This window comes from Bombina bombina, chromosome 4 (assembly GCF_027579735.1).
Source record: "Bombina bombina isolate aBomBom1 chromosome 4, aBomBom1.pri, whole genome shotgun sequence".
NCBI classification, from domain to species: domain Eukaryota; kingdom Metazoa; phylum Chordata; class Amphibia; order Anura; family Bombinatoridae; genus Bombina; species Bombina bombina.
Window position 1 is genome coordinate 348,523,229 of NC_069502.1, and position 72,089 is coordinate 348,595,317.

The following is a 72,089-nucleotide window of genomic DNA, read 5'->3' on the forward strand; positions in this document are numbered from 1 at the left end:
AATCCTATCAGCCAATCGGAATTCGATGGACGCCATCTTGGATGACGTCATTTAAAGGAACCGTCATTCGGCGAGTAGGCGTCGGTAGAAGAGGTTGGATCCGCGTCGGCTGGAAGATGATGGCTCCGGAAGAAAAAAGATTGAAGATGCCGTTGATAGAAGACTTCAGCCGGATCATGGACCTCTTCAGCTCCCGCTTGGATGAAGACTTCAGCCGGATCATGGACATTTTCATCCCCCCGCTTGGGCTTGGATCAAGACATCGGAGCCAGGACGGATCGGTGTGATAGCCGGCGAGGTGAAGATAAGGTAGGAAGATCTTCAGGGGCTTAGTGTTAGGTTTATTTAAGGGGGGTTTGGGTTAGATTAGGGGTATGTGGGTGGTGGGTTGTAATGTTGGGGGGGGGTATTGTATGTGTTTTTTTTACAGGCAAAAGAGCTGAATTCTTTGGGGCATGCCCCGCAAAGGGCCCTTTTCAGGGCTGGTAAGGTAAAAGAGCTTTGAACTTTTTTAATTTAGAATAGGGTAGGGCATTTTTTTTTATTTTGGGGGTCTTTGTTATTTTATTAGGGGGCTTAGATTAGGTGTAATTAGTTTAAAATTGTTGCAATATTTTTCTAATGTTTGTAAATATTTTTTTATTTTTTGTAACTTAGCATTTTTTATTTTTTGTACTTTAGTTAGTTTATTCCATTGCATTTATTTGTAGGTGTAGTGTTAGGTTTAATTGTATTTATTTGTAGGTATTTTATTTAATTTATTTATTGATAGTGTAGTGTTAGGTTTAATTGTAGATAATTGTAGGTATTGTATTTAATTAATTTGATAGTGTAGTGTTAGGTTTAATTGTAACATAGGTTAGGATTTATTTTACAGGTAATTTTGTAATTATTTTAACTAGGTAACTATTTAATAGTTATTAACTATTTAATAGCTATTGTACCTGGTTAAAATAATTACAAAGTTGCCTGTAAAATAAATATTAATCCTAAAATAGCTACAATATAATTATTATTTATATTGTAGCTATATTAGGGTTTATTTTACAGGTAAGTATTTAGCTTTAAATAGGAATCATTTATTTAATAAGAGTTAATTTATTTCGTTAGATTTAAATTATATTTAACTTAAGGGGGTGTTAGGGTTAGGGTTAGACTTAGCTTTAGGGGTTAATACATTTATTATAGTAGCGGTGAGATCCGGTAGGCAGATTAGGGGTTAATAATTGTAGGTAGGTGGAGGCGACGTTGGGTGCGGCAGATTAGAGGTTAATAAATATAATATAGGGGTCGGCGGTGTTAGGGGCAGCAGATTAGGGGTACATAGGGATAATGTAGCTGACGGCGGTGTACAGAGCGGCAGATTAGGGGTTAAAAAAAATATGCAGGTGTCAGCGATAGCGGGGGCGGCAGATTAGGGGTTAATAAATATAATATAGGGGTCGCGATGTTAGGGGCAGCAGATTAGGGGTTCATAGGGATAACGTAGGTGGCAGCGGTGTGCGGTCGGCCGATTAGGGGTTAAAAAATGTTAATAGAGTGGCGGCGATGTGGGGGTACCTCGGTTTAGGGGTAGATAGGTAGTTTATGGGTGTTAGTGTACTTTAAGAAAGATCCAATTGAAAAGATAGGATACGCAAATGGCGTAGGGGGATCTGCGGTATGGAAAAGTTGCGGCTGCAAAGTGAGCGTTAGACCCTTTAATGACTGACTCCAAATACCAGAGGGCGGTAAAAACCAGCGTTAGGAGCCTCTAACGCTGGTTTTGACGGCTACTGCCCAACTCTAAATCTAGCCGTTAATGCTCGCACCCTTACCCACAAATAAAACCAACTGAGCTACCCAGAAGGTAGTTATGACTATTCTACTTTTGATGATAGAAGAAAATGTTCCATTTATATCTATCTATCTATCTATCTATCTATCTATCATCTATCTATCTATCTATATATATATATATATATATATATATATATATATATATACTAGTCCTAAAGCCCGTGTACATGGGCCATTTTTTGTAGTACAGCGGTTCCACCCCTTGCTCTCTCTCTATCCCCCTCTATTTTGCTCTCTCTGCCCCCTCTATTTTGCTCTCTCACTCTCTCCCCCTTTCTTCTGCTCTCTCTCTCTCCTTCCCTCTCTATTTTGCTCTCTCTCTCCCACTTCTCTTTTGCTCTCTCTCTCCCCCTCTCTTTTACCCTCTCTCTTCCCCTCTCTTTTGCGCTCTCTCTTCCCTCTCTTTTGCGCTCTCCCCCTCTCTTTTGTGCTCTCCTCCCTCTCTTTTGCTCTTTCTCCCCTTCTCTTTTGCTCTCTCTCCCTCTCTTTTGCTCTCTCTATTACTCCTCTTTTGCTCTCTCCCTCCCTTTTTTTGCTATCTCCCCCTCTGCTTTGCTGTCTCACTCCCCCTCTTTTGCTCTCTCTATTCCCCCTCTTTTGCTCTCTCTCCCCTTTCTTTTGATCTCTTTCCCCCTTCTCTTTTGCTGTCTCTCTCCCCCTCTCTTTTGCTATATCTCTCCCCCTCTCTTTTGCTATATCTCTCCCCCTCTCTTTTGCTCTCCCTAAAGCCCCTCTTTCATTCTCTCTCTCCCCCATTTTTTTGGTCTCTCCCCCCTCTCTTTTGCTGTCTCTCTCCCTCTCTTTTGCTCTCTCTATCTCCCCTCTTTTGCTCTCTCTACCCCCCTTTCAATCTCTCTCTCCCCTCTCTTTTGTTCTCTCTCTCCCCCTCTCTTTTGTTCTCTCTATCCCGCCTCTTTTGCCTTCTCTATCCCCCATCTTTTACTTTTTCCTTGTCTCTCCCCCATTTTTTGGTCTCTCCCCCCTCTCTTTTGCTCTCTCAATCCCTCTCTTTTGCTCTCTCTATCCCCCTTCTTTTGCTCTCTCTCTCTCTCTCTCTTCCCCCTTGTTTTGCGCTCTCCCCCTCTCTTTTGCTGTCTCTCTCCTCCTCTTTTGCTCTCACTATCCCCTCTCTTTTGCTCTCTCTCTTCTCCCATTTTTTTGCTCTCTCCCCTCTCATTTTTGCTGTCTCTCTCCCTCTCTTTTGCTCTCTCTATCCCCCTCTTTTGCTCTATTTCCCCCTATTTTGCTCTCTTTCTCCCCCTCTCTTTTGCTTTCTCTCCCCCCCTCTCTTTTGTTCTCTCTATCCCCCTCTTTTGCTCTATCTATCCCCAATCTTTTGCTCTCTCCCTTTCTTTTGCTGTCTCTCTCCCACTCTTTTACTCTCTCTCCCCCTCTCTTTTACTCTCTCTCTTCTCCCATTTTTTGCTCTCTCCCCTCTCATTTTTGCTGTCTCTCTCCCTTTCTTTTGCTCTCTCTATCCCCCTCTTTTGCTCTCTTTCCCCCTATTTTGCTCTCTTTCTCCCCCTCTCTTTTGCTTTCTCTCCCCCCCTCTCTTTTGTTCTCTCTATCCCCCTCTTTTGCTCTATCTATCCCCCATCTTTTGCTCTCTCCCCCTCTTTTGCTCTCTCTATCCCCTCTCTTTTGCTCTCTCTCCTACCTCTTGTTTACTGTCTCTCTCCCCCTCTTTTGCTCTCTCTATCCCCCCTCTTTTGCTCTCTCTCTCCCCTTTCTTTTGCTCTCTTTCCCCCCTCTCTTTTGCTGTTTTTCTCCCTCTCTTTTGCTGTTTCTCTCCCTCTCTTTTACTGTCTCTCTCTTCCTCTCTTTTGCTCTCTCTCTTTCCCCCTCTCTTTTGCCCTCTCTCTCCCCACTCTTTTCTGCTCTCTCCCCTCTCTTTTGCTCTCTCCCCCTCTCTTTTGCTGTCTCTCTCTCCCCTCTTTTTTGCTCTCTCTCTCTCTCTCTCTCTCTCTCTCTCTCTCTCTCTCTCTCTCTCTCTCTCTCTCTCTCTCTCTTTCTCTCTCTCTCCCCCTTATCTTCCCCCCTCTCTTCCCCCTTCTCTTTTGCACTCTCCCCCTCTAGTTTGCTTTCTCTCCCCCCTTTTTCCCCTCTCCTTTGCTGTCTCTCTCCCTCTCTTTTGCTCTCTATATCTCCCCTCTTTTGCTCTCTCTCTCCCTCCCCTTTGTTTTGCTCTCCCTCTCCTTCTCTTTTGCTGTCTGTCCCTCTCTTTTGCTGTCTCTATCCCCCCTCTTTTGCTCCCTCTATCCCCCCTCTTTTGCTCTCTCTATCCCCCTCTATTGCTCTCTCTATCCCCCTCTATTGCTCTCTCTATATCCCCCCTCTCTTTTGAGCTCTCTCTTTCATGGTCGCACAGCCCTGCACGGTCCCACCCAAGTCACATCCGACCCTGCCATTGTTACATCCGGCTCTGCCCCACCATGTCTGTGTCACTTCTGGCCCCACCCCTGTCATGCCGGTCGGCCCCAGATGCCAGGAGATTAGCCTGCAGAAGGCCAGGTGTGTTTGTCCTTGCGCAGTCTCTACTGTGCATGACAGCTTCGAACAAATACACTTGGCCTTTTATATTATAGGATATATATATATATATATATATATATATATATATATATATATTTGAATATCTATATATATATATATATATATATATATTTATATATGATGTAATTTTTGTAAAATATATATGTATACATATATAGCTCTATGAATATATATATATATATATATATATAGAGAGATAGATAGATAGATAGATAGATAGATAGATAGATAGATAGAGAGATAGATAGAGAGAGAGAGAGAGGTATATATATATTTATTTTAAAATACAAAAAACATTTTCCCCTATGTGAAGAACATCAACATGTAAAATATTTACAGTACATACACAGTAAAACACATTATTAAATATTAAAATGTATTAAAATAAACTTTCAAGATTCAGATAAAACTTTCCAATTTACTTTTATCACTAATTTTATTTAGTTCTCTTGGTATTCTTAGTTGAAAGCCAAGCCTAGGTAGGCTCATATGCTAATTTCTTAGACCTTGAAAGCCTATAATTTTTTTAAGCAATTTTTTAAAAATAATTTTTATTAGATAGTGTTAATATGAGCATAACTGTACTGTACAATGTATTTTTGATGTGTATTGTGCAACTTTTTAGTCTCCCATAGGGCCAGATTACTAGTGGAGCGTTTAAATTGCCCTTTCACAAGCTTAATATTTGTGCTCCACTTGTAATGTGCGCTGGTACTAGTTGAGCGCAATGCAAATGCAACCTTATGTTCAGATTTCATGGAAGCTTTGAATTCACGCCGATAGTCAGAGATCTTAGCGCAGCGAAGCGGGTAAGCCGTGCAGCTATGGGCAGCAAATTTTAACTATATATGTGTATAGATTAAAAAAAATGTTTTACATATTATGATATACATTGAAAATGATTGTGGATGACTAATGTTGGAGATAAATGTAAAGAACCATAAATATAGAATTAAGGGGAGAGGGGAGAAAATGAGAGATGAGAGGAGTAAGGGGGTTGTCCCCTTTTTTTCCTTCTTCTCCTTCTTTCTTTTCCCTTCTATCCCCTACATCACACTACCTGTAGAAATGTAAACTAATTATTTATATATGTACCTGCCTGTATTCTAAAGCCAGTATTTCTAAGTTTCTTGCACTTTAAGAAATTACCACATAGGTGTTCTCATTAGACACATCACCTTTAAATAGCAGTCAGGTTAGAGAACTAAAACATGCCAGTGACCAAGGGCAAGGGGAGAGCCTGAAACATGTTTGGCACACAGTTCTAACATGAACCTGGATTTCCATTTGTTTTATTGGCTTCTGTTTTTAAGCTTTTGACTACAATAAAGGAATTTTTTCATTTTACAAATATTATTAGTTATTATTATTTATTTATAAAATATTTTACCAGGAAGGATACATTGAGATTTCTCTCATTTTCAAGTATGTCCTGGGTCCACAAAACATTGTACAATAGAATACAAAAACAATATTAATACATAATATATGCAAAATTTAACATACATCAGGTAAGAAATATATAATCAACCATGACAGGAGCATTCTGTTTTGAGATATGTAGAGAGGGATCTCTTAAAGGATTTTAGGCTTGGGGAAGGTTTGAAATTGTGCGGGAGGTCGTTCCATAATTGTGGTGCTCTGTAGGAAAAGGAGGATTGAGCTGCTTTCTTTTTGTATAGAGGCAGACTAAATAATGTGCTGGTACTGGATAGGAGGTTATAGGAGGTGGGAACAGCCGGGGAGAGCATTCTGCTCAAGTAGGGTGGGAGCTTCCCAGAAAATCTCTTAAACACAAGGCTGGAAAGATGGAGGGTGCATGTCACAATGGTGGGTCCTGTAGTTACATTGTAGCACAGAACAAGTTATACAATGTATTAAGTTTATTAAGGTCAGTTTGCGGTACAGGTGCATATACTACATCCCCATAATCAATGATTGGCATCATCATTTGCTGTACAATCTTTTCCTTTACTGTAGGGCTGAGGCAGGATTTGTTTCTGTACAGGGTACCTAGTTTTGGATAGAGTTTAGATGCAAGTTTTTCTATGTGGAGGACAAAAGATAGATTGGGGTCTAACAACATACCCAAGTATTTGAAAGAGTGGACTGCGGTCAGTGTGCAATTTGATTTTGTTTTGATGCGTAGATGGGCATTTTGTTGTATGTGTAATTTAGGTCCCGTTCCAAAGATCATTGTGACAGTTTTGTCAGTGTTTAGGAAGAGTTTGTTTTTTGAGATCCACTTTTCTACCTCTGTGAACTGGTCTTGGAGCACTGCCTCAAGGTGCAGGAGATCAGATTTGCTTGCATAGATTACCATGTCATCTGCGTACATGTGTACAGTTGAGGATTTGCAGACATTTGGCAGATCATTTATAAATAATGTGAATAGTAGGGGGCCGAGCATGGAACCTTGGGAAACACCACACGTGACTGGGAGAGGGAGTCGCTGTCAGAAATGGAGACATATTGTGATCGATCTGATACATATGATCATAATCAGGTTAGTGGATGATCACCAATACCTGAGTTTTTTTAGTTTGAGCAGTAGCATGTCATGGTCTACTGTGTCAAAGGCCTTTGCAAAATCAAGAAAAATTGCTCCAGTTAGGTCTCCTTGTTCCATACCAGTTTGGATGTTGTTGAAAACGTTTTGGAGGGCAGTTGTAGTGGAGTGATTCAGGTGAAAACTTGATTGATCAGGGGTCAGATAGTTAGATTGTTGGTAATACTCACATAGTTGCGTATGGATGCATTTTTCTAAGATTTTTGACAATACTGGGAGCAATGATATTGGGCGATAGTTAGTAACCAAGGTTAACTCACCACTTTTATGGAAAGGCACTACTCTTGCAGTCTTCCAAAGTTTGGGTATGTATCCAGACACTAGTGATGTCGCAAACCTAAAAATTTGGGTTCGCGAACAGCGAACGCGAACTTCCCCAAAAGTTTGCGAACGGGCGAACCGCCATAGACTTCAATGGGTAGGTGAATTTTAAAAACCACAGGGACTCTTTCTGGCCACAATAGTGATGGAAAAGTTGTTTCAAGGGGACTAACACCTGGACTGTGGCATGCCGGAGGGGGATCCATGGCAAAACTCCCATGGAAAATTACATAGTTGATGCAGAGAACTGATGTGTAAATAACTCCTCTGACAGATCAAGTGAAGCAGCTGTGGTGCTAGTGTTGGTGGTGGCGGCAGGCGGGCGAGTGGTAACTTGAGAGGTGCCCGAAGCTAAGCTGGAGGAGGATGGTGCGTCAAGGTTCCAAGCGGAAGCTGTAGAAGATTGGGTGTCCTGTGTTAGCCAGTCAACTATGTCCTCAGAAATGTTCGAGTTCGGGGTATGTGGCCTCTGAACACTGGGCATTATTCTAGGGCCAAAGGGAATCACAGCACCACGAACACGACGGCCCCTGCGGGGTGGCCTGCCTCTGCCTGTCATTTTTTTTTCGATTGGTGGTACTATGCACGTAAGCTACTGTGAGAACAGATATGAGTAGCACTGTGCACTGGCAGAAGGAGGCAGAGTAGACGCTGTAGGCCTGACACACACGCTTGCAGACAACTAACTGTCAAAATTGTATTTTTTTTTTAAATGTACACTACTGTTACACCAGATATGAGTTGCACTGGTGTGACACTGTGCCCTGGCAGGCACTGAAACGCACACGTGTGAAGGAAACTGACTGCTATTATTTAACACAATCAAAAAGTGTATTTTTTTTAAATCTACACTACTGTTACACCAGATATGAGTTGCACTGGTGTGACACTGTGCCCTGGCAGGCCCTGAAACACACACGTGTGACGGAAACTGACTGCTATTATTTAACACAGTCAAAAAAGTGCTGTTGTTTTTTTTTTAAAATCTACACTACTGTTACACCAGATATGAGTTGCACTGGGGTGACACTGTGCCCTGGCAGGCAGGCCCTGAAATGCACACGTGTGAAGGAAACTGATTGCTATTATTTAACACAGTCAAAAAAGTGTTGTTTTTTTTAAATCTACACTACTGTTACACCAGATATGAGTTGCACTGGGGTGACACTATGCCCTGGCAGGCCCTGAAACGCACACGTGTGAAGGAAACTGACTGCTATTATTTAACACAGTCAAAAAAGTGTTGATTTTTTTAAATCTACACTACTGTTACACCAGATATGAGTTGCACTGGTGTGACACTGTGCCCTGGCAGGCACTGAAACGCACACGTGTGAAGGAAACTGACTGCTATTATTTAACACAATCAAAAAGTGTTTTTTTTTTTTTAAATCTACACTACTGTTACACCAGATATGAGTTGCACTGGTGTGACACTGTGCCCTGGCAGGCCCTGAAACGCACACGTGTGAAGGAAACTGACTGCTATTATTTAACACAGTCAAAAAAGTGTTGTTTTTTTTTTTTTTTAAATCTACACTACTGTTACACCAGATATGAGTTGCACTGGGGTGACACTGTGCCCTGGCAGGCAGGCCCTGAAACGCACACTTGTGAAGGAAACTGACTGCTATTATTTAACAGAGTCAAAAAAGTGTTGTTTTTTTTTATAAATCTACACTACTGTTACACCAGATATGAGTTGCACTGGGGTGACACTGTGCCCTGGCAGGCCCTGAAACGCACACGTGTGAAGGAAACTGACTGCTATTATTTAACACAGTCAAAAAAGTGTTGTTTTTTTTTTTTAAATCTACACTACTGTTACACCAGATATGAGTTGCACTGGGGTGACACTGTGCCCTGGCAGACAGGCCCTGAAACACACACGTGTGAAGGAAACTGACTGCTATTATTTAACACAGTCAAAAAAGTGTTGATTTTTATAAATCTACACTACTGTTACTTCAGATATGAGTTGCACTGGTGTGACACTGTGTCCTGGCAGGCACTGAAACGCACACGTGTGAAGGAAACTGATTGCTATTATTTAACACAATCAAAAAGTGTTTTTTTTTTTTAAATCTACACTACTGTTACACCAGATATGAGTTGCACTGGTGTGACACTGTGCCCTGGCAGGCCCTGAAATGCACACATGTGAAGAAAACTGGCTGCTATTATTTAACACAGTCAAAAAAGTGTTGTTTTTTTTTTTTTAAATCTACACTACTGTTACACCAGATATGAGTTGCACTGGGGTGACACTGTGCCCTGGCAGGCAGGCCCTGAAACGCACACGTGTGAAGGAAACTGACTGCTATTATTTAACAGAGTCAAAAAAGTGTTGTTGTTTTTTTTAAATCTACACTACTGTTACACCAGATATGAGTTGCACTGGGGTGACACTGTGCCCTCGCAGGCAGGCACTGAAACGCACACGTGTGAAGGAAACTGACTGCTATTATTTAACAGAGTCAAAAAAGTGTTGTTGTTTTTTATAAATCTACACTACTGTTACACCAGATATGAGTTGCACTGGGGTGACACTGTGCCCTGGCAGGCCCTGAAACGCACACGTGTGAAGGAAACTGACTGCTATTATTTAACACAGTCAAAAAAGTGTTTTTTTTTTTTTTTTAAATCTACACTACTGTTACACCAGATATGAGTTGCACTGGGGTGACACTGTGCCCTGGCAGACAGGCCCTGAAACACACACGTGTGAAGGAAACTGACTGCTATTATTTAACACAGTCAAAAAAGTGTTGATTTTTATAAATCTACACTACTGTTACACCAGATATGAGTTGCACTGGTGTGACACTGTGTCCTGGCAGGCACTGAAACACACACGTGTGAAGGAAACTGATTGCTATTATTTAACACAATCAAAAAGTGTTTTTTTTTTAAATCTACACTACTGTTACACCAGATATGAGTTGCACTGGTGTGACACTGTGCCCTGGCAGGCCCTGAAATGCACACATGTGAAGAAAACTGGCTGCTATTATTTAACACAGTCAAAAAAGTGTTGTTTTTTTTTTTAAATCTACACTACTGTTACACCAGATATGAGTTGCACTGGGGTGACACTGTGCCCTGGCAGGCAGGCCCTGAAACGCACACGTGTGAAGGAAACTGACTGCTATTATTTAACAGAGTCAAAAAAGTGTTGTTTTTTTTTTTTAAATCTACACTACTGTTACACCAGATATGAGTTGCACTGGGGTGACACTGTGCCCTGGCAGGCCCTGAAACGCACACGTGTGAAGGAAACTGACTGCTATTATTTAACACAGTCAAAAAAGTGTTGATTTTTATAAATCTACACTACTGTTACACCAGATATGAGTTGCACTGGTGTGACACTGTGTCCTGGCAGGCACTGAAACGCACACGTGTGAAGGAAACTGATTGCTATTATTTAACACAATCAAAAAGTGTTTGTTTTTTTTAAATCTACACTACTGTTACACCAGATATGAGTTGCACTGGTGTGACACTGTGCCCTGGCAGGCCCTGAAACGCACACATTTGAAGAAAACTGGCTGCTATTATTTAACACAGTCAAAAAAGTGTTGTTTTTTTTTTTTTAAATCTACACTACTGTTACACCAGATATGAGTTGCACTGGGGTGACACTGTGCCCTGGCAGGCAGGCCCTGAAACGCACACGTGTGAAGGAAACTGACTGCTATTATTTAACAGAGTCAAAAAAGTGTTGTTTTTTTTTTTTAAATCTACACTACTGTTACACCAGATATGAGTTGCACTGGGGTGACACTGTGCCCTCGCAGGCAGGCACTGAAATGCACACGTGTGAAGGAAACTGACTGCTATTATTTAACACAGTCAAAAAAGTGTTTTGTTTTTTTTTTTAAATCTACACTACTGTTACACCAGATATGAGTTGCACTGGGGTGACACTGTGCCCTGGCAGGCAGGCACTGAAACGCACACGTGTGAAGGAAACTGACTGCTATTATTTAACACAGTCAAAAAAGTGTTGTTTTTTTTAAAATCTACACTACTGTTACACCAGATATGAGTTGCACTGGGGTGACACTGTGCCCTGGCAGCAGTGGCGACTCTAGGAACAATATATAGTGGGGCACATAAGATACAACAGTCAAAACTGGGGGGGCACTTATAATTTTTACCACTAAATGATACCACTAAAAAAATAATATATATATATACAGTATATATATATATATATATATATATTATTCCAAAATACCAGAGTAATGCGGTATGCAATGATGCCTCATGCAACACACACCCTCATACAACACACATACCACACCACACCCTCGTATTACACACACACCACACACTTTAATACAGCACACACACTCGTACTACACACACCACACACTCACCCTCCTACTACACACACACACACCCTCATACAACACACATACCATACACACACTTTAATACTGCACACACACCCTGATACTACACACACCACACACTCACCCTCATACAACACACACACCACACTCACCCTCATACAACACACAAACCACACTCACCCTCATACAACACGCACACACCACACTTACCCTCATACAACACACACAACACACTCACCTTCATACAACACACACACACCACACTCACCCTCATACAATACACACACCACACTCGCCCTATACTACAGGGAGAAATCTAGCCATACTACAGGGAGAAATCTAGAGCAGCTAATAAGGAGTTATATCCCCAAAAGACGGGTTATATACACCCTTTACTACAAACAGCTGTCATTCTGGACATACACATTTTACTGCCCTCTGCTGCAAGAATGAGCAGTAAGTGTGGGATTTTTAGTTGTGTGATCATTGTGATGTGAGGCTCAAGTGGGCCATATGTTATGCAGGGGGAAACACTGTGAAGGTGGGCATATGGGGACAAGATATTATGCAGGGGGAACATTGGGGCCAGGCATTGTGCAGGGGGGACACATGGGGACTAGATATTATGCAGGGGGCATGTGGGGACTATAAGGAAGGTGGCACATGGAGACCAGCAATTATGCAGGGGAGGACATAGGGGGCAAACATTTTGCAGAAGGCACATTAGGGAACAGATAGCATGCAGGGGCACATATATGCAGGAAGGGCATATGGGGACCAAATATTTATGCAGGGTTAGCACTAAGGGTCAAAAGATTATGCAGGGGGGGTGGGGGCTAGATATTATATGCTGGGTGACACATGGGGGCTATATATTATGCAGGGGAGGGCATGGAATGCCTATGTCAATGCTATTAGCAAATGATCTGCCATTCAGCTGTTATTTACAGTTTATTTGTTGTATCTGCTGGTTGTACAGATATTTTTCAGCAAAGCTTCTTAATTCTAATCTCACAGAACCAACAGATAATAAATAAACTGTATAACATTGGCAGATCATTTGCTAATATCAGGGGTAATCCAAAAATTAAGAAGCTTTATTTAAATACCCCAGATTTGCAAATGATCTACCTCCTGGGTGTGTTAATTTCTTAATTATTTTTTAATTATCCTGTAGCATAACACAGACACTCATGAGTCTGACAAGTCAAACAAGTCACAGCAATTTTTATTATTTTTAAATAAAATAATTTGGTGATTCACTGTCATTTTAACAAATAGCAGCTTAGCTGGCCATGTTTTTATTGCAGCATTGCAGCCTCTTACGTTATGCAGGAGGGCTGAGTCTCACCTCTAGTCCAATGATTGGCACAGTCACTCTCAGTCTCAGCCTCAGCTCTCTACAAAGGATTAGTTAGTCTGTTAGGGTGTGCGACAGACTCAAGTCTCAGCTCCTCCATGCTCCTGCCACCGCGTGTTGTTGTGAGAAGGCTGGTGGTGCACTGAGTCCAGTGAGCGGCAACGCAACGTGGTCACATGATGGTGACCTTGCGGGGGTGTGCTTGTCGCTGCCTGTGCCTGCGCATGCGATAATCAAAAATTCAGAAGAAGGTGGGCTCAGGATGATTGTGCTAGCTAAGCAAAGCTGCAGCCTGCTACTAACATGCTGGGACAGTTCGGGAAAGTTGACTAGTATGGGGACGGTCAGTCACGCATTATGCTTGCACGGGGGGGGAATGGGGGGGCAAGCCATAACCTAGGGGGGCAATTGCCCCACCCTTACCCCCCTGTAGCGACGCCACTGCCTGGCAGGCAGGCACTGAAACGCACACGTGTGAAGGAAACTGACTGCTATTATTTAACACAGTCAAAAAAGTGTTGTTTTTTTTAAATGTACACTACTGTTACACCAAATATGAGTTGCACTGGGGTGACACTGTGCCCTGGCAGGCAGGTCCTGAAACGCACACGTGTGAAGGAAACTGACTGCTATTATTTAACACAGTCAAAAAAGTGTTTTGTTTCTTTTAAATCTACACTACTGTTACACCAGATATGAGTGGAGGCACTGGGCAAGTGGGCACAGTATACGCTGAAAGCCTGACACACACGCTGGCAGGTAGGCAACTGCAATTAGATTACACAGGAAATAAAAAGCAGACTGATGTTCTAGCCCTTTAAAAGGGCTTTTTGGGGTGCTGTCCTTACAGCAGAGATCAGATGAGTCCTTCAGAACTGTAGTGGACACTGAATACACTAGCCTAGCTATCAATTTCCCTATTAAATCAGCAGCAGCTACACTGCCCCTCCTCTCACTAAGAATGCAGCTTCCAAATGAATCTAAAATGGATGCTGTCTAGGAGGTGGGAGGGTCAGGGAGGGTCTGCCGCTGATTGGCTTTAATTTGTCTTCTGACTTGCGGTAATGGGTCAAAGTTTACTCAATGATGACGAATAGGGGGCGGATCAAACATCGCATATGTTCGCCTGCCGCGGCGAATGCGAACATGCTATGTTCGCCGGGAACTATTCGCCGGTGAACTATTCGTGACATCACTACCAGACACCAAGGATTCGTTAATTAGGGTTGTGACAGGTTAAGCAATTGCCAGCACACTGCGCTTCAACAGCATTGCTGGGATTTGATCAGGTCCAGACTGTTTTTTCATTTTTAGATTATTAAGGTGTTTCTTAATGACATTGATGGGTACAGGTCTAAAATTGAACTTCTCTATATTGGGTCTTTGCAGAGTTAGTGGGCCTGATTCACATTTGTAGTTTCAGGATGTGTGTCATTTATTAGTTTGTCAATCAGGGTGGTGGAGCATCTGACAAAATAATTGTTAAAGGCATTTGCTACTTCTAAGGGAAGATGCAAGGTTTGGTTGTGCACTTTGACAGTGGAGGGTTGGGAGTGGATTGGGGGAGTGTGTAAGTTATTTATGACTTTCCAAAACTTTCTAGGGTTTGACATGTTATTGTTCAGATTTTCACAGAAGTATTGGGTCTTGGCCAATTTTGTTTGTTTAGTGCTTATATTTTGCCATTGTCTATATACACAGTGATCATTCATAGAGCCAGTATACTTGAACTTTGACCACAATGAATCCCGAAACTAGTACATTTGAATTAGGTCAGCTGTGATCCAATTCATATGCACTCCTTTTACTCTCACCTTATGCAGCGGGGCATGCAAATTCCAAACTTGTAGGAGTTTGGACTCAAAGAATTCAACTGCAAAGTCTAAATCTGGAATTAGGTTTAATCTGTGTCAGGGGAGGTTCTTGATGTCATTTATAAATGAATGAAGATTACATTTTTTTGAAGGACCTGGTGATTTTAATCTTGGGAGAGGATTTAGTAGCCTTTATTTTGCGCACGCAGTACACTAAGCAGTGGTCACTAAAACTGTTAGGGAGAATACCTGCCTCCAGGATTCAGTCTAGAGAAGTGGAGAGAATCCAATCGAGCAGGGTGTGGTTATGGCTTTTAATGTTTATGCGAGTTGGGGAGGAGATTAATTGCGTCAGCTGCAAAGTCTTAAACGGTGAGCAAGAACTAATGTTTTTAGGATTCAGCTAATCAGTATTAAAAGCTCCAAAGACCAAAATTTAACTTTTTGGGCTTTGAGCTATGGTTTCACTAAGGAGATGGGTCATGTCAGAAATAGTATGCATAGGGGAGCTATGTGGGTGGTAGATTCCTACAACAATGATTGATTTACTGCACAGGATCTCAATTGTGCCAGAAAGGAAATTGAAGGTGGCAGGAGAGCTAGATTTTTGTAAGGGGTGTACTTTATGGAATTGGCAACATAAATTACAATGTTGCCTCCTCTTTTTGCTCTGTCATTTCTATGGCATGAATACCCATGTATTGCAATAGTAGAGTCAGGTAATTTTGTGGTTACTGTCTTCCCGAGGCTACCTGTTAGTTAGCAGAGGGCAGTTGAACAGCTGAGTGTATGCCTGTATATTGCTTGCAGTTCTGGGGCAGGATATATTTTAAATCAGGTGAGGAAGAGAGATATATTAGGGTCATGATGAGCCTGCAAAAAAGTTTTAAGGAATGGGGAGGGTGCATTTATGGACATTTGAGCTAAGGGTCATTCAAGCAAAATCAAAAAATATGTGATAATTATAGAACTGGAGGTGTGGAAATACTTGATACATATATGAATATATACATATATATTTATAGTAATAACACAGTCCCCATAGACTGCTATGTAAAGGCACTTTTCAGTGCCTTTTTTTTCTAACACCCCACATTCGCACACTTTAACCCCTTAAAATTGCTTTGTGCAGTTATATATTTTTTTTTAAAAAATGCTCATAATTTTTATTAATAAAAAAGAACAAAACTCTTTATTTTGGGGGTAATTGGGGTACATCTGACCTCTGGTTAATTTTCGGAGCGCAAATAGCTACTGCGAGTATGCAGTAGCATTAACCAGCCACTCATAATGGCTAGTTATTTAACGTGCTCCGTAAATGGGCGAATTTGCCTGTTTACAGGTCCACTTTAAATTAGCACTTCACTTCTAATCTAGCCCAATAGTTAACCATAGCTCTGAAGTCACGCTAACCCGATGTGTGTTAAATTCAATTGTGCTCAAGCGAATGCGTTTACTTTCAACTCGTAATACACATGCTACTTCCAATGTGCGCATAGAGCTGCGATAAACCCCTTATCACTTGCACGCAACAGCGTGCCACTTGTAGTCTAGCCCATACTTAGACATGCATATCTATGTATCTATACAATATAGCCCTTTCTATTCAAATACCTTGTCATATACCTTTTAAACCTGGTAACTTTTTTTAAAATATTTAAATGAACATTTTTTATTAGATGGTGCATATATGAGTGTAACACTTTTTTAATGTATTTATGTGGTGTTTGGTGCAACTTTTAATTTAGCCCTATCCCTTTAAGCGAGGATTTAAGCAGCACTTATAATCTTGACCAGTATTAGCATAGACCATAACAAATAAAGCAACAGAAACCAAAACTGTACAATAAAATACCATACATGGAAATAGCAATAATAAAACATGAAACCTTGCAAATATATATAAAAAGTGCTTAAGATATTACTGTGATATGATTTATACCTAACTAACAGTGACACATTTTATATCCAACATGTGAAGTATGGGTATGGTGTAAAACTATCTTACTAAGGATTTTCATTATTGATGTCTGGTATTTATATAATCAAATTAGATTACTTGATTATATAATGCTAAAAATGCATTTGAGTGCAAACGTGAAAGAAAGAGATATCAAATTTAAAGACCTTGCAAAATTCTATACAATGATAGATTGATTTATAGTGATGTCGTGAATAGTTCGCCGGTGAATAGTTCCTGGCGAACATAGCATGTTTGCGTTCGCCGCAGGGGCGAACATATGCGATGTTCGATCCGCCCCCTATTTGTCATCATTGAGTAAAACTTTGACCCTGTACCTCACAGTCAGAAGACACATTCCAGCCAATCATCAGCAGACACTCCCTCTCAGACCCTCCTACTTCCTGGACAGCATCCATTTTAGATTCATTTGGAAGCTGCATTCTTAGTGAGAGGAGGGACAGTGTAGCTGCTGCTGATTTATAGGGAAATTGATAGCTAGGCTAGTGTATTCAGTGTCCACTACAGTCCTGAAGGACTCATCTGATCTCTGCTGTAAGGACAGCACCCCAAAAAGCCCTTTTTAGGGCTAGAACATCAGTCTGCTTTTTTTTTTTTTTTCCTGTTTAATCTAATTGCAGTTGCCTGCCTGCCAGCGTGTGTGTCAGGCTCACAGCGTATACTGTGCCCACTTGCCCAGTGCCACCACTCATATCTGGTGTAACAGTAGTGTAGATTTAAAAAAAAAAAAACACTTTTTTGACTGTGTTAAATAATAGCAGTCAGTTTCCTTCACACATGTGCGTTTCAGGGCCTGCCTGCCAGGGCACAGTGTCATAGAATAATGCATATGAATAAAGAATGGATCCAAAAAGACGAAAGGATCGGAAAAAACTATTTAACTTAATATAACTAATATGCCGGTGTTTTCCGAAACAAAATTATCTAAAACTGCCACCACCATCCACATCGCTAACACTAAATAAAGCTAATAACCCCTAAACCGCTGCCCCCCGCATAGTCGACACTTACTAAACCTATTAACCCCTAAACCGCAGTTCCCCCACATCGCCGACACTAACTGAAACACTAAATAAACCTATTAACCCCTAAACCGCCATTCCCAAACATCGCCAACACTAACTAAACCTATTAAACCCTAAACCACTGTTCCCAAACATCACCAACACTAACTAAGCCTATTAACCCCTAAACCACTGTAACCCACATCACCAACACTAACTAAACCTATTAACCCCTAAACCGCCGCCCCCCCACAACGCAACAACCTAAATTAAACTATATTAAACCCTAAACCTAACACTCACTAACTTTAACATAATTAAAATAGACCTAAATTAAAGTTACAATTATTAACTAACTACCTATTTAAAAATAAATACAAACTTACCTGTGAAATAAAAATAAAGCCTAAGCTAGCTAAAATATAACTATTTACTAACTACCTAGTTAAAATAAATACAAATTTACCAGTGAAATAAAAGCTAAGCTTACACTAATAAAACCTAACATTACTAAAAAAAAAAAAAAAAATAAGATTACTAAAAAAATTAAAAATACAATTACAAAAAAATAATAAAAACTAAAATTACAAAAAATAAAAAAAAATGCCATTACAAAAAATGGACATTTGAGCTAAGGGTCATTCAAGCAAAATCAAAAAATATGTGATAATTATAGAACTGGAGGTGTGGAAATACTTGATACATATATGAATATATACATATATATTTATAGTAATAACACAGTCCCCATAGACTTCTATGTAAAGGCACTTTTCAGTGCCTTTTTTTTCTAACACCCCACATCCGCACACTTTAACCCCTTAAAATTGCTTTGTGCAGTTATATTTTTTTTTTAAAAAAAATGCTCATAATTTTTATTAATAAAAAGAAACAAAACTCTTTATTTTGGGGGTAATTGGGGTACATCTGACCTCTGGTTAATTTTCGGAGCGCAAATAGCTACTGCGAGTATGCAGTAGCATTAACCAGCCACTCATAAAGGCTAGTTATTTAACGTGCTCTGTAAATGGGCGAATTTGCCTGTTTACGGGTCCACTTTAAATTAGCACTTCACTTCTAATCTAGCCCAATAGTTAACCAGAGCTCTGAAGTCACACTAACCCGATGTGTGTTAAATTCAATTGTGCTCAAGCGAATGCGTTTACTTTCAACTCGTAATACACATGCTACTTCCAATCTGCGCATAGAGCTGCGATAAACCCCTTATCACTTGCACGCAACAGCGTGCCACTTGTAGTCTAGCCCATACTTAGACATGCATATCTATGTATCTATACAATATAGCCCTTTCTATTCAAATACCTTGTCATATACCTTTTAAACCTGGTAACTTTTTTTTAAATATTTAAATGAACATTTTTTATTAGATGGTGCATATATGAGTGTAACACTTTTTTAATGTATTTATGTGGTGTTTGGTGCAACTTTTAATTTAGCCCTATCCCTTTAAGCGAGGATTTAAGCAGCACTTATAATCTTGACCAGTATTAGCATAGACCATAACAAATAAAGCAACAGAAACCAAAACTGTACAATAAAATACCATACATGGAAATAGCAATAATAAAACATGAAACCTTGCAAATATATATAAAAAGTGCTTAAGATATTACTGTGATATGATTTATACCTAACTAACAGTGACACATTTTATATCCAACATGTGAAGTATGGGTATGGTGTAAAACTATCTTACTAAGGATTTTCATTATTGATGTCTGGTATTTATATAATCAAATTAGATTACTTGATTATATAATGTTAAAAATGCATTTGAGTGCAAATGTGAAAGAAAGAGATATCAAATTTAAAGACCTTGCAAAATTCTATACAATGATAGATTGATTTATAGTGATGTCGTGAATAGTTCGCCGGTGAATAGTTCCTGGCGAACATAGCATGTTTGCGTTCGCCGCGGGGGCGAACATATGCGATGTTCGATCCGCCCCCTATTTGTCATCATTGAGTAAAACTTTGACCCTGTACCTCACAGTCAGAAGACACATTCCAGCCAATCATCAGCAGACACTCCCTCTCAGACCCTCCTACTTCCTGGACAGCATCCATTTTAGATTCATTTGGAAGCTGCATTCTTAGTGAGAGGAGGGACAGTGTAGCTGCTGCTGATTTATAGGGAAATTGATAGCTAGGCTAGTGTATTCAGTGTCCACTACAGTCCTGAAGGACTCATCTGATCTCTGCTGTAAGGACAGCACCCCAAAAAGCCCTTTTTAGGGCTAGAACATCAGTCTGCTTTTTTTTTTTTTTTCCTGTTTAATCTAATTGCAGTTGCCTGCCTGCCAGCGTGTGTGTCAGGCTCACAGCGTATACTGTGCCCACTTGCCCAGTGCCACCACTCATATCTGGTGTAACAGTAGTGTAGATTTAAAAAAAAAAAACACTTTTTTGACTGTGTTAAATAATAGCAGTCAGTTTCCTTCACACATGTGCGTTTCAGGGCCTGCCTGCCAGGGCACAGTGTCATAGAATAATGCATATGAATAAAGAATGGATCCAAAAAGACGAAAGGATCGGAAAAAACTATTTAACTTAATATAACTAATATGCCGGTGTTTTCCGAAACAAAATTATCTAAAACTGCCACCACCATCCACATCGCTAACACTAAATAAAGCTATTAACCCCTAAACCGCTGCCCCCCGCATAGTCGACACTTACTAAACCTATTAACCCATAAACCGCAGTTCCCCCACATCGCCGACACTAACTGAAACACTAAATAAACCTATTAACCCCTAAACCGCCATTCCCAAACATCGCCAACACTAACTAAACCTATTAAACCCTAAACCACTGTTCCCAAACATCACCAACACTAACTAAGCCTATTAACCCCTAAACCACTGTAACCCACATCACCAACACTAACTAAACCTATTAACCCATAAACCGCCGCCCCCCCACAATGCAACAACCTAAATTAAACTATATTAACCCCTAAACCTAACACTCACTAACTTTAACATAATTAAAATAGACCTAAATTAAAGTTACAATTATTAACTAACTACCTATTTAAAAATAAATACAAACTTACCTGTGAAATAAAAATAAAGCCTAAGCTAGCTAAAATATAACTATTTACTAACTACCTAGTTAAAATAAATACAAATTTACCAGTGAAATAAAAGCTAAGCTTACACTAATAAAACCTAACATTACTAAAAATAAAAAAAAATAAGATTACTAAAAAAATTAAAAATACAATTACAAAAAATAATAAAAACTAAAATTACAAAAAATAAAAAAAAAATGCCATTACAAAAAATAACAAACAGAATTATCCAAAAAAATATAAAAGAGCATTCATCTCTTTCACTGCCCTTAAAAGGGCATTCAGCTCTTTTTTATCGGCCCATTAAAATAAAAAAAAGCCCTAATCTAAAAAAAAAAAACACCCCAAAAAAAAAAAAACACTAACCGCAAAATTGGTACTCACAGTTGCTGAAGTCCGGCGAATGATCTTCATCCCAGCGGTGAAGCATCTTCATCCAGGCGGCTCCATCTTCATCCTTCGCAGGGCCGGCCTCTTCTTCATCCCTGCGGAGGCAGAGGTCCATTGCTCCGACATGAAGGTCCTCTTCATGCGATTATCCGCCGCACACTGAGGATTTAATGCAAGGTACCCCTGTTCAAATCAGCCAATAGGATTTAAGCAGCTCTAATTCCTATTGACTGATTTAAAATTTCAGCCAATATGATTGCTACGGTACCCCAATATAAAAGGGGTACCTTGAATTGAATACTCAGTGTGCGGCAGATGATTGCACTAAGAGGACCTCTACATCGGACCGATGGACTTCCGCCTGGACCTCCGCCTCCACGCATCCACTGACTGCTCCGCCTACGCTGGGATGAAGATAGAAGATTTCGATCCCACAATGGATACAGATGGAGCCGCCTGGATGAAGATGCTTTGCCGCTGGACTTCAGAAACTGTGAGTACTGATTTTGGGGTTAGTGTTAGTGTTAGCTTAAAGCTGTTAACTTTAGGACAATGACCTACAAAAGGCCCTTTAAGTGCCCTTGGTAGTTTATTATAGATTAGGGTTTTTAAAAAAAAAAAAAAAAAAAAAAGTGGTATTAGAATAGGAATAATGTTTATTATTTTCTATAATTTCGTTATTTTTTGTAATTTTAGTTTTAATTTTTTAGTAATCTTAGGTTTTTATTTTTAGTAATGTTAAATTTTATTAGTGTAAGCTTAGCTTTTATATTTATTTCACAGGTAAGTTTGTATTTATTTTAACTAGGTAGTTAGTAAATAGTTATATTGTAGCTAGCATAGGTTTTATTTTTATTTCACAGGTAAGTTTGTATTTAAGTTTAAATAGGTAGTTAGTTAATAATTGTAACTTTAATTTAGGTCTATTTTAATTATGTTAAAGTTAGGGGGTGTTAGATTTAGGGGTCAATAGCTTAATTTAGGTTGTTGCGATGTGGGGGCTGGCGGTTTAGGGGTTAACAAGTTTAGTTAGTGTTGGAGATGTTTGGGAACGGCCAGAGGCGTAACTTGAAACCACAGGGCCCAGGTGCAAGAGTCTAAGAAGGGCCCACCCCCTCCCCATTTAACACAGAAAAAAATGTGAATCAGATTACATGTCTGCAAAAGGAGGTACCCTGTGCCCACACTCTGAGAGATCGTCTGACTCCCTATTAATGTATATAGTGACACTGTTTAACCCACCAGTACTGTATATAGTGAGTCAGTGACACAGTCTGTAATCTGCCGGTGAGATCGCTGGCCTGACCCTACCTGCCCAGTACTTTATAAAGTGCCCACAGTAGTCTGTGACATGTTCCTGCCCCCCGTACTGTAAAGACTGACACTGTTTACCCCCCGCCCCCCATGCTGTAGTAACAAGGTCTTAAATTTGCTCGTTCCACAAACCTACACACACACACATACATACATACATACATGCATAAATACACACACAGTCACATACATACACACATACATACATACACACATAAACACCAATGGGTAAAACAGAAAGACTAACCCCTGTAGTCAGAGACACTAGTGAAGCATCATGTCACACTCACATGATATCAGTGCAGGCAGTGGCAGGTCAACGTTTTTTATTGTAAAAAAAAAAAAAAAACATTTGCAATTGTGAACTCTGCACCCCCTGTAGTTTCGCCCCTGGGAACGGCGGTTTAGGGGTTAATAGGTTTATTCAGGGTTTCAGTTAGTGTCGGAGATGTCGGAGAACGGTGGTTTAGGGGTTAATAGGTTAAATTAGTGTTGACGATGTTTGGGAATGTCGGTTTAGGGGTTAATTGGTTTAGTTAGTGTCAGCAATGTCAGGGAACTGCGGTTTAGGGGTTAATAGGTTTTGTTATTATCGGTGATGTTGGGGAACTGCGGTTTAGGGGTTAATAGGTTTAGTTAGTATCGGCGATGTCGGGGAATGGCAGTTTAGGGGTTAATAGCTTTATTTCGTGATTTAGTTGGTATTGGCGATGTCGGGGAATGGCGGTTTAGGGGTTAATAGCTTTATTTAGTGATTTAGTTAGTGTCGGCAATGTCGAGGAACAGCGGTTTAGGGGTTAATAGCTTTATTTAGTGATTTAGTTAATGTTGGTGATGTCGGGGGAACTGCGTATTAGATTAGAACAATGAAAAATTTAGAATATGAATAATTGATCTGAATATTTGGAAAATTAATTTTTTGGGATTTTAGTTATGGTGCGGATACAAAAATTCGGATGTGTTCGAATCACCAAATCGGTCAAAATTTCGGCCGAAACAAAACGCACATGTCTACTTACAAGAGTCATACTTAGTAATATATAGGGGGGTAGTTATCAACGTGTCAACTTTCCTGCCTTCGCCGGCCCAATACGCCCGCCTAAGCTCGCCTACCTTCGCCGCTGCGGACCTGAAAAAATACGCCTAAGTTATCAAATAAAGCTGTCAAAAAGCCGCGGGGCGATGAGCAGCGGACTGTGAGAGTTATCACACATCCGATCTCGCTGCTCTTCGGCTGTTTGACAGCTTTCTTGCTAGCCTGTCACTAAGCACCCACACTAAACTACACTGTTCTACCCCCTATACCGGCGCCCCTGGAGCCCCCCGCAACTAAATAAAGTTACTAACTCCTATTATAAATGTATTAACCCCTAAACCGCCGCTCCTAGACCCCGCCGCAAGTCTTATAAATGTATTATCCCCTAAACCGCCGCTCCCGGACACCGCTGCCACCTACATTATACCTAGTAACCACTATCCTGCCCCCCCTATACCGTCGCCCTCTATAATAAAGTTATTAACCCCTATCCTGCTGATCCCGCACCTCGCCGCAAATAAATAAATAGTTTAACCCCTAAACCGCCGCTCCCGTAGCCCACCGCAAGCTACTCTATACCTATTAACCCCTAAACCGCCGTTCCCTGACCCTGCCGCAACTATAATAAGTGTATTAACCCCTAAACCGCCGCTCCATGACCCTGCAGCAACCTATATTAAATTTATTAACCCCTATCCTGCCCCCCACTACACCGCCGCCACTGTAATAAAATTATTAACCCCTAAACCTAAGTCTAACACTAACCCTAACACCCCCTAACTTAAATATTAATTAAATAAATCTAAATAATATTTCTATTATTAACTAAGTTAATCCTATTTAAAACTAAATACCTATAAAATAAACCCTAATATAGCTACAATATAAATAATAATTATATTGTAGCTATGTTACGATTTATTTTTATTTTACAGGCACCTTTCAATTTATTTTAACTAGGTACAATAGCTATGAAATAGTTATTAACTATTTAATAGCTTACCTAGCTAAAATAAAGAGAAATTTACCTGTAAAATAAAAACTAACCTAAGTTACAATTACACGTAACACTACACTATACTTTAATAAATTATTTCTATTTAAAACTAAATACTTACCTATAAAATAAACCCTAAGATAGCTACAATATAATTAATAATTACATTATAGCTATTTTAGGATTTATATTTATTTTACAGGTAACTTTGTATTTATTTTAGCTAGTTAGAATAGTTATTAAATAGTTATTAACTATTTAATAACTACCTAGCTAAAAGAAATACAAAATTACCTGTAAAATAAATCCTAACCTAAGTTACAATTAAACCTAACACTACACTATCATTAAATAAATGAAATAAACTACCTACAAATAACTACAATTAAATACAATTACATAAACTAACTAAAGTACAAAAAATAAAAAAAGCTAAGTTACAAAAAATAAAAAAATAAGTTACAAACATTTAAAAAAATATTACAACAATTTTAAGCTACTTACACCTAATCTAAGCCCCCTAATAAAATAACAAACCCCCCCAAAATAAAAAAATGCCCTACCCTATTCTACATTAAAAAAGTTCAAAGCTCTTTTACCTTACCAGCCCTTAAAAGGGCCTTTTGTGGGGGCATGCCCCAAAAAGTTCAGCTCTTTTGCCTGTAAAAGATAAATATAACCCCCCCAACATTAAAACCCACCACCCACATACCCCTAATCTAACCCAAACCCCCCTTAAAATAACCTAACACTAATCCCCTGAAGATCATCCTACCTTTAGTTGTCTTCACTCAGCCGAGCCACCGATGGAACTGAAGAGGACATCCGGACCGGCAGAAGTGATCATCCAAGGGGCGCTGAAGAAATCTTTCATCCGATGAAGTGATCCTCCAAGCGGCGCTGAAGAAATCTTCCATCCGGGTGAGGTCATCTTCCAAGAGGCGCTGAAGAAGTCTTCTATCCGGGCGAGGTCATCTTCGAAGCCAGGTCTTGAATCTTCATCCCACCGACGCGGAACATCCTTCTTTCCCGACGGACTACCGATGAATGAAGGCTCCTTTAAGGGACGTCATCCAAGATGGCGTCCCTTCAATTCCGATTGGCTGATAGGATTCAGCCAATCAGAATCAAGTTCAATCCAATTGGCTGATTCAATCAGCCAATCAGATTGAGCTCGCATTCTATTGGCTGATCGGAACAGCCAATAGAATGCAAGCTCAATCTGATTGGCTGATCGGATCAGCCAATCGTATTGAACTTGATTCTGATTGGCTGATTCCATAAGCCAATCAGATTTTTCCTACCTTAATTCCAATTGGCTGATAGAATCCTATCAGCCAATCGGAATTGAAGGGACGCCATCTTGGATGACGTCCCTTAAAGGAGCCTTCATTCGTCGGTAGTCCGTTGGGAAAGAAGGATGTTCCGCGTCGGCGGGATGAAGATTCAAGACCCGGCTTTGAAGATGACCACGCCCGGATAGAAGACTTCTTCAGCGCCTCTTGGAAGATGACCTCGCCCGGATGGAAGATTTCTTCAGCGCCGCTTGGAGGATCACTTCATCGGATGGAAGATTTCTTCAGCGCCCCTTGGATGATCACTTCTGCCGGTCCGGATGTCCTCTTCAGTTCCATCGGTGGCTCGGCTGAGTGAAGACAACTAAAGGTAGGATGATCTTCAGGGGATTAGTGTTAGGTTATTTTAAGGGGGATTTGGGTTAGATTAGGGGTATGTGGGTGGTGGGTTGTAATGTTGGGGGGGGGTTTGTATTTTTCTGTTACAGGCAAAAGAGCTGAACTCTTTGGGGCATGCCCAAACAAAAGGCCCTTTTAAGGGCTGGTAAGGTAAAAGAGCTTTGAACTTTTTTAATGTAGAATAGGGTAGGGCATTTTTTTATTTTGGGGGGGTTTGTTTTTTTATTAGGGGGCTTAGATTAGGTGTAAGTAGCTTAAAATTGTTGTAATATTTTTTTAAATGTTTGTAACTTATTTTTTTTATTTTTTGTAACTTAGCTTTTTTATTTTTTGTACTTTAGTTAGTTTATGTAATTGTATTTAATTGTAGTTATTTGTAGGTAGTTTATTTAATTTATTTAATGATAGTGTAGTGTTAGGTTTAATTGTAATTTAGGTTAGGATTTATTTTACAGGTAATTTTGTATTTCTTTTAGCTAGGTAGTTATTAAATATTTAATAACTATTTAATAACTATTCTAACTAGCTAAAATAAATACAAAGTTACCTGTAAAATAAATATAAATCCTAAGATAGCTACAATATAATTATTATTTATATTGTAGCTATCTTAGGGTTTATTTTACAGGTAAGTATTTAGTTTTAAATAGGAATAATTTATTTAAGTGTAGTGTAGTGTTAGGTGTAATTGTAACTTAGGTTAGTTTTTATTTTACAGGTAAATTTCTCTTTATTTTACCTAGGTAAGCTATTAAATAGTTAATAACTATTTAATAGCTATTGTACCTAGTTAAAATAAATTGAAAGGTACCTGTAAAATAAAAATAAATCCTAACATAGCTACAATATAATTATTATTTATATTGTAGCTATATTAGGGTTTATTTTATAGGTAAGTATTTAGTTTTAAATAGGATTAATTTAGGCCTAGATTTAGAGTTTGGCGGTAGCCGTGAAAACCAGCGTTAGAGGCTCCTAACGCTGGTTTTAGGCTACCGCCGGTATTTGGAGTCAGTCAGGAAAGGGTCTAACGCTCACTTTTCAGCCGCGACTTTTCCATACCGCAGATCCCCTTACGTCAATTGCGTATCCTATCTTTTCATTGGGATCTTTCTAACTCCGGTATTTAGAGTCGTGGCTGAAGTGAGCGTTAGAATTCTAACGACAAAACTCCAGCCGCAGAAAAAAGTCAGTAGTTAAGAGCTTTCTGGGCTAACGCCGGTTTATAAAGCTCTTAACTACTATGCTCTAAAGTACACTAACACCCATAAACTACCTATGTACCCCTAAACCGAGGTCCCCCCACATCTCCGCCACTCGATTATATTTTTTTAACCCCTAATCTGCCGACCGCCACCTACGTTATACTTATGTACCCCTAATCTGCTGCCCCTAACACCGCCGACCCCTATATTATATTTATTAACCCCTAACCTGCCCCCCACAACGTCGCCGCCAGCTACCTACAATAATTAACCCCTAATCTGCTGACCGCAAAGAGCCGCCACCTACATTATAGCTATGTACCCCTAATCTGCTGCCCCTAACACCGCTGACCCCGTATATTATATTTATTAACCCTTAATCTGCCCCCCTCAATGTCGCCTCCACCTGCCTACACTTATTAACCCCTAATCTGCCGAGCGGACCGCACCGCTACTATAATAAAGTTATTAACCCCTAATCCGCCTCACTCCCGCCTCAAAAACCCTATGATAAATAGTATTAACCCCTAATCTGCCCTCCCTAACATCACCGACACCTAACTTCAATTATTAACCCCTAATCTGCCGACCTAATCTCGCCGCTACTGTAATAAATGGATTAACCCCTAAAGCTAAGTCTAACCCTAACACTAACACCCCCCTAAATTAAATATAATTTAAATCTAACGAAATAAATTAACTCTTATTAAATAAATTATTCCTATTTAAAGCTAAATACTTACCTGTAAAATAAACCCTAATATAGCTACAATATAAATTATAATTATATTATAGCTATTTTAGGATTTATATTTATTTTACAGGTAACTTTGTATTTATTTTAACCAGGTACAATAGCTATTAAATAGTTAAGAACTATTTAATAGCTAAAATAGTTAAAATAATTACAAAATTACCTGTAAAATAAATCCTAACCTAAGTTACAATTAAACCTAACACTACACTATCAATAAATAAATTAAATAAAATACCTATAATTATCTACAATTAAACCTAACACTACACTATCGATAAATTAATTAAATACATACCTACAAATAAATACAATTAAATAAACTAACTAAAGTACAAAAAATAAAAAAGAACTAAGTTACAAAAAATAAAAAAATATTTACAAACATTAGAAAAATATTACAACAATTTTAAACTAATTACACCTACTCTAAGCCCCCTAATAAAATAACAAAGCCCCCCCAAAATAAAAAAATGCCCTACCCTATTCTAAATTACAAAAGTTCAAAGCTCTTTTACCTTACCAGCCCTGAACAGGGCCCTTTGCGGGGCATGCACCAAGAAATTCAGCTCTTTATCCTGTAAAAAAACCCATACAATACCCCCCCCCAACATTACAACCCACCACCCACATACCCCTAATCTAACCCAAACCCCCCTTAAATAAACCCTAAGCCCCTGAAGATCTTCCTACCTTGTCTTCACCTCACCGGGTATCACACCGATCCGTCCTGGCTCCGATATCTTCATCAAACCCAAGAGGGGGCTAGACATCCATCATCCGACGGCTGAAGAAGTCCAGAAGAGGGTCCAAAGTCTTCATCCTATCCGGGAAGAAGAGTAGATCCGGACCGGTAACCATCTTCTTCCAAGCGGCATCTTCTATCTTCATCCGATGAGGACCGGCTCCATCTTGAAGACCTCCATCGCGGATCCATCCTTCTTCTCCGACGACTTCCCGAAGAATGACGGTTCCTTTAAGGGACGTCATCCAAGATGGCGTCCCTCGAATTCCGATTGGCTGATAGGATTCTATCAGCCAATCGGAATTAAGGTAGGAATATTCTTGATTGGCTGATGGAATCAGCCAATCAGAATCAAGTTCAATCCGATTGGCTGATTCAATCAGCCAATCAGATTGAGCTCATATTCTATTGGCTGATCGGAACAGCCAATAGAATGCGAGCTCAATCTGATTGGCTGATCTGATCAGCCAATCGGATTGAACTTGATTCTGATTGGCTGATTCCATCAGCCAATCAGAATTTTCCTACCTTAATTCCGATTGGCTGATAGAATCCTATCAGCCAATCGGAATTCGAGGGACGCCATCTTGGATGACGTCCCTTAAAGGAACCGTCATTTGTCAGGAAGTCTTCGGAGAAGAAGGATGGATCCGCGATGGAGGTCTTCAAGATGGAGCCGGTCCTCATCGGATGAAGATAGAAGATGCCGCTTGGAAGAAGATGGTTGCCGGTCCGGATCTACTCTTCTTCCCGGATAGGATGAAGACTTTGGACCCTCTTCTGGACTTCTTCAGCCGTCGGATGATGGATGTCTAGCCCCCTCTTGGGTTGGCTGAAGATATCGGAGCCAGGACGGATCGGTGTGATACCCGGTGAGGTGAAGACAAGGTAGGAAGATCTTCAGGGGCTTAGTGTTAGGTTTATTTAAGGGGGGTTTGGGTTAGATTAGGGGTATGTGGGTGGTGGGTTGTAATGTTGGGGGGGGGTATTGTATGTGTTTTTTTTACAGGCAAAAGAGCTGAATTCTTTGGGGCATGCCCCGCAAAGGGCCCTGTTCAGGGCTGGTAAGGTAAAAGAGCTTTGAACTTTTGTAATTTAGAATAGGGTAGGGCATTTTTTTATTTTGGGGGGCTTTGTTATTTTATTAGGGGGCTTAGAGTAGGTGTAATTAGTTTAAAATTGTTGTAATATTTTTCTAATGTTTGTAAATTATTTTTTTATTTTTTGTAACTTAGTTCTTTTTTATTTTTTGTACTTTTGTTAGTTTATTTAATTGTATTTATTTGTAGATATTGTATTTAATTCATTTATTGATAGTGTAGTGTTAGGTTTAATTGTAGGTAATTGTAGGTATTTTATTTAATTTATTTATTGATAGTGTAGTGTTAGGTTTAATTGTAACTTAGGTTAGGATTTATTTTACAGGTAAATTTGTAATTATTTTAACTATTGTAGCTATTAATTAGTTTTTAACTATTTAATAGCTATTGTACCTGGTTAAAATAAATACATAGTTACCTGTAAAATAAATATAAATCCTAAAATAGCTATAATATAATTATAATTTATATTGTAGCTATATTAGGATTTATTTTACAGGTAAGTATTTAGCTTTAAATAGGAATAATTTATTTAATAAGAGTTAATTAATTTTGTTAGATTTAAATTATATTTAACTTAGGGGGGTGTTAGTGTTAGGGTTAGACTTAGCTTTAGGGGTTAATACATTTATTAGAATAGCGCTGAGCTCCAGTCGGCAGATTAGGGGTTAATGTTTGAAGTTAGGTGTCTATTTATTATAGGGTTAGTGAGGCGGATTAGGGGTTAATAACTTTATTATAATAGCGGTGCGGCCTGCTCGGCAGATTAGGGGTTAATAAGTGTAGGCAGGTGGAGGCGACGTTGTGGGGGGCAGATTAGGGGTTAATAAATATAATATAGGGGTCGGCGATGTTAGGGCAGCAGATTAGGGGTACATAGGGATAATGTAAGTAGCGGCGGTTTACGGAGAGGCAGATTAGGGGTTAATAATAATATGCAGGGGTCAGCGATAGCGGGGGCGGCAGATTAGGGGTTAATAAGTGTAAGGTTAGGGGTGTTTAGACTCGGGTTACATGTTAGAGTGTTAGGTGCAGACGTAGGAAGTGTTTCCCCATAGCAAACAATGGGGCTGCGTTAGGAGCTGAACGCGGCTTTTTTGCAGGTGTTAGGTTTTTTTTCAGCTCAAACAGCCCCATTGTTTTCTGTGGGGGAATCGTGCACGAGCACGTTTTTGAAGCTGGCCGCTTCCGTAAGCAACTCTGGTATCGAGAGTTGAAGTTGCGTTAAATATGCTCTACGCTCCTTTTTTGGAGCCTAACGCAGCCATTCTGTGGACTCTCAATACCAGAGTTATTTAAAAGGTGCGGCCAGAAAAAAGCCAGCGTTAGCTACGCGGGTCGTTACCGACAAAACTCTAAATCTAGCCGTTAGTTAATAATAGAAATATTATTTAGATTTATTTAATTAATATTTAAGTTAGGGGGGTGTTAGGGTTAGTGTTAGACTTAGGTTTAGGGGTTAATAATTTTATTACAGTGGCGGCGGTGTAGTGGGGGGCAGGATAGGGGTTAATAAATTTATTATAGGTGGCGACGGTGTAGGGGGGGCAGGATAGGGGTTAATAAATTTAATATAGGTTGCGGCAGGGTCAGGGAGCGGCGGTTTATGGGTTCATACACTTATTATAGTTGTGGTTGGGTCAGGGAGCTTGAGGTGGGCTCCGCGAGTGGCGGTTTAGGGGGTAATAACTTTATTTAGTTGCGCCGGTGTAGGGGGGACAGATTAGTGGTGTTTAGACTCTGGGTACATGTTAGGGTGTTAGGTGTAGACAGTTCCCATAGGAATCAATGGGATGTCTGTCAGCAGCGAACTTGTACTTTCGTTATGGTCAGACTCCCATTGATTCCTATGGGATCCGCCGCCTCCAGGGTGGCGGTTTGAAAACCAGGTACGCTGGGCCGTAAAAGTGCAGAGCGTACCTGCTAGTTTTTTGATAACTAGCAAAAGTAGTCAGATTGTGCCGTACTTGTGTGCGGAACATCTGGAGTGACGTAAGAATCGATCTTTGTCGGACGGAGTCCGGCGGATCGAAGTTTACATCACAAAATTCTACTTTTGCCGGTTTCTAGCCTTTGATAACTAAGATGAATCAGCCTCGCCACAAATACGCTGCGGAATTTCAGCATATTTGAGGTTGACGGCTTGATAACTACCCCCCATGGACTCAATTTGCTCTGATATGTTATTGCTTGTTAGCTCATTCATAAATAAACAATCTTTTCAAGTCAGGATGGAATTTTGGAAGTTATTTTTATCCTCAGCTCCAGTTCACAGATTGCTGATTGTGGAAGTGTGAGGTGCTCAATACAGTGATTACAGATGAAAATCAATGTACTATAATATTTTTCCCTTATTGTGTCACCAATTAATTGTTATACTAGCTGTAGTGTATTAACTGTATTAGAAATAGCTCCTTTAGGTTAACTTTGATTTAAAAATAACTGTTAGTTCATTGAAACCACCACCTATTGTTCTCAAGAACATTCCAATTGAAATGGGCTAAGTCTGCAGAAAGAAAATATATCCTTATGGTATTTCACATTCTCTATAAACAAAGGCAATACTTAGGTATTTTCATTTTTTAATGGTGGTGGTTTTAATGAGAAAAAAACCTGCCATTTTCATTGCAAAAAACAAACAACTAATAAAATAAGTTTAGGGCTAAATGTTTCAATACATTTAAAACTCTGCAACAGCTATAACAAACACAAAATAGAGTACACTATCCCTTTAACTCCTCATCTCTGACAGTGACATGTGTAGACGTAAGCTCAAGCTTATTAAAAAAAATCCTTAAATCAAATAATGTCTTCATAACTGTCAGCTTTTGATGGTCAATGTTCATTGAAGTGAACTTTTATATACATAAAAGAAAAATGGCAAACAGTGTTACAAATAAGGGGGGAAATAATGCTTCTTTTGAACATATGACAAACTCTGTGCAGGATATGAGCTTGATTTGTTAAGCTGTTAAGCTATTAAGAAGGAGCAATGTGTCATTTTGAATAAGTAAGTTGACAAGAAAACTTGGAGCAATGTGTAATGTTTATAAAAGTGCTACTGAGGGTGTGAATGTAAGTTGTGGCTTGACAAAATATTAAGCAAAACAAGCTTTGCAGAGTACTCTGTGAACTACATACTCAAAACAAATCATTTGATTCTTAAGTGATATATTCTATAGCGTAATGACTAACAACACCATTTTTTGACAAGGGTATATAGTGAACTGCAGAGAGTAAGAGGAACCCTCAATTTTCTTTAGTTTCAAATGAAAAAGTAAGTCAACCTGAATAAATACAAAAGCAGATGAACTAAAAGTAGGAATTAACATTATTATATTAAAAAATATATATATACAGATATGCATAGGAATATATATATATATATATATATATATATATATATATACAGTAAAACAAATTATAAAATATTAGATTTTAATAAAAAATATTTTTCATGTTGTAAGGTATTTGAGTGGAAAGGGCTCCAAAGTGTATATATGTGTGTATATTCAAACACCTTGTCATATAGCACATACCTTTTACCCTTATCAAATTTTTTATTAATAATTATATACATAATTTTTACAGATAGTGTATATATGAGTGTAACACTTTTGGCACAATGATCTAAAGGTCTCTGGGCTGGCGAAATTATTAAAGAATGCTCGCCAGTGCTTCTATTTCCCTGCTAATGAGCTTATACTGCACTTTAGTATGGGGATGAGATGTATACATTTTAACAGTGAACAATGAACACCGTAATTTAAAAATCACACAAAATGAAAAATTAAACCATTCATACAAAAATACACAGGAAAAAATTGTATTGTTAAGGAATATCAAAAATTGTAACACAATTGTTAACCAGAATCGTATTTTATCAAAAACTTAAAATGTATATGCAAATTACTCAGGAATAAATTAAAATCAATATGCACAGCGTAAATTGTAATTTAAGTTCATTGAATGTGCAAAAAACACATAAAATGCATACTTATTAGTACAGAATACAAAGCTTAACAAAATGCTTTACACCCTAATAGAAGAACACATCCATACAAAAAGATAGGTGAGTGTAAGATGCTACATGCAGAAAGCAGTGTAATGTGATTTATATTGGCTGCAGGATTTAATTTTTAAAGTACACCCCTGCTAACTGCTAACTTCTCCCCAAATTGCATAGTTTCCCTTTCCAGCAAACTCCATTTATTGAGGAACTGACCCTTTTTCAAGATATTTCCACCATGGCAGCTCCGGCAAGGGTCATCTTGAAAAAACACTTCTGATCTTGTGAGGTTTAGATCATTGGGCCCTTTCGCCTAGATTTAGAGCTTGGCGTTAGCCGTCAAAAGCAGCGTTAAGGGGTCCTAACGCTGCTTTTTACCGCCCGCTGGTATTTAGAGTCAGCCAGGAAAGGGTCTACAGCTCACTTCTTTCCGTGGCTCCAGGCTAGCGCAGATCCCCTTACGTCAATTGCGTATCCTATCTTTTCTATGGGATTTGCCTAACGCTGGTATTTGGAGTCTTGGAAGAACTGAGCGGTAGAGCCTCTACCGATAAGACTCCTACCGCCAAAAAAAGTCAGTAGTTAAGAGCTTTATGGGCTAACGCCGGAATATAAAGCTCCTAACTACTGTGCTATAAAGTACACTAACACCCATAAACTACCTATGTACCCCTAAACCGAGCCCCCCCCCCACATCGCCAACCCTCTAATAACATTTTTTAACCCCAAATCTGCCGACCGGACACCGCCGCAACCTACATTATCCCTATGAACCCCTAATCTGCCCCCCCAACGTCTCCGCTACCTAACTACACTTATAAACCCCTAATCTGCCAACCGGACCTCGCCGCCACTATAATAAATGTATTAACCCCTAAACCACCGCACTCCCGCCTCACAAACACTATAATAAATTTTATTAACCCCTAATCGGCCCTCCCTAACATCGCCGCCACCTACCTACAATTATTAACCCCTAATCTCCTGCCCACAATGTCGCCGCTACTATAATAAAGTTATTAACCCCTAAACCTAAGTCTAACCCTAACCCTAACACCCCCCTAAGTTAAATATAATTTTAATTAAACAAAATAATATTCCTATAATTAAATAAATTATTCCTATTTAAAACTAAATACTTACCTAGAAAATAAACCATAATATAGCTACAATATAACTAATAGTTACATTGTAGCTATTTTAGGATTTATATTTATTTTGCAGGCAACTTTGTATTTATTTTAACTAGGTACAATAGCTATTAAATAGTTAATAACTATTTATTAGCTACCTAGTTAAAATAAGTACAAAATGACCTGTAAAATAAATCCTAACCTAAGTTACAAATACACCTAACACTACACTATCATTAAATTAATTAAATAAATTACCTACAATTAGCTAAACTAAAATACAATTAAATAAACTAATCTATAATACAACCCCCCCCCCCCACTAAATTGCTCCGCTCCGCATGGATGAAGATTGAAGATGCCGCCTGGATGAAGACTTCTAACGGATGAAAGACCTCCTTTGCGAACCTTGGATGAAGATTTCGGCCCGGTTGGGTGAAGACGACTCAAGGTAGGGAGATCTTCAGGGGGTTAGCGTTAGGTTTTTTTAAGGGGGGTTTGGGTGGGTTAGAGTAGGGTGGTGTGGTATATGGGTGGTGGGTTTTAATGTTGGGGGGGTTGTATTTTTTTTACAGGTAAAAGAGCTGATGCAATGCCCCTGCAAAAAGCCCTTTTAAGGGCTGGTAAAAGAACTGATTACTTTTGTAATTTAGAATAGGGTAGGGCATTTTTTTTAATTTGGGGGGCTTTTTTATTTTATTATGGGGCTTAGATTAGGTGTAATTAGTTTAAACTTCTTGTAATATTTTTTTATTTTTTGTAATTTAGTGTTTGTTTTTTTTGTATTATAGATTAGTTTATTTAATTGTATTTTAGTTTAGCTAATTGTAGGTAATTTATTTAATTAATTTAATGATAGTGTAGTGTTAGGTGTATTTGTAACTTAGGTTAGGATTTATTTTACAGGTAATTTTGTACTTATTTTAACTAGGTAGCTATTAAATAGTTATTAACTATTTAATAGCTATTGTACCTAGTTAAAATAAATACAAAGTTGCCTGTAAAATAAATATAAATCCTAAAATAGCTACAATGTAACTATTAGTTATATTGTAGCTATATTAGGGTTTATTTTCTAGGTAAGTATTTAGTTTTAAATAGGAATAATTTATTTAATTATAGGAATATTATTTTGTTTAATTAAAATTATATTTAACTTAGGGGGGTGTTAGGGTTAGGGTTAGACTTAGGTTTAGGGGTTAATAACTTTATTATAGTAGCAGCGATGTTGCGGGCGGGAGATTAGGGGTTAATAATTGTAGGTAGGTGGCAGCGATGTTAGGGAGGACAGATTAGGGGTTAATAAAATTTATTATAGTGTTTGCGAGACGGGAGTGCGGTGGTTTAGGGGTTAATACATTTATTATAGTGGCGGCGAGGTCCGCTCGGCAGATTAGGGGTTAATAAGTGTAGGTAGGTGGCCGCGACGTTGGGGGAGGCAGATTAGGGGTTAATAAATATAATATAGGTGTCGGTGATATTAGGGACAGCAGATTAGGGGTTCATAGCTATAATGTAGGTTGCGGCGGTGTATGGATCGGCAGATTAGGGGTTAATAATAAAATGCAGGTGTCAGCGATAGCGGGAGCAGCAGATTAGGGGTTAATAAGTGTAAGGTTAGGGGTGTTTAGACTCGGGGTTCATGTTAGGGTGTTTGGTGTAGACTTAGAGAGTGTTTCCCCATAGGAAACCATGGGGCTGAATTAGGTGCTGAACGCTGCTTTTTTGCAGGTGTTAGGTTTTTTTTCAGCCAGCTCAGCCCCATTGTTTCCTATGGGGATATCGTGCACGAGCAGGTTTTTCCAGCTTACCGCTACCGTTGGCAACGCTGGTATTGAGAGTTGAAGGGAAGGTAAATTATGCTCAACGCTCCCTTTTCTGAGCCTAACGCAGCCACTCAGACAACTCTAAATACCAGCGTTGTCTTAAGGGTGCGCTGGGAAAAAAGCAGCGTTAGCACCGCGGGTCTTTACCGACAAAACTATAAATCTAGGCGTTTGTTTTTAATGTATTTATATTGTGTTAGTGCACTTTTTTTTACTCTTATAGTTTATGCTAGGTCTCCACTCGTGCAAACTCGATGCATGCTAATTATTTTTTTGTTTACTTATTTTTAATATGCACGCGAGTTAGTGTGGGCACGATATTGCTTATCATGGCCCACTTTATCAATAGCGCACCACTTGTAATCTAGCCCTATGTAGGCTGAAGCAAAAGCTATTATTCCAAGTGGACTGAAGCCCCCACCATTCAGACCTTAACCGGCACTTCAAGCAATATAAAACCAAAAATGCTCCATACAATTTAAAAAAAAAAATCCAATTTACTTCTGTTATCAAATTTGCATATTTTCCATGGTATTCTTTGTTGAAGAGATACCTAGATAGATGTCTGGAGCACTACATGGCAGGAACAAAGTTCTACCATCTGGAGCTCTTGAAAATGAATAGCATTCTTGCAAAACTGCTGCCATAGTGCTCTAGACACATGCACACTCTGCTTTTCAACAAAAGATACCAAGAGAACTAAGACAATTTAAAAGTTGTTTAAAATTGCAGGCTCTTTCTGAATAATGAAAGAACATTTTTGGGTTTCACATCACTTTAAAGAAACATGCTTCTTAGAGATGGTTATACATCATCTAAGATAATTTGTTATACCTTATTCTCTAGTAACATTCCTTATATGAACACTTTATAGTATTTACTTTCATCATCATCAAATAAAAATATTTGGAACTGAAAATAGAAATATCTGACAGATTTGTATTGACTAATTAGAGTGCATACAACATACCAAGATCATGGGAAAGAAGGCTAATTCTATTACTGATACAGGGATCAGTCACAATCTATGATCCAGTCTTTTTCTCGCTGCCAGTATGCACTTTTAAAAGCTGATTACAATCACTAGTTTTATATTGTTTATTGTCTCACTAAAAAAAGGCACTATAGTTAACCCCTTCATGCCGGTGTGCAAGTGCTTAAATCATAACAAAGTTTCAATTTAAAAAACTTGCTGGAAAAATGAAATCACACAATTGTTGATGTGATCACATGATTTCAAGGCCAGGATTGGATCATGGGGCCTTGCCTACACTACTAGGCATGCCCCCCAGTCCGAATTCTTGATTATGCAGACGGGGAAGAATGCAGGACACCATATAAGGTAGGACTTTCCATGCCGTCCTTTGGTGTTAAACCCCATCGCTGTTAGGACGGTATGGAACATCCTAACGGCGTGAAGGGGTAAATGTGGGATTGTCATGTTCTGTGAGATTTGTTAGTTAAAAAATGTTGTGTTAATGACTATCACAGATGACTATTTGTTTTTAAATGTTACCAGAGAATCCCCCTCACAAATAGTTCAAAAATAGAAGTAACTTTGCTAAACGATCATAATTTCTCTGATTGAGAAGTAGAATTAAAAATGCTAATGTTCACATCTTAAAAAAGGTTTAAATTTTACGCTATTTTTTGCAGTTCCACATTCAAATTAAGAAACATTCACCTAGATTACGAGTTTTGCTTTTGTGTTTTAACGCTGAAAAAATGGCCATTTCAGTGTTAAAACAGCAACCCAGCCATTACAAGTCTTGTAGGTATAGCTGTACCGTAAGCCTTTTAGCCTGTAACGTAACGTCAGTCCCGCACTTAAAAAAATTACATTTTTTTGTGGGATTTCAATAGCTCTGCCATTACGAGTTTTGCGGTGAGGCTAAAAAGCTTGTGTTACAGCCTATACTGACATGATCCATACCGCCATCTGAGAGCAGTAGTTATGAGTTTTACGCAACAAAAGTGTTACACAAAACTCATAACTAAAGTGTTACAAAGTAAACTAAAAACCATAAAGTACCTATTAACCCTTAAACCTGCCTCCCTCCTGCATCGCAAACACTATTTCAATATTATTAACCCTTAATCTGCCATCTGCCCACATTGGCCCCACTATAATAAAGTTATTAACCCCTATTCTGCCGCTCCCTGACACCGTTGCAACTATAATAAACCTATTAACCTCTAAACCACAAGCCCCCCACAATGAAATATACTAAATTAAACTATTAACCCCTAAACTTAAAGCCTCCCACATCGCAATAAACTAATTTAAACTAATAACCCCTAAACCTAACACCCCCCTAACTTTATATTAAAATTACAATTTCCCTATCTTAAATTAAATTAAAACTTACCTGTCAAATTAAAAAAACTAAGTTTAAACTAACAATTAAACTAATATAACTATTAAACTAAATAAACTGTTCAAATCAGCCAATAGAATTTCAGAAGCCCCTTATCCTATTGGCTGTTTTGAACAGCCAATAAAATTTTACTAGCTCTCATCCTATTGGCTGATTTGATTTTCCAAAATTAAATCAGCCAATATGAATGCAAGTGACGCCATTTTGAAAAGGCTCCCTTGCATTGAAGATTCAGTATAGGGCGGCGGCCATATGAAGAGGATGCTCCGCGTTGGATGTCTTCAGGATGGACCCACTCAGCGCCGCCGGGATGAAGATAGAAGAGTCCGCCAGAATGAAGATAGAAGATGCCGCCTGGATGAAGATAGAAGACGCCGGCTGGATGAAGATAGAAGATGACGCCTGGATGGATGAAGACCTCGCCGTCTGGATGAAGACTTCTCGCCACCTGGATGTCCGGACTTTAGAAACTGTAAGTCAGCAGTTAGTGTTAGGATTTTTTAATCTTTTAAGGGCAATACCCATACAAATGCCCTTTTCAGGGCAATTTGTAGCTTAGGTTTTTGTTATAGTTAGGTTTATTATTTTGGGTTGGTTGGTTGGGTGGTGGGTTTTACTGTTGAGGGGTCTTTGTGTTTTTTTTACAGGTAAGAGAGCTGATTTCTTTGGGGCAATGCCCTGCAAAAGCCCCTTTTAAGGGCTATTGGTAGTTAATTGTAGGCTAGGTTTTTTTTTATTTTGGGTAGGCTTTTTTATTTTTATAGGGCTATTAGATTATGTTTAATTCTTTTTTATTTTTGATAATTTCGTTTGTTATTTTTCATAATTTAGTGTTTGTTATTTTTTTGTACTTAGGTATTTTTTATTTTTTGTAATTAGATACTAATTTTTATAGTAGTGTTAGGATGTTTTAATGTGTATTTTAGTTTTCTTTAATTGGTAGTTAGTTTAAATTTAGTTTAATAGCTATATTACTTTAATTGTTAGTTTAAATTTAGTTTTTTTAATTTGACAGGTAAGTTTTAATTTAATTTAAGATAGGGAAATTGTAATTTTAATATAAAGTTAGGGGGGCGCTAGGTTTAGGGGTTACTAGCTTAAATTAGTTTATTGCAATGTGGGGGGCTTTCGGTTTAGGGGTTAATAGTTTATTTAGTATATTTTGTTGTGGAGGGCTTGCGGTTTAGGGGTTAATAAGTTTATTATAGTGGCGGCGGTGTTGGGGAGCGGCGGAATAGTGGTTAATGAATTTTCATAGTGGCAGCGATGTAAGGAGCGGCAGATTAGGGGTTAATAAATTTATTTAGCTGTCGGCGATGTCGGGGGTGGCAGATTAGGGATGTTTAGACATGGTTTTTATGTTAGGGTGTTAGGTTTAAACATAACTTTTTTCCCCATAGACATTAATGGGGCTGCATTACGGAGCTTTTCATTCCGCAATCGCAGGTGTTAGGTTTTTTTCCTAACACTCTCTCCCCATTAATTTCTATGGGGAAAGCATGCACGAGCACCTCAAAACAGCGCTTGGATTTTGTGCGATATAGAGCTTATTGCAACCATATCGCACGCCGCACAAGCCGGCTGTTTGAAAACTTGTAATGGCAGCGCAATAGAGTGTGAAATAACTTAACTTTTGTTGTGTTCGTTTCGCACCCCGTTGCGCCCATAACTTGTAATCTACCTGATTTTTATCTATTCCTCTACTTAGTATTGCACACAAAAGGAAGTCCTGCAAAGTCAATCATTATGTATTCATCTAAAAAAGCTTGTGATAGCCATTGAATAGATGAATACCCAAAAATGATTTTGTTCCGATAAAATAAAACAACTGCTTTGACAAGGATATAATATATGTATCAGTCCCAAAATCTTTAACAATTTCTACCAAACCCATGGCATGCAATACATACAATTTGCCAAATAATTTTAAGCAGGAAAGCTGTATCAGAACTATTGTTATGGTTGCCTCCAGGCTGGCTGGAAGTTGGACCGTAGAAAAGGATGCTCCTAGCGCTCCCCAAAGGAGCAGCAGCACCGTAGACACTATAACTACTGCGTAGCCACCATACGTAATGCAGACTCTACGAACCACCGCTGCTGGGCTGGTATCTCGCCGTCTGCTCTGCGCCCTGGACCTACGACCATGCTCCAGTAGGTGAACCTCTTCCTTCTGTAGCAATCCCTGTAGCTAAGGGAGTATGAAAAACATATCAATCCCTGTAGTGATATAGCTGTCCCCTACAAACATGAGTCAAAGCTGCAAGTTAGAGGGTCAAAAGAGGTCTGATGTGCTGGAGCACACAGCCTGCTTTTTATTGAGGTTACATGCAAAAAAGACACTCTCAGGGGGAGGCATAAAATCCCCAATCACACATTTAGATACATTTAGATAGAGAGGCAACGCCCTTTGACAGGCCACAACATTACTTCAGCAGATAACATTACACACAATAAAACAATGCAGTCCACCTTATCACTAGCAGTCTGATTAGACAATGGGAACGTTTATCACTAAACTTAATTAGAGCTGATCCCAGCAAACTTGTATTTAGAATTGAACAACATTAACTCTTAATGGCACACAATGAAAACCAAGGCCTTTGTAATAGTGCTCCCTTTCTGTGGAACACTCTGCCTGTGTGGTACTGGGTTCAGCAAGCCCTATCCACTGAACCAAGTGGGAGAAAGCCAGGGACAAGTCATTTCACAGGTCTGGGGACATAGTCTTAAAGGGGCATTGTTCATCAAAGTCACAATATGTCCCCAGATGGTTCTTAAAGGGCCATACACACCCAATTAAAGTTAATATGTTCTCAGGGGCACAATCTTCCAGGGGCCATAGTCATGAGGAAGGAGGCTGGCAAATAGGCTTCTCCACGTTCCATGGAAGCAGGGCAATTTTTCATTTAAAGGGCCAGTTACAAATAGCAGTTTGTAACAACTATATCTTAGAGCAGGGGTGGATAGACTTTAGTAAGACAAGGGCTACCGCTAATTTTATTTCAAGTGACGTGGTTACCTAACTAAAAAAAACACACCAGTTGCTGGCTGAAAATTGTGTTTTTGCCACAAATAGGACCTGCTGGCTGAAAATTGTATTTTTACCACAAATAGGAACTGCTGGCTGAAAATTGCACTGACCTGCACAATCTGGTGACCACAAATTCTGGGGACAGAATGCTGCAGAAACTAGCACAGTATAGCTAATATTAGTGTTTCAGAGAAATTATCAGATAGCAGCATCAAATCCTGGTACAGTAAAAAAATCTGAGGGGGAGTAACAGACCCTGGGGAAAAAAACACCACCAGACCATTCACCCATCAGAGCCTGGTGACAAGTAACGGAGGACAGAACTAGAAAGTAGCAGCAGAATATCAGACAGTTGAGTTTGGGAAAGACAGTAACCAAAGCTGGGGCAGCGAGTTCAGCTACAGCCATGTCGTGCATGCTAAAGTACACATACCGCCGTCAAACTCATAGCCGATTTCAAAAGTTTGCATAAGAGAAACATTTCTCATACATCTACGGTGGCGAGGCTCTTCACTCAGAATCTAGATGTTTGAGAAATATTTCTCTTATTATGCAGACTTTTTAAATTTTCCAGGAGGTCACCTCAAAATTCACTCGCGGTCCACTGGTATCTGGTAGACCGCAATCTACCTTTTGCCCACCACTGTCTTAGAGAATAGTATTTCTGTTTTGGAGCTTTGCACATATTTGTTTGATGATGTTATCAGTACAATCATCTCTACTTTTACTGCATCCTCCTTATCCATTCATTTACCTGGGCCTGGGCAGATGGTAGTTACTTGCAGAACATCCACTTTTGAATTCTTCATCATTATTTGTCTCCACATGAATATTGAGAATTTATTGTACCATCAAGATTTTATAGTGATGTATCCTATCTATGCGTTACAGTTGCATCTATAAACAAGCTTATATATTGTTTAGAATGTCAACAAAATGTATATCAAATATAGAGCAATCCGGGGTCAGAGAAAAAAATAAATCTTTAATCAAAAATAGTTTAAAAATAATTCCAACATGGGGACAGAAAACGAGAAAAAACACACCTAATGCTGTAGCTTATGCGTTTCGGCCGTAGCCTTACTCATAGCTCATACCACACTCACTTAGCTGCTTGATTTAAAAAGACCTCCCTGGGCTATAATTGGTGTAGAAATCAGTAGGCGTTTTATAACCCTTTATGTAATATTACAAAGAAAATTCACTTACTACTAATCGAATCCTAGCTGGATATGGCAATTAGGGAATATTTTAGATAACAAGATAGAAATACAAAAAAGGAAAGGAGTGTTGGAAAAGCGGTATCTGGATTGTTGACTTTGTGTATATTTAGACAAAGTAATGGGGACTAATGTTGTTAATAATAATATGTTTTTGTTTAAAAAGGCTCACATGGTCCTAAATTATGTAAACACCATTTGGTGAATATTTGCAATTGTTAAAAGTTTTTTTTTACCTTTTTTTTACCTTGTATATAAAAACCACTCATTCTGTTGATGGCATAAAATTGGAAGGAAGTTCAATAAAACATTGTATTTTTGATGTATCCTAAGTAGATGAAATGAATTTATATCTGCCTTATACATTTATGTATGTGTATATACATGCATATATATGCAGAAAGGACCCCATAACTGGTTGATGTTATAAAATAAACCATTTATTGGGATGCCAATTATAGGCTATTCCCAATAATTGATTAAATCATACTGGGAATTTAGACCTCTGGGATTCCTGGTTTCCAAATGGAAAATCCAGAACATTTCCCTTTTACTTAGCAATTTCTCCTTGTCACCACCTCTGGTAGGGGTCACAACTTGTTCAATTGCTTTCCATCTTAGTGTTGATATGCTGTTGTTGTGTTTGGTCACAAAATGTTGCACTATTGGGGTGGTTGCTTTGCCTACCTTGATGGAACTAAAATGTTCCTGCATGCGGGACCTTATGTCCCTGGTGGTAAGTCCTATGTACTGGACCTGACAAAGTACGCATTCCAACATATAAACCACATTGCTTGATGAACAGTTAAGACATCTCTCTATTTCATATGTATTGCCATTGACAGCGGAAGAAAAAGGTGTTGTTACTTCAATGTACTCACAAGTTTTACATTTGTTATGTCCACATTTATACATGCCCTTATGTTGTAACCATGAGCTGGTGGACTTCTTCTCTGATTTTAATTTAGAAGGGGACAAAATGTTACCTAGTGTGCAAGCCCTTCTATAAGAGCACCTTAGCCCATTGTCAATGGTTTTGATCAATTTATCATCTGCTCTCAACATACTATAGTGTTTTCGTACTATACCACATATTTGTTGGTATTGGGCACTAAAGGTAGTTACAAAAGGTAGTTACAAATTTTACCCCATCCACTCATGAGGTAATATCTTAGAAACATTTTACAAAAGGGTGGAACATGACCTTGTGCAATTGAAAAATGCCAACACACTTTCAACCAGTAACCTAACTAGACAGGAGAGAATAGCTTTAAAAACTATTCAGAATAACAAAAGCTTGGTGGTGAAGGCAGCCGATAAAGGAGGGTCGGTAGTAGTTCTCAATAGATCTGATTACATAAAGGAAGCCAATAGGCAATTATTAGACATTGAGAGCTACACTAAACTTGACCATAATCCCATCTGGTTTTTTCAAGAGATCTGAAAGATCTCCTAGATGACGACCTCAAAGGAGGTTTCCTGGACAGGAACACATATGATTATCTTTTGGTTGACCATCCGGTCACTTCTATCTTTCACCACATTCCATAGGTCCACAAGTATTTGGAGGGGGTGAAAGGTAGACCCATTGTGAGTGGCATAGGGTCTTACACCGAAAATGTCTCTCAATGGTTAGATGTGATTCTACAACCATTTGTACTACAGCTACCAAGTCATCTCAAAGACACTTCACATGTCTTACAGGTACTTGAATCTGTGTAATGGATTATAAATTACTCATGGGTCACCATAGTTGTGACCTCCTTGTATTCCACCATCCCACACAACAAGTGAATACAGGCATTAAGGTTTTTTTCTGAGAGAACACTCTACCTTTTCTATACAGTTTCAGGAATATGTCTTGAGGGTAACATTATTCCTGTTGACCCACAACTACTTTGAATTCGAAGGGGATTTTTTCTTGCAGAGACATGGGACAGCTATGGGTGCTAAATTCGCACCATCCTATGCGAACCTATATTTAGGTTGGTGGGAGCTGTCCCACGTCTATGCACAAACCAATCCATACATCAATGAAATAGTTTTTTATAAACGTTTCATTGATGACCTTCTATTGATCTGGAAAGGGGATTCTGACCTGGTTCCTAACTTTATAAATTGGATCAATGACAATGACCTAAATCTTGTCTTTACCTTTGAGGCTCAACCACATGAAACAAATTTTCTTGACATCATGATGAGGGGCATGGGGGATGGCAACATAGTGACTAATAGTTACAGAAAACCAATTTCGGGCAACACTTTGTTGCATGGTAGAAGTTGCCACCCCAAACATGTCCCTTACGCGATAGCTAAGGGCCAACTGATACGTTTGAAATGAAACTGCTCAGACACAATGACATACGAAAATCAGTCAAAGGACTTAGTGACACGTTTCAAAGAAAGGGGTTAAAAAAATTCTGACATAACCAAAGCCCTAAATGAGGTCAAACTCATTGATAGAAGTACTTTACTCACTGCCAAAAAGGCCAAGACTTCCACTACTGAACACAAGGGGGCCACATTTGTAACTACCTTTAGTGCCTAATAACAACAAATATGTGGTATAGTACGAAAACACTATAGTATGTTGAGAGCAGATGATAAATTGATCAAAACCATTGACAATGGGCTAAGGTGCTCTTATAGAAGGGATTGCACACTAGGTAACATTTTATCCCCTTCTAAATTAAAACCAGAGAAGAAGCCCACCAGCTCATGGTTACAACATAAGGGCATGTATAAATGTGGACATAACAAATGTAAACCTTGTGAGTACATTGAAGTAACAACAACTTTTTCTTCCGCTGTCAATGGCAATACATATGAAATAGAGAGATGTCTTAACTGTTCATCAAGCAATGTGGTTTATATGTTGGAATGCGTACTTTGTCAGGTCCAGTACATAGGACTTACCACTAGGGACATGCAGGAACATTTTAGTTCCATCAAGGTAGGCAAAGCAACCACCCCAATAGTGCAACATTTTGTGACCAAACACAACAACAGCATATCAACACTAAGATGGAAAGCAATTGAACAAGTTGTGACCCCTACCAGAGGTGGTGACAAGGAGAAATTGCTAAGTAAAAGGGAAATGTTCTGGATTTTCCATTTGGAAACCAGGAATCCCAGAGGTCTAAATTCCCAGTATGATTCAATTATTGGGAATAGCCTATAATTGGCATCCCAATAAATTATTTATTTTATAACATTAACCAGTTATGGGGTCCTTTCTGCATATATATGCATGTATATACACATACATAAATGTATAATGCAGATATACATTCATTTCATCTACTTAGGATACATCAAAAATACAATGTTTTATTGAACTTCCTTCCAATATTATGCCATCAACAGAATGAGTGGTTTTTATATACAAGGTTAAAACATAGATTAATAACAACAACAAAGCGTTTTTTTTATTTCCAAGGGACTTTTAACAATTACAAATATTCACCAAATGGTGTTTACATAATTTAGGACCATGTGAGCCTCTTTAAACAAAAACATATTATTATTAAAAACATTAGTTCCCATTACTTTGTCTAAATATACACAAAGTCAACAATCCAGATACAGCTTTTCCAACACTCCTTTCCTTTTTGTATTTCTATCTTTTTATCTAAAATATTCCCTAATTGCCATATCCAGCTAGGATTCGATTAGTAGTAAGTGAATTTTCTTTGTAATATTATATAAAGGGTTAAAAAACGCCTACTGATTTCTACACCAATTATAGCCCAGGGAGGTCTTTTCAAATCAAGCAGCTAAGTGAGTGTGGTATGAGCTATGAGTAAGGCTATGGCCGAAATGCGTAAGCTACAGCATTAGGTGTGTTTTTTCTCGTTTCTGTCCCCATGTTGGAATTATTTTTAAACTATTTTTGATTAAAGATTTATTTTTTACTCTGACCCCGGATTGCTCTTTATTTGATATATATTTTTTGCCATTTCCTGGGGGTCAGAGCCAAGGAGTGAATACTGGCATACATTATCCAATAGGAGACAGTGGGTGTGCATCTTCCAGCCTATCACAGATTTCAGGAGTGAGCTACATCAGAGCCTGTGTGTAGCCGGACCGGAACCTAGGAGAGGATTTTGCAGCGAGCGGTGTTAGGCGGACCCGCGGTTTACCCCAGAGCAAGGGAGGCGAGGTAGAACAGGATCACCAGAGTCGCTGATACCCTCCATCTTCCCAGCATCACTGTGAGTAAAAGAATGAACTGTTTAAAAAGGCTGTGATTAATTTATTTACTGAATTGTACTGCATCATAGCAGCTCCAGCCCAGTATCATTTGTATCTGTTTGCATAGATTGTACTGTGCATCGTTGTCTATATTTACTCACTTTGGCATAAACACACAGGCGGGACATGAACTGTGGAGTAAAGAATTTACATTTTCTGTGTTTTGCTGACTGACTAACCATTTGTGTACCTCCACATCTGCAGACCCCGCGCATTTTGTCTGCGCCAGCAATTTTATCCCCACTAAGCATACTTTTCAATAGGGATTCTTTAATGGGAGATTGCTGTCTACTATTCTTCCTCACTTTTTTGTCAGCAAAATGTAACATATTTTAATAACAAACAACTAAATATCAAATGGAAACAAAATAAGAGCCATATAATGGAAAAATGCATTATTATTTTTTTTACAGCATTTAGAGTAAAGAGGTCAATGTCCCAAAACTGGAGAACAATATTTTTGCTTACATAATCCATTTACTGATTTTTCCTCCTAATGATAATTATTTCTCATTGTTTTTACTCCTTAAAGGGACAGTATACACCAATTTTCATATAACTGCATGTAATAGACACTACTATAAAGAAAAAAATGCACATATATACTGATCTAAAAATCCAGTACATAACTTTTTAAAAAGAGGTGAAAACGTCACCTCTCAACGAAAACAGCGTTCTGCCGTGGGCTGCCTGAGCAGCTCAGTGTGGCAACACTTGAAATAAATAAAGGAGCTTTCAGCATCAAGCATTATATACTTCATGAATGAAAGCCCCCTTTATTTGTTTCAATGGTTTGTGAAACGTTAGGATTGATTTTCACTGAAAGTAAACACTTTTTGCACGAGCGCTAACCCAATGCGCGCAAAAAGCAGAAATAGCATATTGTGTGCATTAACACATGCCGTTATAGACATCCATGGAGCAAAATAAAGTGGAATAAACCTAATACCTTACACGCACGCAAACCTGATTTATTAATGTGCGAGCGGACATGATACGATGTAGCGTATCATGTCCGCAGCACATCGATAAATGCCAACATCATATGCTGTCAGCATTTATCATTGCACAAGCAATTCTTGTGAACTGCTTGTGCAATGCCGCCCCCTGCAGATTCAGGACCAATCGGCCGCAAGCAGGGGGTGTCAATCAGCCAGCATGTATAAGATCGGGCGAATTGAAGACCGCAGCCTCAGAGGCAGCGGATTAGTTATAGAGCAGCGCTCTTTAGACCGCTGCTTCATAACTACTGTTTCCGGCGAGCCTGAAAGCTCACACAGAAACAGGGGCATCAAGCTCCTTTCAAAGCTTGATAATTTGGCCCCATTGTCTCAAGTTTGTTGACTCGATATGAAAATATGAATATTTCACATTCTAATGTTCTTCACATAGCAGAATATATTCTGTTTTTTCATAAATACATATTTCTACATATATCTGATGGTGTTTTGGTGCAATATACTGTATATCTATACCTATATATGTAGATGATTATATATAGATATAGTTATATAAAGATATATTTAGGAATATCTATTTAAAAATTCATAGAACATATTTTCCTATGTGCAACATTGGAATGTAAAATATTTACAGTAAATACACAGTTAAACACTTTATTAAATATGGATATTGCAAAAAATATGCTTTTTCATGTTTTCATCTAATTAAAGGGACACTAAACCTTAATAAAACGTTGCATTAATCAAAAAATCATTAAAAATCCTTCCAGTTCATATTACCTTTTACATTTGTATTATTTACAGTTTGGCCGCATTATTGTTTCTAAAATGAATCATATTCCAAAGCCCACCGAGGGACTCATTATCCAAGTTTTATCTGTGGGGCGTATACCCATTTAGAAATATGTTGGGCTGAAGCCACGATGCACATGCGCAATTTCCCATAATGTCATTGATTACATCACTAATCGCTTCTGTCTCTTGAAAGCAGCAGACCCACTCTATTGCAGAGCAGGTGTCGGATTGTTGTAGGGTAATCACTACTTGTAATTTAGTAATATCATACAATGTATTAAGCACTCTAAATTATAATATTATTACTATACAGCAAAACGTAAGTATTGTAGTTCATTTTGAAAAGTTGATTTAGTTTTCATATATGTATATGATTTATAGATGGTGCTGTAAAAAAGAAAATCACAAGTTTAACAAAACAGCTCTGGAAATCACTGATTTAAATGTAAATCCATCTTGTTTACAGAGGTTAGTTATTAAACTTGTGACTTATTCTACAACAGCAGCGTAAACAGCTGTAAATCTAAAATTTTGACAGCTAAGCATCTGTTACAGCATGAGAACCAAACGAATCATACTTATTGAAGAGTGTTTAGCCGCAATTCCCTCATACAAGTACTGGCATCCATGGCACATAGACGCATGGTGCGCATGTTTGCCCAAATCAGAGTGATTACGCATGTACTCCAGAACACCATCGACCAGATTATGAGTTTTGCTTTATGAGCTATGAGGTGCTACCGTGCAGTTTTTTTTATCACCGCTCACTTACCTACAGCGCTGGTATTACAGGTTTTTACAAACCCGGCGTTAAAAGGCAAGAAGTGAGCATTAAGTAAAATTGTGCTCAATACCGTACTTCAATACCAGTGCTGCTTAAGTCAGCGGTGAGCCGGTCGTACGTGCTCGTGCACGATTTCCCCATACACATCAATGGGGAAAGCCAGCTGGGAAAAAGTCTAACACCTGCAAAAAAGCTGCGTAAATCTCAGTAATGCAGCCCCATTGAATCCTATGGGGAAACACATTTTATGTTTACACCTAACACACTAACATGAACCCCGAGTCTAAACACCCCTAATCTTACACTTATTAACCCCTAATCTGCCCCCCCGACACCTACATTATTCTTATTAACCCCTAATCTGCCGTTCCGGACACCGCCGCCACCTACATTATACTTATTAACCCCTAATCTGCTGCCCCAACATCGCCGACCCTTACATTATATTTATTAACCCCTAATCTCCCGCCCCCAATGTCGCTGCAACCTAACTACACTTATTAACCCCTAATCTGCCGCCCCCAACGTCGCCGCCACTATATTAAATGTATTAACTCCTAAATCTAAGTCTAACCCTAACACCCCCTAACTTAAATATAATTAAAATAAATCTAAATAAAATTACTATCATTAACTAAATTATTCCTATTTAAAACTAAATACTTACCTATAAAATAAACCCTACGCTAGCTACAATATAACTAGTAGTTACATTATAGCTAGCTTAGGGTTTATTTTTATTTTACGGGCAAGTTTGTATTTATTTTAACTAGGTAGAATAGTTATTAAATAGTTATTAACTATTTAATAACTACCTAGCTAAAATAAATACAATTTTACCTGTAAAATAAAACCTAACCTAAGTTACAATAACATCTAACACTACACTACAATTAAATAAATTAACTAAATTAAATACAATTAAATAAATTAAATAAAATTAGCTATATCACAAAAAAACCCACTAAATTACAGAAAATAAAAAACAAATTACAGATCTTTAAACTAATTACACCTAACCTAATAGCCCTATCAAAAAAAAAAGTCCCCCCAAAATAAAAAAAAATCTCTAGCCTAAACTAAACTATCAATAGCCCTTAAAAGGGCCTTTTGCGGGGCATTGCCTCAAAGAAATCAGCTCTTTTACCTGTAAAAAAAAAAAAAACCCCAACAGTAAAACCCACCACCCACACAACTAAACACCCTAATAAAAGCCTAACTGAAAAACCTAAGCTCCCCATTGCCCTGAAAAGGGCATTTCGATGGACATTGCCCTTAAAAGGGCATTTAGCTCTATTGCAGGCTCAAAGCCCTAACCTAAAAAATAAACCCACCCAATACACCCTTAAAAAATCCTAACACTAACTCTCAAAAATTCCCTTACCGGGAGAAGTCTTCATCCACGCGGCAAGATGTCCTCAAGGAAGCCAGCAGAAGTGGTCCTCCAGACAGGCAGAAGTGGTCCTGCAGACGGGCAGAAGTCTTCATCCAGACGGCATCTTCTATCTTCATCCTTCCGATGCCGAGCGGCTCCATCTTCAAGACATCCGGCGATGTATAATGTAGGTGGCGGCGATGTTAGGGGCGGCAGATTAGGGGTTAATAATATTTAATTAGTGTTTGCGAGGCGGGAGTGCGGCGGTTTAGGGGTTAATATGTTTATTCTAGTGGCAGCGATGTCCGGAGCGGCAGATTAGGGGTTAATAAGTTTATTATAATGTTTGCAATGTGGGAGGGCCTCGGTTTAGGGGTTAATGGGTAGTTTATGGGTGTTAGTGTACTTTTTAGCACTTTAGTTATAATGGCGTTGTAGTGTAAAACTCATAACTACTGACTTTAGAATGCATTAGGAATCTTGGAGGTAGAAGGTGTACCGCTCACTTTTTGGCCTCCCCGGACAGACTCATAATACCAGCGCTATGGAAGTCCCATAGAAAAAAGGGTTTACGAAGTTTACGTAAGTCGGTTTGCGGTAAGGCCAAAAAAGTGTGTGGTGCCCCTAAACCTACAAGACTCGTAATAGCAGCAGTAGTGAAAAAGCAGCGTTAGGACCTGTTAACGCTGCTTTTTCAACTTAAAGGGACAGTCTACATCAGTTCTTTTGACAGACATGCAGTTTAGCCAATCAGTGCCTGCTCTCAGATAACTTCACGTGCACGAGCACAGTGTTATCTATATGAAACACATTAACTAACACCCTCTAGTGGTGAAAAACTGTTAAAATGCATTCTGAAAAGAGGTGGCCTTCAAGGTCTAAGAAATTAGCATATGAACCTCCTAGGTTAAGCTTTCAACTAAGAATACCAAAAGAACAAAGCAAAATTGGTGAAAAAAGTAAATTGGAAAATTATTTAAAATTATATGCCCTATCTGAATCATGAAAGTTTATTTTGGCCTAGACTGTCCCTTTAACGCAAAACTCGTAATCTAGCCGTATGTTTTTTTTATAATGTATTCATGTAACTAAACATTACATTTGTTGGATCACATAGCGTTTTGACTGCCCCTTTTTAGGGGAAGTTTTATGTGACATCATTATACTTTTTTACATTAATGATTTTAAACTAGAAAAAAGCTTAGTTTTTTTAAAAAAAGGATTTATCATAAAAAATATGTTTTATTAATGATACTTTTCATAAAGTTTTGTAATCCTTTAACTGCATATATATATACACATATAAATACATATGTACACATAAATAAACATATATATATATATACAATGTATATATAGATATACTGTATATATACAAATATATATGTATATATATATATATATATATATATAGTATATATATATATATTTATATATATATATATATATATATATATATATATTATATACATACTGTACATACATATTAACAGATTTATATGTATGTATCTCTAGATTAAATCCATTTGCCAGCTTTTTTTTCCTAGCACATGGGTCCTAATATCTTTGAGCCCTTATAACTTTTTTGTGCAATTTAAAAAAATTTTTTTTTTATCAGATAGTGTTATTATGAGTGTAACTATACTTTTTTTTTAATGCAGGATAAAGTAACCAGAGCTACTTTACCCTGCATTCAGCACCCTGGCATTGGGATACAGTTTGTACGAGTGCACCTTCAACTGCATCTATATATATATATATATATATATATATATATATATATATATATATATATATACACATACATATTAACACATGTATATGTATCTCTAGATTAAATCCCTTTGTCTTTTTTCTAGCACATGGGCCCTCATATCTTTGAGCCCTTATAACTTTTTTGTGCAATTTAAAAAAAAAAATATTTTTATAAGATAGTGTTATTATGAGTGTAACTATACTTTTTTGATGTGTTTATGACACTTTTTTGTTTTGCGAAATAGTAAACCAGAGCTCTGGGGATGCGCGATCCTGACGCGTATTAACGTCACTTGTGCTCAAGCATTTACTTATAATATGAGCATTAAACCCAATGTGCACAAACACCCGCAATAAACCTCTTTTTGCTCATGTGTGACTGTTAGTGTGCCACTAGTGATGTTATATAGAGTGCTTTGAGGGGTTTTATCTAGTTTAAAAAAAAAAAAAAAATTAGTTTGGAAATTCACAATACAGTTGGAAATTATATTTAGACTTTATTTAATATCAATTAAACCCCAATGCCAAAAACATATACGTCAAAGTTTTCTTAAAGGGACATGAGCCACCAAAATGTTGTTCATGATTCAGATAGAGAAGACAATTTAAAAAAAAGTTTACAATTCCCTTTTATTATCGCATTTGCTTCATTTTCATGTTATTCTTTGTTGAAGATATATCTAGATATCTAGCGTGCACATGTCTGGAGCACAACATGACAGGAAATGGTGCTGCCATCTAGTGTTCTTTTCTAATGTATTCATTTGTTGCAAAACTGCTGCCATGTTGTTGCCAAAGTGCTGGTTTTCAACAAAGTATAACAAGAAAACTAAGGAAAAATTCATAATAGAAGTAATTTGGAAAGTTGTTCTCTTTCTGAATTAAGAAAGAAAATGTTGGGTTTTATGTTGCTTTAAAGCTTTAAATAAAATATATTATATACCTTATAGCAGCTCTTTAAATTGCCAACATGTGTATTTTTAGATTCTTAAAAACCTCTGTAACGAATAAAAGTCCGAAATGTTTTTATAATATTATAGTTTTTTTTTAATGATACTGGATACCTAGTCTAGTCTAGTGAAATGCTTGTGCAATGCTGCCCCCCTGCAAATTTGCAGCGAATCGGTCGCTGATAGCCGGAAAGTACAGGGGTAGATAGCCGCATCCACTGCTTGGTAAATCTACCCCTAAGGCTGACTAGTAATTTATGTTTGAATCACACTTTATTTATGTCAGATTCTGATATATGGGAGGTAGGTGTTATCTATAACTAAATGAAACATCCTTTGTATCTCCTAGTTTTTTCATCAGATCAATATGTATCTTGGCTAAGAAACAGATCTCATTAAAGACTTTATCACTTACTTTGAAAATAATAATTTTACTACAGTGGAGGTAATTAAAATTGTGTGTAGCTCTTAATGATTCAAAACAGGAAGGTTTTAGTGTTTGTTGTAATATGCTATCCACTACACTGTGTATCCATGTGTGACTAATTTAAGAAAAGTAAATATTGTGTATTATGCAATAAATTTGATTTTTAAGTTGCCCCGTACCCTACCAGCATTGACTTGTGTAATACTTTATGAGCACTTCACCAGAGACAGAAAAAGCTATGATTTTTACCATGAAGCCATTATTTCTCAGGTCTCTATAATGATTTAAGAACGTCTTAGAAACTAATAGAAAACCAAAATGGATCCAAATACTCAGATAGCATGCTCTTTAAAATGACTCATGGTTGGATGTTTTTACAACTTGGTGAACAAACTCTCTAATATGACATTCGCTGTAACAAGTATATGTAGAGGACAATTGCTAAAAGAATTTGATTATACTGTGCTGCAGCTTAGAATTATTTTAATGAGTTCTTATGTTCCATGTTATACAATTAACAAAATGTACCATATGAATCACATTATCTATACAAGCAAATAGCTAAATCAGAATGTTTGACCTGCTTTGTAAAGAGGTACCAGGGACAACATCTGGTTCTTATGGCAAGCTGCCACAAGCAAGTCATACTTGCAGGTTAATTATTGGATAATGTGCAGTTCAGAGTAATTTACCAGCCTTTCAGAAAGAAAGGATCAAGGAGGCAGATGTTTCTGTAAAAAGAATTAATTCATTTGACAACTTCATAACACTTTCAATAAAACCTCCTCTTGAAATGATTTGGAAGAAAGGAGAAAGTGTTCAAAATGGGAAACTCGCGGTACAAAATGAATATAATAATTCAATGTGTGATAGAGATTGGAATATTGCCACATGTCTAAAGTTTTCTTTCATGTGAACACCTGAAATGAGCATTTCGTTCAGTGAAGGGATTACTGAAATGATAGAAAATGGAAACAAAACTACCATTTGTGCTTTTAATTTCTACAAAAACATCCTAATATGACAGCATTTTAAAACTGTTACGTTTCTGCTTTCTGCTCGCATGCTTTTATTATCTGCGGTTTGCCAGAAATTGTAAGCATAATTCTTTTTTTTTTTTCATGCTTACTGGACCTGAGCCTAGTCAATTTAGTTTAGCTCACTGTGGCACTTCACACTTTCTTAAAACACTAGGCTTTCCAATTTTGAAGAACATTTATAGTATCAGAATAATTTGAAACAGGTGCTTAAACGTCTTTCTTGCACTCTGCAACAGAAGGCTTATGTATTTTTCATTATACACAGAGACAAAACACAGTACTTAACAGAATGACCATCTGTCTCTGAATTCTTTGTTCTTGAAATGGAAGGTGAAATAAAGTTTTTCTCTTTAAATTGTCTTTGGGGTTTGTTTCAAAGTAAGTCCAGTGAAATCATAGATTTTTTTCAAAAAATGATGTCTTCCACTTTGTATACAAATCTGTAATCTCGAAAGTATTGTACCTTTGTTTTTCAGTATATGAACAATCTCTAAAAGCAAGAATCCAATAACTCCTTGAGGTGTGTACAGTGTCTCTGATCATACTTTTCTCCATATGGGAGTCTTTTATATATATATATATATATATATATATATATATATATATATATATATATATATATATATATATATTTATATTGAGTGACCAAATGTTCGTCCTCATTAGTTTCAGAACTATTCAAAGAGAAAACATATTAAAAGTTTTACATCAGAATATTTATATAATATCATCATATGCAAATGCAGGTGATATTTTTCCATGTTTCTTCAATTCAGTAGAATTAGAACAAAAAATAACAGGACAATAGTGCTTCAGAAAACTTGAGGAAACCTGCATTGCAAAATGTTTTCATGGTGGTTTTCCCAGGGATTTTAAATGTCAATCACAGAAGCAAAAGTTATGTGGCTAAATAAGGGCCAGATTACAAATGACGTGCTATTTAGCACTTTCGCTCTAATGTCAGAAATAAAGATTTTGTGCACGGATTACAAGTTGAAAGTAAAACTTTTGCTGGCAAGCAAAACCTGATGCACACTAAATTCAGGACTTCGGATATCGTGACCATGCTAACTTCTTCTCCCCATAGACTTCAATGGAGAGGGTAGAAAAAAAACAAAAACTAGCACTTAACCGCTCACACTCTAACCCGAAAGGAGTTATTAATATTTCACAAACAGGAAAATTTTATTTGTATTTTAAATGATTATTTCTATTTCTATCTATCTATCTATCTATCTATCTATCTATCTATATATCTATCTATCTTTTTATCTACTGTAGGTAGGTATTAAAAAAATGATTATAAGAGCATTTGTAAAAACAGTCCTGGCCAGGCAAGCAGTCAAGATAGTTTTTACAAACACTCTTATAATCGTTTTTCAAGATTGTATTTATTTGTTTTGATTTGTGATGTTTTCACAGATATATTGTACCTACATTATTTTATTTGTACTCATATTTTTTGGTTTATATTTTTATCAAATAAATTGTGTAGTTATTTTATACAAATAGACTGTTTATCTATCCCTGCACTATCCCTTTTTATCTGTTATGCTACTTTAGTTTAATAGATAGCAGAGGGAAGAGAAATCATCTGTGAATACCTCTTATTTGTTATTTTGAACTAAAACATTGGGTACTCTCATTTTTTTCTTTGAGGTATATAGATATAGATATATATTTTACATTTACATAATCATATATATATATATATATATATATATATATATATTGATATATATAAATATAAAGTCTTTTTTTCTATGTGAAGAACATTAGAATGTAAAATATGCATAACGAGCTGAAGCGATTTAGGTCTAACACGGTGTCAGGTTATCTTATGGCGTGTTATAATAGTTAATAATTATTATAGTTACTGTAATTTATATATATTTGTATATATTCTATGGATATAGCCCTAAATAGGGACCAACGTATTTGTGAAGTTAATGCTGTACGAAGTTACTGTTCAAACCAAATGACAGCTGAGGTTTCTAAGGGTTTTCAAACTGGGTGGAATGTCCTTAATTTGGAAAAAAAAAACTGAAAAGCCAAGTGAGACTCATCTAATGGATTATAATACATCCCAATGTTGGTTGTTGGTTGCAGGTACTAAAGACAAAGGCCTGTTTTTTTTAACGTGCAAGTGGACAGTAAGGGAACCTGTCCATCTACCTTTGTTTGCTACAGGTTGGTCACAATATTATAAATAAAAAATATTTAGAACAGTGAGAACTTATATTTGCAATAAAATAGAATATTCAAAAAACCTGTCAATTCCACATTTTGTTAAATTTAGAAAGCCACAACTGCTGGCTTCTATGCAATATTGATATCCCGAACACAAAATATTCTTCCTAAAAAAAAAAAAAATACGACAAAAAACATGATTTTCAAAATGGCGAGGAGACTTAAAATACACGTTACAGCATTTTACAATATAATACATATAAATAATAGTTTTAAATGTTTTTTTTTTTCTTTTTTAACAATGGAGCTCACAGATATAACAAATATATAGGTGTTTTGTGGGAGTTTCATTAGTGTTCGATGGGAGAGTAACCTGTATTTTAATGGGGAAACATGGCCATGAGTTTCTAATTTTAAATTCTCCATCTTAAAGGCACCTTTTCAGCCATATCAGTCTCCCCAGCTTTTCACCGGCGAGATTCACAATTGTAAGAAGTCTACTGAATGTTCAGTGAAACACAAATGTATTATTTGAACTGTTACTAAACCGAAAACATTTTTTTTAGTTTTAGTGAACACACAGGGGCATATTTAAGATGGTGCGAGCGGACATGATCCGATACAGTGGATCATGTCCGCTGCACATCGATAAATGCCGACATACGCTCTCAGCATTTATCATTGCACCAGCAGTTCTTGTGAACTACTGGTGCAATACTGCCCCCTGCAGATTCGTGGCCAATCAGCTACTAGCAGGTGGTGTCAATCAACCCGATCGTATGCCCCATAGTCTATGTTGTGTAAATACATAGAATAATGCCCTCCCCCTTTCTGAGATCCAAGATCAGTGACAATGTTGTAAGGATTTTGCTGAAACTGCGATAAGGTACATCCCCACTCATCAGAAGAGAGAGGGTCAGTCCAGATTTAAAAAAAAAAATATTGCCGGAGCCAAGGATAATGAGAATGGCGAGACAAAAGGGCAGTTTTTTGGTCTGATGATCCTTTTGTCATCAGACCCTCATAAACAATAAAGCAGTCTAAGGATGATAGAAAACTGTCAGGTAAGGAGAAGCCAAGAAAAATCTTTGGGGCTTTTTTGAGCATTATATTGCAATGTATGTGTCTCTCCTTCACATCAGAACCCTGATGTATTATAATTTTTTTTGATGGACCTCACACTACTGGCAAGACTTGATAATCTTGCCAACGTGGAGAGCTATAGATCATTGGGCCCTTAAAGAGGTAATTTATCTTTACAACTAACACTAAGATGATGGAATGAAGTCACCAATTAAAAGTTATTTTGTTTATAGTTTGTAAACAAACAACACAGGAAGTAAACTTTTAACGTAGGTTAGCATGTACTACAAGTTAAAAGTAAAAAGTTTGCGTGCGAGTGAAACCCCATGCACGCTAACTTCAGGACTTTGGATACTGCACTACTAACCTCTTTTCCACATAGACTTTAATGGAGCGCTTTTGCACGCTAACCGGAGACCTACAGCACTAAACCTGTAGGTAATTATGCATATTTTACATTCCAATGTTCTTTTAATTTTTAAATATATATTTCTATCTCTCTCTCTCCCTCTCTCTCTCTCTCTCTCTGTGTATATATATATATATATATATTTTTTTTTAATACCTATATAGCTATATAGAATATATACATACAAAGATATATACAGGTATATAGGTATAAATATTGAAAAATTATTTTCTACTATGTGAAGAACATGGGAATGCAAAATATTTACAGTAAAACACATGATAAAATATTAAAACTGAATAAAAATGGTTTATCATGTTTTAAGGTATTTAAGGGGAAAGGGCTCCAAAGTATATATATAGTTCTATATATGTATACACATGTGTTTATATGTATATACATATATAAATACAAAAATACATATGAATATATATACAGGGAGTGCAGAATTATTAGGCAAATGAGTATTTTGACCACATCATCCTCTTTATGCATGTTGTCTTACTCCAAGCTGTAGAGGCTCGAAAGCCTACTACCAATTAAGCATATTAGGTGATGTGCATCTCTGTAATGAGAAGGGGTGTGGTCTAATGACATCAACACCCTATATCAGGTGTGCATAATTATTAGGCAACTTCCTTTCCTTTGGCAAAATGGGTCAAAAGAAGGACTTGACAGGCTCAGAAAAGAAAAAAAAATAGTGAGATATCTTGCAGAGGGATGCAGCACTCTTAAAATTGCAAAGCTTCTGAAGCGTGATCATCGAACAATCAAGCGTTTCATTCAAAATAGTCAACAGGGTCGCAAGAAGCGTGTGGAAAAACCAAGGCGCAAAATAACTGCCCATGAACTTAGAAAAGTCAAGCGTGCAGCTGCCAAGATGCCACTTGCCACCAGTTTGGCCATATTTCAGAGCTGCAACATCACTGGAGTGCCCAAAAGCACAAGGTGTGCAATACTCAGAGGCATGGCCAAGGTAAGAAAGGCTGAAAGACGACCACCACTGAACAAGACACACAAGCTGAAACGTCAAGACTGGGCCAAGAAATATCTCAAGACTGATTTTTCTAAGGTTTTATGGACTGATGAAATGAGAGTGAGTCTTGATGGGCCAGATGGATGGGCCCGTGGCTGGATTGGTAAAGGGCAGAGAGCTCTGACTCAGACGCCAGCAAGGTGGAGGTGGATTACTGGTTTGGGCTGGTATCATCAAAGATGAGCTTGTGGGGCCTTTTCGGGTTGAGGATGGAGTCAAGCTCAACTCCCAGTCCTACTGCCAGTTTCTGGAAGACACCTTCTTCAAGCAGTGGTACAGGAAGAAGTCTGCATCCTTCAAGAAAAACATGATTTTCATGCAGGACAATGCTCCATCACACGCGTCCAAGTACTCCACAGCATGGCTGGCAAGAAAGGGTATAAAAGAAGAAAATCTAATGACATGGCCTCCTTGTTCACCTGATCTGAACCCCATTGAGAACCTGTGGTCCATCATCAAATGTGAGATTTACAAGGAGGGAAAACAGTACACCTCTCTGAACAGTGTCAGGGAGGCTGTGGTTGCTGCTGCACGCAATGTTGATGGTGAACAGATCAAAACACTGACAGAATCCATGGATGGCAGGCTTTTGAGTGTCCTTGCAAAGAAAGGTGGCTATATTGGTTACTGATTTGTTTTTGTTTTGTTTTTGAATGTCAGAAATGTATATTTGTGAATGTTGAGATGTTATATTGGTTTCACTGGTAAAAATAAATAATTGAAATGGGTATATATTTGTTTTTTGTTAAGTTGCCTAATAATTATGCACAGTAATAGTCACCTGCACACACAGATATCCCCCTAAAATAGCTATAACTAAAAACAAACTAAAAACTACTTCCAAAACTATTCAGCTTTGATATTAATGAGTTTTTTGGGTTCATTGAGAACATGGTTGTTGTTCAATAATAAAATTAAACCTCAAAAATACAACTTGCCTAATAATTCTGCACTCCCTGTATATATATATATATATATACATAAATATATATATATATATATATATATATATATATATATATATCGCAAAAAGGAAGGCACTCGCCGGGTTTAATAAGGATAAAGTTTTATTCCTTATGAAGTAACCTTGTTGTCAGTTTGAAAATGGAGGTAAAACTCCGAAACGTTACTTCATAAGGAATAAAACTTTATCCTTATTAAACCCGGCGAGTGCCTTCCTTTTTGCGATATGTTGGATCTGTGAATTATGCAGGATCTCTTTGATGTGCACCCCGGTGGTTCAAAGGTTACCGTGAGTACTAGGCCATGCTATAAAGACTATATATATATATATATATATATATATCCCTTTGAGTGCTAATGACGGCTCTGAGCCGTCACAGAGTTTCTTACTCTGGTGCTAATGACGGCTCAGAGCCGTCATGAGCACTCTCCCACCTTGAGGGTGATCTGGGGGCTCCTTACTGTTCCTACCCCGGCGATTGAGCCTATAGAGTGGCAGGCATCGCTGGGCTTCACGTGATGTGCAACTTTATTTATACTTAACAATGTTAAGTATAGGAGGAGGGGGCATGCTGCTTACAAGCCTGTATCTCAGGCATCTAAGCAGCTACAGACCCCCAAGACCCATTGTTGGAAAGGTAATCGCCTAACCTTTCCAACAGTGTAAGGGGGTCTGTATAAAAAAATAAAAAAGTTAAAAAAAAAATCAAAAATTTCAAAAATAATAATAATAATAAAAAAATATTAGCACCCAGGTGGGAAATGGCTTAGCAGCCAAAGGGTTTTATATATATATATATATATATATATATATATATATATATATATATAGATAGATAGATAGATAGATAGATAGATAGATAGATATATCCCCTACATATTTAGACATTTTATATATATATATATATATATATATATATATACACACATATGTATATAGATATAAGCCCTTTCCTTTCAAATACCTTGTCATATATATATATATATATATGTATATATATATATATATATATAAATATATACAATATATATATATATATATATATATAATCTTTGAAAAATAAATGCACTCACAGATACATACTTGGGGTACGTAAGAATGAGATGTTGGTGTGGACTGGTGAAGCTTTGGGTCAGACCCTAGGGAGGGTAGACTCACTGTTGCCGTGGGGTCATTCTGTGATCCTATGGCACCATGTAACCAACAGCTCCCTACTCTTAAGGTTACCCTCTTAGAGTTCTCCTAAACCCAAAAACCGAGCGTATCTGGCTTGATTATATTCTATTTCTCTAGCGAAAGCCTTAAGATAACCTTTGGGTATATATTGAGGACTTATGAAAAATTGATGCAGCTTGATAATTCTGTATATGGTGATAATTGCATAAATGGTGCTAATTATGTGATACTAATGGAGCTCTACAACTATGCATATGGGTTATGATATAGTGGGGGTGCTATACATCTGGTCTCAGTACTATACGACATAAGCCCAATAGAATAGAAGTCACGATACAAAGTATACAATTCTTTATTCATGAGCTAAATAGCCTGCTTCGTATTCATTTTTTATCTTGTATCTTGTATTATCTTGTTGCAACTTGCGTGCCGGGGAACGGCAACAATATTTCGATGTGTTGATGAATGTCAATTGAGGGCTTTGCTCTCATTTCGATAGTACCATAAATTAGTGAATGGCACTATTCTTTCACATATTTAGAGTCTATCTAAATTTGTTCTCTTTGTATATAAAAAACTTCTTTATGTATATATTGTTTTAACTTTCTGTGACATGCCAAATGGGGTTGACCTTTGGAGTAAGGAGCATGTATCTCCCTTGGTTGGTACTCATAACCATTAGATCGAAGCTTTTTCGGCTGTCTCAGACACCGTAGACAAAGTGCGCAAGTGTTTATGTTTACCCGGGTTTCCATGGCAACCAATGGTAGCTCCGCACACATGAGTATTCTGAGGTGGACGAGACAGGCCTGGGAGAATATGCCTGAATCAATCATCAGTCACACATTTTGGTATGACACAGATAGGAACTACTGATGTGCACTTAATGTGTTAAGTGGATCATAGATATTTTCTGTATTTCTTCACATATATGATGTACGATGTTAGTTGTGTATAAAAGCATGGGTTGATCCACCTTTGGAAATGGCACAACAGCATCAAGTTAAGAGTGATGCTACAAACTAAATCACATTTTAATATTTGCAAATGTTATATGTTGAAAGTTTGCTAATATATCATTTTGACATTCTTACACCGGTAGTGCTTAGATACATAGCACTTCCGTTTTTTTCACTCTGAATGGAACGCAAGGCTTGCGTTCCATTCTAATGCCTACAGGTTTTTTGAATTCACTGATTACATACAGGTTTTGCTTGTTTAATTAATTCGTTTTGACTATGTGCATATGTATAAATTGAACACATTCTCACTTGTATGTTATGCTGATGAAGGGGAAGATATCCCTGAAAACGTTCCATCAATAAAACAAACCTTTGGTTTCACTTGGATTGCGAAAGACCTGTGAGTACATTTATTTTTCAAAGATTATCCAGTTCATCTTTGCACCCAGGCGGATGTCCCTAGGAGGGTAACACAGCTATATGGACGGTATTTATATATATATATATATATATATATATATATATATATATATATACATTAAAGCCCTTTCCATTTAAATACCTTGTCTTATATATCATATACCTTTTAACCTTTTACCTTCATCATTTTTATCAGATAGTGCATATATGAGTGTAACACTTTATTTTAATGTATTCATGTTAGATTTGCTGCACTTTTTTATCTTACACTTTGCGTTAGGACTCCACTCTCGCAAACCTGGCATGTACTAAATTTGTTTGTGCTGAGCAAACACTTTTACTTTTAACTTGTAATATGTTTGGGTGCAATATTGGTTAGCGTGCCACTTTTAATCTAGCCCTTTATATTTTAAACATGGTTCCAGTTTCGGACGATATGGGAAGTATGTTTTTAGATAATCACAATCCAACATGGATTTGTCCTTTAAAACCACAAAGCTGTGAACAATTTTTCACTTGAAAAGTACCCTGAAATGTGACTTTGGCTGTAACATTTTGGTTGTCTTGTTATCAAGATTGAAAGTAGGAATCCAATCGACACTGACATTTACAATATACAATATTCATTTAATCTCTTAAGGTTAAACTGTTGTTTTGAATTAACCCCTTTGTACAGTGTGCAAGGAAATTATTTATTTACATGTGTAAGATTAACCTATATTTAAATCCATCTTGATAACTGGTAAGCAGTCTGAATGACATTTGCATATGATAGGACTACTGGGAATATCTGCTCAATTATTATATTGTCAATTTTTTTTTTTAAAGTATTTTTTTTCATTATTTTCAATTATTGATTGAGAAAGCACCTTTTTCCAAAGTAGAACACTATGGTAAATTAGCTTAAATTAGGAGAAAGTGACTGGTCTGCTACTTTATCTCATCTTCTAGAATGGGATTTTAACCCATACAGTAAATTGTGAAACTGCTAAGCAACAAGGTTTCCTCCATTGCAATAATGGAGCTGCAAAAATATCACCAAAACTGAAACAAAAACATTGAGAATGAAATTTACCTCAAAAACTGACAATTACGACAATGTGCGTATGAAGAAGAAACAAACATTTACAGAATTTAATTTGTAGATGATGTGCTTGTGATTTCCATTGTCTTGCTTTTCCTGCAGTCCCTGTTAGCTGTAGTAAATTCATATACTTATGCAAATTTGTGTCCGGCCCACTACAGGCAGACTATACAATATTGATGAATAACTTTTAATTAATCTAGATCATATATTGAAATACAAGTCTGAAATGTGGTCTGTGGCCATTTCCAATTGTCTTTCACATGTGCAACTATTATGAAAAATCTTGGAATACTTAAAAGAAAATGGTAAAAAGGCAATTTCAGGACTATATCAAGTGCCTTTAGGTGTCAAATGCGATAAGTGAATAATGTTCTCAAAATGCTGTTGAAAAGTGTCAAGAAAATTGATTGTGATCACAGAGAAAATAGTCCTTAATTTCAACAAGATGAAAGCACATTTTCAGCTCTAAGAAACACCCAAAATCTTGCAATTGTGAGTGTCTCAAACGTAAGTGCTTAAAACATGCAGAACAATTGTGAATACAAATCAGCCAATAGATTGTGATCAACCCCCTAGTTAGAACATAAGGAAATTGGGGTAATTACTGAAGAAATAGGGTCAAAAAGATTGGGAGGAATGAGGGTACAAGTATGAAATCGATGTAATCACACTGATGTATTTTTCTCCTTAACAAAGGTACGTCGAATAATAAGTGTGATTACATCACAAGGAGGGGCGGACTCTATATGAAAACATCTGTATAGCACAGGACATTTGTCTATATAGCACACTTTTAAGGTGTATTCAATTTCTGTGTATAGAAAGTACCATTAACCACAGAGTGACTGTTTTGACTTATGCTGTTATGAACTGTTTTAATAAAAGTTCAACCCTGCTGAGTGAACCATGTTTATACATTTACTGGGTTCTAACTGTTACAATATGGGTTACAATATAGGGCTTCTATTATGCTTTATTTGAGATTTTTCCCTTAAGTAGGTGAGAGAACATTCACCCTGCATCTTACCCCTTTATGGTTGATTCTTTTGGTATATTAGTGAATTTGGTATATTAGTGCATTGTGTTGGTTATCTCTATTTTTACTATAAATGCCTTAACAGACAGCATCATGAAGACCAGCACGACACTTAAACATTTAAATAATTTTAAAATGTAAGTTCTTGATAGAGTTCTAGAGAACCAACATTGAGGGTTGAGTTATAAAAAAAATATCCCAAGCTTTGAACATGCCCCAGAGCACTGTTAAAAACCTGCAATAAAGTTTTTACTTGAAAAGTACTGAAAATGTGCTTTCGGTTGTTAAGTACTTTTTATAAGGGTCAAAAGTAGTAATCCATTCAACACTGACATACACAATATTAATTTAACCTTACAGTTGTTTTGAATAAACCTCTTTATATAGTGTGCAAGGAACATCGTTATTTACATGTGTAAGATAAACCTATTGTAATCTAAATCTATTTCATTTTGAGTTTCCCATTAGGCACATTGCAGACATAGGGGCCTATTTATCAAGCCGTCAACCGCAAATACGCTGGAATTCCGCAGCGTAATTGTGGAGAGCTTGATTCGCCTTATTTATCAAAGGCTACAGACCGGCAAAAGTAGAACTTTGTGACGTAACATACGATCCGCCGGTCTCAGTCCGACACAAATCTATGCTTACGTCATTTCAGATGTTCCGAATGCAAGTTCTGCACTATATGACTACTTTTGCAAATTATCAAATTTCTACCAGGTACGCTTGTTACTATTCCGGCCCAGCGCACCTGGTTTTCAATCCGCCACCCTGGAGGCGGCAGATGCCATAGGAATCAATGGGAGTCTGAAAGCAGCATGTTCGCTGCTGCCCGATATCCCATGGATTCCTATGGGAGAATAAAAGTTAAGTTTACACCTAACACCCTAACATGTACCCTGAGTCTAAACATCCCTAATCTGCTGCTCCGACACCACCGCCACCTACATAATGTTATTAACCCCTAATCTACCGCACCCTACACCGCCGCCACCTACATTATACTTATTAACCCTTAATCTGCCACCCGACACCGCTGCCACCTATTTTATACTTATTAACCCCTAATGCTGCCCGACACCGCCGCCACCTACTTTATACTTATTAACCCCTAATCTGCAGCCCCGACACCGCCGCCACCTACTTTATACTTATTAACCGCTAATCTGCCGCCCCTAACATCGCCGCCACCTACCTACATTTATTAACCCCTAATCTGTCGCCCCCAACGTCGCTGCCACTATATTAAATTTATTAACCCCTAAACCTAAGTCTAACCCTAACCCTAACACCCCCTAACTTAAATATTATTTAAATAAATAAAAATAAAATTACTATCATTAACTAAATTATTCCTATTCAAAACTAAAAACTTACCTATAAAATAAACCCTAAGATAGCTACAATATAACTAATAGTTACTTTGTAGCTATCTTAGGGTTTATTTTTATTTTACAGGCAAGTTTGTATTTATTTTAACTAGGTAGAATAGTTACTAAATAGTTATTAACTATGTAATAACTACCTAGCTAAAAAATCCTAACACTAACCCCATGAAGATACACTTAAAGGGAGACGTCTTCATCCAAGTGGCAAGATGACCTCAAACAATCCGGCAGAAGTGGTCCTCCAGACGGGCAGAAGTGGTCCACCAGATGGGCAGTCTTCATCCAGATGGCATCTTCTATCTTCAATCCTTCCGATGCAGAGCGGCTCCATCTTCAAGACATCCGGCGCGGAGCATCCTCTTCCAACGACGTCTTCTTGCTGAATGAATATCACTTTGTGACGTCATCCAAGATGGTGTCCCTTCGATTCCGATTGGCTAATATAATTCTATCAGCCAATCGGAATTAAGGTAGAAAAAATTCTATTGGCTGATGCAATCAGCCAATAGGATTGAACTTCAATCCTATTGGCTGATCCAATCAGCCAATAGGATTGAGTTCGCATTTTATTGGCTGATTGGAACAGCCAATAGAATGCCAGCTCAATCCTATTGGCTGATTGCATCAGCCAATAGGATTTTTTCTACCTTAATTCTGATTGGCTGATAGAATTCTATCAGCCAATCGGAATCGAAGGGACACCATCTTGGATGACGTCACTTAAAGTTATATTCATTCAGCAAGAAGACGTCGTTGGAAGAGGATGCTCCGCGTCGGATGTCTTGAAGATGGACCCGCTCCGTGCCAGAAGGATGAAGAAAGAAGATGCTGTCTGGATGAAGACTTCTGCCCATCTGGAGGATCACTTCTGCCCGTCTGGAGGACCACTTCTGCCAGATTCGTTGAGGACATCTTGTCCCTTGGATGAGACATCTCACGGTAAGTGAATCTTCATGGGGCTAGTGTTAGGATTTTTTAAGGGTGTATTGGGTGGGTTTATTTTTTAGGTTAGGGCTTTGGGCCTGCAAAAGAGCTAACTGCCCTTTTAAGGGCAATGCCCATTTTTCCAGGTAAAAGAGCTGATTACTTTGGGGCAATGCGCCGCAAAAGGCCCTTTTAAGGGCTCTTGGTAGTTTAGTTTAGGCTAAGTTTTTTTTTATTTTGAGGGGGGGTTATTTTGATAGGGCTTTTAGATTAGGTGTAATTAGTTTAAATATATATAATTTGTTTATTATTTTCTGTAATTTAGTTGTTTTTTTTGTACTTGTAGGTGTTATTGTAACTTTGGTTAGGTTTTATTTTACAGGTACTTTTGTATTTATTTTAGCTAGGTAGTTAGTAAATAGTTAATAACTATTTACTAACTAGTCTACCTAGTTAAAATAAATATAAACTTGCCTGTAAAATAAAAATAAACCCTAAGCTAGATACAATTAAACTATTAGTTATATTGTAGCTAGCTTAGGGTTTATTTTATAGGTAAGTATTTAGTTTTAAATAGGAATAATTTAGTTAATGATAGTAATTTTATTTAGATTTATTTAAATAATATTTAAGTTAGAGGGTGTTAGGGTTAGGTTTAGACTTAGGTTTAGGGGTTAATAGTGGGGGCGACGTTGGAGGCGGCAGATTAGGGGTTAATAACATAATGTAGGTGGCGCTGGGCTCCGGGAGTGGCGGTTTAGGGGTAAAACAGTATTGTATAGTGGTGGTGTTTAGTAACAGTATACCAATAAAGCTGGGTAAAAGCCAAACAGCAGCGAGATCGATGACTGTTAGTTAACAACAATCCGCTGCTCATCGCCCCGTACTTGGTGCGTGGCTTTTTGACAGCTTTTTTGGTAACTTTAGAGATTGTATTCAGGTCCGCGGCAGCGATGTTAGGCAATATTAGGCGAGCGTATTAGTGCCGGCAAATGCAGCACAGTTGATGGCTTGATAAATAGGCCCCATAGCATACATGAGGAAAAAGGTTCCCTAGTTAGATGAGACCACATTTTGTCTTTTATCATATTGCTTCTCCATTACCCATCGGCAATGCTGTGGAATCTGTTGGCGCTTTATAAATAAAGAATAATAATAATAGCAGAGCTAAAAAAGTTAGCATAACCTGAAGTAAAGTATTAGGACTAGAATAAGAGTATCAGAAAACACAGGTAAAAATTTTGGAAATAAATTATTACACTCATACACAAACAGAATTATTGCAATGCAGAGATTAACTTAGCATAGTTGCTTCTAGTTCTATCCCCAGTGCTTCTTAAGGAGAAATAATTGCTAGGAGTCTTACATAGTCTCTCCATAAGTGTGACCTCATCGATCAAAAAGGACCAGGACAACCAGGATGCATCCAATAAAAATGTTTGAGAAAGGCAGGAGCATGGAAAAGTAGAGCGAGTTCCCAAGAACATTCCTCAGGGCCATAACCCTTTTAGTGAACCAGGTACTGGAGATGTCCCTTATAGATGTGGGAACCCAGGATGCTTTCAACCTCATATTTCTCTGAACCCTGTAAAAGATTTGGGTGGAGTTTGATGAACTTATATAGTACCTGTTAATTAGGGTTTCAGCTATTAGGGAGTCTGAGAGGTCCCTGCTCTACTATAAAGCACTTGGTGGTGCTCCATTTTTTTGTGAGTACACTTGTGTCTGCATCTTTTACTTGTCTAGTTGTATTACACTATGTGGCACCCCTGTTTGTTCAATCTTTTAGACATTATTATTATTATTATCGGTTATTTGTAGAGCACCAACAGATTCCGCAGTGCTATAAACATAGGCGGTATACAAGGAAACATTTATAGGGATCAAATAGGTAGAGGGCCCTACCAAGAGTTGCATTGTTGTAGTCAGTTCTTAAGAAGGTGAACTACAAACTGCTGGGCTCTTAGGCTTACATTAGACATCTAATTTTGTAAATAAAAATTGCTATTGTCCTTTCACAAAGTACAACTGTATAGGTGTAAAAGCTTGTATTGTAAGGGATATTGTACTGAATGGCCATAGTATCAGTGATATTTGTTTGTATAAGGTGTAACTGGTAGGTTTCTGGTAACTTCACAATAAGAATCACAGTTTACTTTCAACTCTGGTAAGTTGCACTTAAATGATACTAATGCTCTGTCAGGAAAACTTTACTTTCAACTTTTAGTACAAGTGCACGGATGCTTGAGAAATACTTGCAGTAGCAGTTTCACACTAGCACAATTTGTTCTAGCAATCCCGTGCAAAAATACCACTCCACTTGTAATCTAAGCCAAAGGTGGTTTTACCAAATAGTAACTGGGAGAATCTTTATGCAACCAATCGGCTAGATTACGAGTTGTGCGTTAGGCTGAAAAAGCAGCGTTAACAGGTACTATGCAACCAATCGGCTAGATTACGAGTTGTGCGTTAGGCTGAAAAAGCAGCGTTAACAGGTCCTAACGCTGCTTTTTCCCTACCGCTGCTATTACAAGTCTTGCAGGTTTAGGGGCACCGCACACTTCTTTGGCCTTAATGCAAACCGACTTACGTAAACTTCGTAAAGTCTTTTTTCTATGGGACTTCCATAGCGCTGATATTACGAGTCTGTTCTGGGAGGCCAAAAAGTGAGCGGTACACCCTACCCCGTCAAGAGTCCTAACGCATTTAAAAGTCAGTAGTTAAGAGTTTTATGGTACAACGCCGTAACATAAAACTCATAACTAAAGTGCTAAAAAGTACACTAACACCCATAAACTACCTATTAACCCCTAAACCAAGGTCCTCCCGCATCGCAAACACTAAAATAAAATTTTTAACCACTAATCTGCAGCTCCGGACACCGCCGTCACCTACATTATATTTATGAACCCCTAATCTGCTGCCCCCAACATCACTGACACCTACATTATATTTATTAACCCCTAATCTGCTGCCCCCAATGTCGCCGCAACCTACCTACATTTATTAACCCCTAATCTGCCGCCCCCAACGTCGCCGCCACTATAATAAACATATTAACCCCTAAACCGCCGCACTCCCGCCTCACAAACATTAGTTAAATATTATTAACTCCTAATCTGCCGTCCCTAACATCGCCGCCACTATACTAAATGTATTAACCCCTAAACCTAAGTCTAACCCTAACCCTAACACCCCCTAATTGAAATATAATTTAAATAAATCTAACTAAAAATTCCTATCATTACCTAAATAATTCATATTTAAAACTAAATACTTACCTGTAAAATAAACCCTAAGCTAGCTACAATATAACTAATAGTTACATTGTAGCTATC